Source organism: Spea bombifrons, chromosome 3 (assembly GCF_027358695.1).
Source record: "Spea bombifrons isolate aSpeBom1 chromosome 3, aSpeBom1.2.pri, whole genome shotgun sequence".
Taxonomy (NCBI): domain Eukaryota; kingdom Metazoa; phylum Chordata; class Amphibia; order Anura; family Pelobatidae; genus Spea; species Spea bombifrons.
Genome location: NC_071089.1, coordinates 117,854,528 through 117,926,616, shown reverse-complemented (window position 1 = coordinate 117,926,616; position 72,089 = coordinate 117,854,528). Strand labels below are relative to the sequence as shown.

The window sequence follows — 72,089 nt, the reverse complement described above, 5'->3', positions numbered from 1 at the left end:
TGGGTAGGTTGTGGGCGGGGTATGGGCTTGCCCAAATGCAGCTCTGCCTCCCTAAGAAAGATGACCCAGAGACCCTGGGAAGTAGTGCTTCACCCGGAGACTCCTGGTCCAACCACGAGTCCACAACAACCAGGAGCCAATGGCATGCGGTCACATGGTGCCTCCACCCGCCCCTATTGGTTTATTCAAATAAAAATAAATACTGCTATAAATAAGAAATAAATGAATAAAAAAAATAAACATATATTAAAAAAATCCCGTTACACGCTCACCGGACACGCTCCTGTTCCACGCTCACCGGACACGCTCCCTTACACGCTCACCGGACACGCTCCCGCAACACGCACCCGTTACACGCTCACCGGACACGCTCCCGTTACACGCTCCCGTTACACGCTCACCGGACACGCTCCCGTTACACGCTCACTAATACGGGGATAGCGTGTGTACGGGATGGGCGGCTCTCTAGGTTTTGGATCTTTTGCCATAAATCATTTTATAAACACTGAGCTTCCACGTATAAAGCGTTCATCACAGCGTAGAGATAAAAAGGCAAAGGTTATGGGATGAAGCGCGGTGACACGTTACACGTTACACGTCACACATCTGACGGGAAGGTCCGCGAGGTCACGGTTTGGGTAATCGCTGTAATCGTCGGCATGCCGGGCTTTGTTGATTCATCGGGACGGCTCATGACTACGGGGCGAGACCTCACGAGAAATGTTTTGTCCGATGTCCCCCCCTCGGCGAGTGCCCGCTGGCGATAAGGTGTGGATTCACCCGATTCCAGCTCCAGATGGTGTCTTCACTACAACTGTTTTATGTAGCGCCGTCCTATTCCGCAGCGCAGTACCATGGCAACCATCCGATCGCGTCATATCCAGCACTTTTTATGCATAAAGCTGAATAATTGCGTTATCTGGCAAGTTAAGCCAATAAACCTTCTTTCTCGTAAATTTAATGACATAAAAGCATTTTTTTTTTTTGGAAGCGCCTTCAGTTTCCACGGCGACAACCTACCAAAGGCTGCTTTACTGTCACATGACAATTTGGTGTTTCCCCGGCTTATTTTTTTAACTATGATCGGAGCAAAACATTTTATACAACTAAGTAATTGTTATTATTTTATTAGCAAGTGGAACAGCATCGTTATTTCTCCCCGCTACCACTTCTGCTGGGAGGTGGTTCCACTTATCTACCACTCTCTCAGTAAAGTAAAACTTCCTTAAATCTCTTGTTGTAACTTTTCTCCTCCTTTGGAATAAACGTCTCCCCTGTACTTTATTAACCCCTTTATGTATTTAAATGCCCCCCCTCCCCCCTTCTTTGCTGAGATAACTGGGGACGTTCTGGCCAGAAGTCGTGGCTCCCGGCGGTTTCCTGCAGCTGCTGCGGCCGTTCACCTCGATCCGTCACATGCGCGCGGAGACCGCAAAACCAAGTCCAAAGTTATTTATTTCAGTTATTGTGCAAATAAATAAATAAATAAATAAATAAATAAATAAATAAAGGTCAAAAAATCACACAAGAGAAGTGAAACTTCTGCCGTCGGTCATTCGGCGATCCAAACAGAAGAAGAAACCTCCGAGGCCTTGAAAGTCTCCATGACTCCTGCTGTACAGCGCTATGGAATATGATGGCGCTATATAAAGCGATAGATAAATAAATAAATAATAATAATAATAATATAATAATAATAATATAATAATAATAATAATAATATAATAATAATAATAATATAATAATAATAATATAATAATATAATAATAATAATATAATAATAATAATAATAAGCCTCTCGTTTGCCTCTCAGAGAGAGAAAAAAAACACTGTGACATCACAGCTACCCTCCCCCACTCTGACCCCCCCACCGCCAATAAAAATAATATAAATTAAAACGCAGAAACGTCAATATATCGATTTTTATTCTTTTTTTTTGTTATAAAAAAACCCCAAGCTGATTAGGCGTTTGTGGATGACAACTCCCACTGCACCCAGCCAGGACACCGACGAGCGGATTCCCTGCGCCAAATGAAGATGGAGAAATCAGAATATCATCCTCTAGATTGTAAGCTCCTGTGCGCCGGGTCCTCCTCACCTGTTGTCTGTCAGTCAATTTGTTATGTTACATACTACTTGTTATGTCCCGTCTACCCGTTGTACAGCGCTACGGAATTTGATGACGTTATATAAACCAATAAATAATAATAATAATATCATTAAAAATAAGCAATTTGGGCAAAAAACGCCCTCTCGCAGTAACCGTTGGGAGCCGGACTTCTGCTCGCGGCGGACGTTTGTTTAGAGTTTTGGAAACGTTTCCTGTTTTGATTCCGACGCTGCGGCAAACGGCCTCCTCCGCTGCAGTCCGTTAATTGCGGTTCAGACCGCATGAATCACCGGGGAGGAATAAACATTCGGGGAACCACGAGTTTACGTAAAAGCTCTTGCACAGTAGTTTGGAGACGAGGACTCTTCTGGCCCTTCTTCGCCAGCGCTGGATTCTCTGACTAGCTGCGTCCTCCGTCGTACTTTATAAAGGGACGCTGGAAGGTGACGGCAGGACAGACCCCGTAGGCCCATCCAGTCTGCCCCTTTATATACATCTCAAGCTCACTAGAGTATCTTTACAGTCCCACTGGAAGTCTGGTCAAGGTATCTACTACCCTATCTTTAAAGAAGACTTTTGTGTCGTTTTGGTGCATTTCTGAAGTTAACCTGTGCTGTGCTGGGTGCGGTCACTGAGACAGAGAGAAAAACGACAAAAACTCTCACGGTCTCCAAAAAAAGAAATATATGTCGCGAGCCCTGGCACGCAATTGGTTAATACGCTTCCAGTAGGTTTGGGGGTCCCCGCATTCAATGAACAGGAGTACGAGCCGAGACCTTAACCTAACACCACAGAACCCGCCGGCAGGTCGGCCCCGTCCGGCCCCCATCTACTCGCCCGTTTCTCCGGTCTCGTCTTACATTCAGGCACCGGAGGCTCTTAAAGGGACAGCTGGGGGGGGTCATTCATTAATCATTACTACCGGCGGCTGACATGTTTATGACGGGTGGGGGGGGGTCCGGAAGGTAACCTGTCACAGCGGAGTGTAACGACCCATGGGGGGGCTGGAATGGTGCTGGGGGGGGTAAAAGGTTGTGTTCGTGGCACCTGTTACACGCCGTGGACGCTTTAACACGGAATTCACCGTCTACATTCTCTACATTCCAAGCCGGTTTCTTGTGTGACTTCCTGTAACCCCAAAACGTGAGAATCCCCCCACTCCACTCCACCCCCCCCCGAGAAACACACCGAGCGCCCACTCACCCTCCTCACGCCTTTAACTGCTTTCTTTTGGGTTGAAAGGGTGTGTTAGTGTGTATTAGTGTGTGTATTAGTGTGTGTGTTTGTGTGTGTGTTAGTGTGTGTATTAGTGTGTGTATTAGTGTGTGTATTAGTGTGTGTGTTAGTGTGTGTATTAGTGTGTGTTAGTGTGTGTATTAGTGTGTGTGTGTATTAGTGTGTGTATTAGTGTGTGTATTAGTGTGTGTTAGTGTGTGTGTTAGTGTGTGTGTTAGTGTGTGTATTAGTGTGTGTATTAGTGTGTGTGTTAGTATGTGTATTAGTGTGTGTATTAGTGTGTGTGTTAGTGTGTGTATTAGTGTGTGTGTTTGTGTGTGTGTTAGTGTGTGTGTTAGTGTGTGTGTTAGTGTGTGTGTATTAGTGTGTGTGTTTGTGTGTGTGTTAGTGTGTGTGTTAGTGTGTGTATTAGTGTGTGTATTAGTGTGTGTGTTAGTGTGTGTATTAGTGTGTGTATTAGTGTGTGTGTTAGTGTGTGTGTATTAGTGTGTGTATTAGTGTGTGTGTTAGTGTGTGTATTAGTGTGTGTGTGTGTGTTAGTGTGTGTGTTAGTGTGTGTATTAGTGTGTGTTAGTGTGTGTGTTAGTGTGTGTGTTAGTGTGTGTATTAGTGTGTGTATTAGTGTGTGTGTTAGTATGTGTATTAGTGTGTGTATTAGTGTGTGTATTAGTGTGTGTGTTAGTGTGTGTGTTAGTGTGTGTGTTAGTGTGTGTATCCGTGTGTGTGTTAGTGTGTGTGTTAGTGTGTGTATTAGTGTGTGTATTAGTGTGTGTATTAGTGTGTGTGTTAGTGTGTGTATTAGTGTGTGTTAGTGTGTGTGTTAGTGTGTGTGTTAGTGTGTGTATTAGTGTGTGTATTAGTGTGTGTGTTAGTGTGTGTATTAGTGTGTGTATTAGTGTGTGTATTAGTGTGTGTGTTAGTGTGTGTATTAGTGTGTGTGTTTGTGTGTGTGTTAGTGTGTGTGTTAGTGTGTGTGTTAGTGTGTGTATCCGTGTGTGTGTTAGTGTGTGTATTAGTGTGTGTGTTTGTGTGTGTGTTAGTGTGTGTATTAGTGTGTGTATTAGTGTGTGTGTTAGTGTGTGTGTTAGTGTGTGTGTTAGTGTGTGTATTAGTGTGTGTATTAATGTGTGTGTTAGTGTGTGTATTAGTGTGTGTGTTAGTGTGTGTTGTGGTGTGTGTTAGTCTGTGTGTGTGTGTATTAGTGTGTGTTGTGGTGTGTATTAGTGTGTGTGTTAGTGTGTGTGTTAGTGTGTGTTAGTGTGTGTATTAGTGTGTGTGTGTATTAGTGTGTGTATTAGTGTGTGTTAGTGTGTGTATTAGTGTGTGTGTTTTGTGTGTGTTTGTGTGTGATAGTATGTTAGTGTGTGTTAGTCTGTGTGTGTATTAGTGTGTGTGTTAGTGTGTATATTAGTGTGTGTGTGTTTTGTGTGTGATAGTATGTTAGTGTGTGTTAGTGTGTGTATTTGTGTGTATGTGTATTAGTGTTTGTTAGTCTGTGTGTGTATTAGTGTGTGTTAGTGTGTGTGTTAGTGTGGGTATTAGTGTGTGTTAGTCTCTGTGTGTATTAGTGTTTGTTAGTCTGTGTGGGTATTAGTGTGTGTGTGTGTGTATTAGTGTGGGTATTAGTGTGTGTGTTAATGTGTGTGTGTTAGTGAGTTTGTGTCAGCACACAGCTGATGATGTAATTAGTGAGTCAGCCCCGCGTCCTGCTGATCTGCACGGAGTTAAAGCTCCGCTGTGAGCTCATCAGCGTCTGATGACAAATCATGAAATCAGACCACCGTGTCACACGTCCCTCACGCCACCGACCGCCCGCCGCAAACACCCCGGGCACTGCGTTACAAAACAAATTAACCCTGCGTATCCTCTAGATTGTGAGCTTCTGAGCGCGAGAAACACCGCCTAGAGATCATGCTGATACGGCATATTTTAACATATCAGTCGTTTCACGATATTAGTGAATAAATAAATATTAACAATCATTTCTCTTGCCCTTTGGCGTCATTAATAGCAATGTCTGCAACTTGTTTTAGAACAGGCGCAGGAATCGGAGGGCTCAATGCGGGTCCCCCAGAGTGCCTATTATATGAACCCCTGTGATTCTCTGTTATTTTTTAAAAAACACAGAATAAAATATTTTTTATTAGAATTACAAAGAATTTTAACATATAATTAATTTTAATACATTTATTTGATTAAAGTATTTTCATACCAGACTCTAATTTAAGGATTATTGTAATAAAAATACTCCTGCGCTTCTTGTTTTCTTGAACATCAGGCGTAAGAATAATTTTAAATAAATAAATATATAAAAGTATAAATATATAAAAGTATAAATATATAAAAGTCTAAATATAGATAGGGTTTTGTGTGTTTTACTTGTAATTCCCCGTATAGCCACTGGGGGCGCTAGTGAAGCTCTTAAAGCTGCTGTTCCAATGACTGTGTATAATACTTGGTCACTAAATGGAGCATTATTAGTACTTTTGCTGAATGCCCCGACCTGTTTCAGGGATAATTCTTTCATTGTATAAAATGTATCTTGTTCATCATTTTGGCCGGGAACATTTAATTGTCATGTGATCAGCAGAAAGCCAAAAAAGCTTCTTAAAGGTTTTGTTATTTTTTTAATTATATTATATATATATAGATTTACAGAAAGGTAATTGTGTGTTTTTAATAACAGCACTCACATTTCTGTAAATATATATAGAATATTAATATAAATATATCTGTATAGTGCGTTCCGATTTGTAATTTTTTTTATTTGAACACATTTTATTTATTTATTAATTCTCTAGAGTGTAAGCTCCTGTGAGCCGGACCCTCCTCACCTGTTCTGTAAATCAAATTGTTATGCCACATACTACTTGTTATGTCCCGTCTACCCATTGTACAGCGCTATGGAATATGATGGCGCCATATACAACAATTAATAATAATAACAATTTATTATTATTGTTGTGGTTGTTAATAATAATATTATTGATTATTATTATTATTGATTATTACTATTGATTATTGTTATTATTGATTATTATTGATTAATATTATTGATTATTATTATTAATTATTATTGATTATTATTATAAAACCTGTGAAGCAAGTGACACATTATTGGAATCGGGCGACTATTTCTCTGTAATATTGCTTGTTTGCGTTATTATTTGTCTGTGGCTCGTGCGTCGCACGCTGAAAGGGTTAAACGGGCACGGTGGGTATAGATAAAGACCCGTCTCCCGCGAAGCCCCCCCCCCCGGGACACGCTCGATGCCGTGTATTTTCACATCCAGCAGCGGATTATGTCACGCGTGTGCACGCGCATCGCGTCTGCTTTCTGGTTGTCATTAGCCGGGGCGTGACGCGCTGCAGCCGCGCAGGTCCGCTCCGAGGGCTCTGCGCTGCATCGCATGTGCAACTGTTTTGTGGTTGAGACAAAAACACAGCGGGGTTGGGCAGATCCGAGCCGCCGGCCGCCAGCACGTGAGCCAAGTCAAACAATCCCCACGGCAAACTGGTTAGGACTAGACTGTTCAGGCCTCGGCAGTCTCTTCCTGGATCCTCTCTGTCTCTTATACGCCGGGCGTTCTCTTCGGAGTCTCGCACAGAGACCTCGCTGCCTCCTTCTGCCTGCCAGAAAGCATCGAAGCCAGCAGGGAAAGCAGAGTTCGGAGCGATTGTTTACCGGAGCTTCCTGCAGAGCGTGAACTTCTGCCCTTCTGCTTCCGCCGCACAGCGGCTTCCACTCCATTAAACAAGCGAAAGACCCGAACTTTTAACCAAATTCATTAAAGCTCAGCTGTGTTTGTCAATCAGGGCCGAGAAGGGGGGGCAGGGCTAGTAATTGCCCCCCTGGGGGGCTCCCATTGAAACATTTTGGGCTTGTCTGTTTTACTTGCAATTCCACACATATCCTCCGGGGCGTCCGGGGGTAAAAGAACTTACTCAGTGACTCGATCCTTTCTGTGTTCCCTTTCTCTCATTCCTTTTCTCTTAATGTGTTTTAAACCGCACTGGATAATACATATTGGGCACGCTGTTCACCAACGGTGGTAGATAAGTGGAACAGCCTCCCAGCAGAAGTGGTAGAGGGTAATACAGTGAGGGTATTAAACATGCGCGGGATAGACATACGGCTCCTGAATCTAAGACGAGACCAACGACTGATTAAGGTTTGAGTCTTTACAGCGGGAGAAACGGGCGACTAGATGGGGGGAACGGGGTAGAACACCCAGCATCCTAAATGTTGGAAGAGACGCACTTTTGTACTGGGGGCGTGGTTAGAGATGTGGTTCAACCAATGGCATCCTTTTTGGGGTCTCATTAGCCCCCCCCCTCATCCTCGCTACATTCATTAAGCCAGAGCTGGAGCTTTTTTTAATTACTTCATTTTAAATGAAACCTTAAGAGAAAACGTAAAAAAAGAAATAACAGATCTGCTAAATTTAGAGGAAAAAAAATGTTTTTTATTAGTATTTTATTCCGTTTTTTGGTCTCTATTTATTTTAGTGTCTGATACGTCAACAAAAAGAAAAAATTAAAAAAATACATAACAGGTTTGACGAAGAACTAAGCGGGAGCGCGGCCGCGCGTGTGCGACTTTCTATACAACGCTGACCAGCAAGGAAGGAAATGATTCGCCGAGCAGAACAGCTGACACGCGGTCACAGAGCAGCGCCGATCACGCGAACACCGAGAAAGCATCATGATTCTTGTACGACATAAGAGGCTGAAATAGAATGTGAGGAAGTTTTACTTTACTGAGAGGGTGGTAGATAAGTGGAACCGCCTCCCAGCAGAGGTGGTAGAGGGTAGTACAGTGAGGGTATTAAACATGCATGGGATAGACATACGGCTCCTGAATCTAAGACGAGACCAACGACTGATTAAGGTTTGAGTCTTTACAGCAGGAGTAATGGGCGACTAGACGGGGGCCGGATGGGGGCCGATCATTCTATTTCTAGTTGGTTTTTGTTGCGATCTCCATGGTGCTCCTTATCCCCCGCAGTCTCTCATAGCCACACCTGGGGACTCTCAGGGTTTTTGCCCCAATCTCAGGGCAAAGGGGCAGATTCTCCGGGTCACACAGCTGACTTTCTAAGACTCCCAGTTGGTGATTTTGCTCCCAGTATGTTATAGCTGATCTCTCTGCTTGAATGCAGGTGACAGGTCTAGGTTTCCATGACGACCGGTATTGGAACAATTTGGGTAACACATTTGGTGAATCCCTACATAGAATGTTCACAATGGGCTATTAAAGGGTTAATATTCCAAGAGTCTCCGGGTCGGCTCGTTTGGAGAGTTCCTGGTTTTGGGCGTTTAGAACTCCGTCCTCCAACACTTTAGCCAATCAGGGCCCCCCTGTGCTGCTTTTGCTCTCCAATCGGCCATTCCTGATAAATCGTTATTATTTTTTTAGATACCGTATTGGCTCGAATATAGGCCGCACTTTTTTCCCCCACTTTAAGTTTTTAAAGTGGGGGTGCGGCCTATATTCGGGGTCTAGCGCCCGACGCCCGGGACATGCAGTCCCGGGCGCCGGGCAGGCAGCGGGGTTAATATACAGATCCCCCGCAGCGGTGCAGGGGACCTGCATCCTTCTCCCCGATACGCTCAGACAGCCTCCCCTGCCAGCACTTCCCACGGGGGGGGGGTGCCGGCACGGGAGGTTATCTAAGCGTTTTACCTCTGCCCCCCCCTCCTCGACTTACCGGAGCAGACTCCCGGGTGTCTTGCGGGGCCGGCGGGAGACATTTACGCAATACGCGCATGCAACTTCCGGTACCGGAAGTTGCATACGCGTATTGCGTAGATGTCCCTCGCCGGCCCCGCAAGACACCCGGGAGTCTGCTCCGGTAAGTCGAGGAGGGGGGGGCAGAGGAGGACAGCGGCAGCGTATCGCGGGGAGGGAGGACAGCGGCAGCGTATCGCGGGGAGGGAGGACAGCGGCAGCGTATCGCGGGGAGGGAGGACAGCGGCAGCGTATCGCGGGGAGGGAGGACAGCGGATCGCGGGGAGGGAGGACAGCGGCAGCGTATCGCGGGGAGGGAGGACAGCGGCAGCGGATCGCGGGGAGGGAGGACAGCGGCAGCGGATCGCGGGGAGGGAGGACAGCGGCAGCGGATCTCGGGGAGGGAGGGCAGCGGATCTCGGGGAGGGAGGGCAGCGGATCTCGGGGAGGGAGGACAGCGGATCTCGGGGAGGGAGGACAGCGGCAGCATATCTCGGGGGGGGGGACAGAGTGGCAGCATGTTTTTTTTGGTGCTTTTTTAAAGAAAAAAAACTTTTTCTTTAAAAAAGCACCAAACTTTTAGGGTGCGGCCTATATACGGGGGCGGCCTATATCCGAGCCAATACGGTAATTTTGGGCTGAATTGAATGTAATTCAGTAATTCAGTATTTTCTCCTGCGCCGCCCCCGTGAAAGCTGAAAGCATCCGTCACGGTTTGGCCCTCGAAGCGTTTGTCAGAACCTCTGGCAGATAAGAGCAGATGGCTGTGAGTAATCACAAATAAAACACGGCAGCGTGGACGGGCGCCGCCGGCAACCGGCGTACAGACATTCCATCGCACAGCGCTACAAATTCCTTCATTCACGCATTACGCCTCTACCACTGCTGCTGGAAGGCTGTTCCTTGCATCCACCACCCTTTCAGCTCTATGCCCCAGGTGCATTATCTTGCACTTATCCACATTAAGCGTCCCTTGCCGCGGCTCTGACCGGATCACCGAAATCATTTGCCGATGGAATGATGTCCGAGCATCCCAATTGGTGCTGCTCTCCCTGCTCTATCACAGCTGGAATCCCTGCTTGAATACAGGTGACTTCATTCAATCAAATGCTTATAAGCAGATATTTAAGGGTTAATATTTAGAGTCATTCATATTCAAAGACATGAACATTCTAGAGCATTCACTAATTCCAAAAAACAGAATATATATATACAGGGCTGGCGATGCTGAGGCGGTCCTGGCGCTTTAAGGCCGGCAGCCTCCCGATGATGTAAGCGCTTCTATTCTTCTGTTTGTCCTGAGTTTAGAAATACCCAATCTTTTTATGTTTTAATATATTTTTTGCAAGTTATAGGGCAATAATTGCTATTTAAAAAAAAATTTTTTCCAAATATTGTAATTCCGCCCCATGTCCTATTTGGGACACCGAGGGGGACACCGATTACATCAACACCGTTCGGGAGAAGAGAGGGATTGTAGATCGCTTTCTACCCCGTTTAAAGTCATGACATGCCAGGTACGTCAATTGTCGCCAAGGGGTTAATATAATAATTTTTTTCCCCACTGCTGCCACCAGTGCAGGGGGAACCAGGGGCCCTAGAGGGACTTGCAGAGGAGGGGCCGGCACACGAAAGCCTAGCGGCCCCATCGCGGCGCACTATGCAGGGGTAACGTATTTCGTGACCCTGCCACATGTCCGCCTCCACACCCTGGGCTACGTCAGACCGGGGTGAAGTGATCTCCGGGGTGCAGAGTGCAGAGCGGGGTGTGGAGCGGCAGAGCGGGGTGCGGAGCGGCAGAGCGGGGTGCGGAGCGGGGTGCGGATCGGGGTCTCTGAATGGGGAGACGTAGAAGGCAGCGACTAAGCAGAGTGCGAGGCTACACCGAGAGTCACAAACATCACACCATCTGGAAACAGGACCAAGTTGTGTTACTGTGTGTGACTGTTGTGTTACTGTGTGTGACTGTTGTGTGACTGCACACCGGTTTCATACGAGGGGAAGGGCCGGGTCATAAATGACCCCACGGCGGCTCTGACTCTCCCGGAATCCGTGAACGCCTGCGACAGCCATGAACCCGGGAGCCGTGGCCTAGATGAGCAGACGCCGGGCGCAGGGGTGATCCTGACTGACGATGACAGCTGCCCGGGGCATAAACCATAACCACCTGCGAGGGGGCATTTACTCCGCGTGTGATCCGCATAACGGTGGAGGCAGCCGGTGGAGCGGGGGGGGGGGGGTGCAGCGGGGGGCCTGCCTGCAACTGTGTAACGAGGACACGCAAGCTGCACTCACTGAGGGAGCCATATCCTCACTGTCACTGGATACAGTTATACACACGCTACCATCATACAAACACTACCACCACACATGCTACCGGCATACACACACGCTACCATCACACACGCTACCGTCACACACACCCTACAATCACACACACGCTACCATCACACACGCTACCGTCATACAAACACTACCATCATACACACACGCTACCATCACACACACGCTACCATCACACACACGCTACCATCACACACACACTCTACCGTCACACACACCCTACAATCACACACGCTACCATCGTACACACACTACCATCATACACACACGCTACCGTCATACAGAGGCATTGATAAAGGGCCATTATAGCCATTTACAGCATTAACCCCGTCTGCGCTGGATTTCTGATCCGTTTCATGTTATTTTAACGGACAAAATCTGCTTTTCTTTCAATAACAGGAGAAACGGGCGACTAGACGGGGGCCGGATGGGGCCGATCTGCCAGAAAGTTCTATGTCTCTATGAATAAAATACATATGATTTTCAGAAACGCGCACAGAAAGCGACCTCAAACCTTCGTGGGATGCGAGACAGAGGGGGGTTTTTTTTTTTCATGGTTGTCTAAAATTACACTGAAAATCTTGTGGTTTTCAGCAAAAAAAAAAAAAAACAGCATAAAAAATGTATAGAAGAGAATGAGAGAAACGGAACGTTCCGGGGATTTGGTTTCAATTTGGATCTTAAGGAGCGGAAATCTTTTTCTCTTTGGGATCCAAACGCTAGAAAAATAAAATAATATTAATAATAATAAATAACAACTAATAACAATAATAATAACAATAACAGCAAAAATATCAATAATAACAATACTAAAAAAATAATAATAATAAATAACAATAATAATAATAATACCAAAAAGAACAATAATAATAATAATAACAATAACAGCAAAATAACAATACTAAAAAAATAATAGTAATAAATAACTAATAACAATAATAATAATACCAAAAAGAACAATAATAACAATAAAAATTGTGATAAATATGGACCAAAAAGCATGTTTTTCACCTCGTTCTGGCAGAAGGAGCGCGGGGGTCCCAAACATTCTACTGCACAATACAAGTGGGCTCATTGGTTTAACCCTTTGCGTGCCTGGGGCGGGGTGTCGGGGTATTCCGTGCATCCGGTCCCGTGATATGTCGGTAAAACATGCCGTTTTCTCCCATTATCTCCCCAGAAACAAAATAATTTTCCTTAAAATAGCCCCGCCCACTTTAGTAAATGTATCCAATAGGTGTGATCGTACCAATACATAGATTGCACACGCAGCCAATCAAGGCCACAATACACATTAAAGTGGAGGGAAGGGGTTAAATTATGTCTTTCTCCTCCTCTGGCGCAAATGAAAGAGAGACCGCTGAGGCTCCGGGGAGATCTTCTCTGTGACGGCGTGTAGCGGAGAGGAGACCCCGGGGCACAACTCTAGCCCTTTTGGTACTAAGGGGTTAAGGCCCATCAGCCTTACCTGTTGATTAGATCCTGTCTGTAGCTTACAGGCCGCGGCGCCCCTCATGCATTTGCCCCGCGTGCCAGGCTGAGGGGCACCGCTTTCAGCCGCCGGCACCCACCCCGGCTCTGCGCGATCCGCTTCCCAAACGCCATCCTCTCTGCAACGCGCCGGCATCACATGACTTTCCGGTGCTCAGTCATAGAAGCCCCGGCGGAAGTACCGGGCAGCAGCGGAGGCCGTCTACACGCATCACACGGACGTTCACCGGCTGCCCCCACTACACACCATGGAGTCTGGAGCATGAGGGACAAGCCGGGGGGGGGGGGGCAGAGTGGCATATTTGGGGGCATAAGGCATATAAGGGGGTATGAGGCATTTCTGGGGGGCAGAGTGACAAATAAAAGGAAACAAAAACAAGAAATGCATTTTTCTCAAAGTTTTTACTAAATATGTAAAAATAGTTTACATGAATTCATATTTATTGGTGAAACTTTTTTCCTTATAGGGTCGTCTTATATTCGGGCCTTTTCTTTCCTAAATTAACATTCACATTTTGGGGGGGTCGTCTTATAATCTACTCGGCACTCAGTGTTGGGAATCATCTCTCTGCCCGTGGGGGGGGGTCAGTGACCCGGCGACCCCGCCCCTCAGCACATGGATGCCGGCACGTATACAGAGCACGAGCCGCATATACCGGCCGCCGGCAAGCCCCGCCCACAGCAACCCTCCCTGCACATTTAACCCCTTCCCTACCTCACCTTCAAAGACACTTAACCCCTTCACTGCTCGGACTACAGGGGCACATCCCCTTACCGGCGGCAGTCCGTGTCCATTAACTCCTTCACTGCCAGGTACCATACGGGCGCGGTGTGTGCCGCCTATTAACCCCTTTTAGCGCTCGGAGGGAAAATGTGTGTGTGTCTCTGTGAGGTATTTAACCCCCTCATTGCCGGATCACACCGCCCGAATCCAGCACGGTGACTCCGTTCTCTCCGCGCCGGGAAACGTTCGAATTCTGTTTCCATAACAAACGCACGAGGCTCCCCGGCACCGCCCCCCCATCACAGGGCCCCCCGGGGAGGGAACTGGGGCTCAAAGGGAATGCCGGTCACCCCCAAAGGTGCTTTAACACCTTGAGTGCCAGAAAGCATATCCTGCATGAGCACAGAGCGGGAGCAGTATAAAGGGGTAAGCGTGTAATAGAGGCATTTACCCCAAATCACCGAGACTGTCAATCACCGGCAGCCGGGGCCCCAAACCGGAATGTCACGCAGTCACACACATGTGCTCAGCGCCGGGTACACCTGTGTGTAAAGCAGCCGAGACAACTCCCATCACGCGATCATCAACCCACCGGCGGAATGCCAGCAATTGAACGGGAGGCTGAGCGTGACGGGAGTAGGACTCCCCGTGTCTGACTGCCTGAGCGTGATGTGAATGGGCGGACCGTGTGGTGGGTGTGCGCTCCCGAGTGCTGGATTAATGTGACGGCAACAGCGGCCCTTAGACCGGCCCTGGTGGCCCCTGCCTATTGCACGCCGGTCCTGCTCCGGGTGCGTCCATCTTTAACTCCTAACCCTCCCCTGCCAGCCCCGTGTGTGCCCCCGTTACTCCCGCTCCGAGTCCCCCCTGCCAGCCCGCTCCGTGTCCGCACATACACGTCTCGCACGCCGCGTGTTCTCCGCCTGCGCACGGTGGGCGTGTGTCTCCGTGGCAGGCCGGGAACCAATGAGCGGCGGAGGGCTGAGCATGTGGGCAGCTTGTTTACAAGCGAGCGCTTACAGGAGGAGCTGTGACCCGGCCGGCAGGAGGAGGGAGCGGGCGCTGACAGCACGAAAACCCGGAGAGCGGCCGCCCCGGAGCCGCAGTCCCCCCGAGCACCATGCGCCTCCGCACAGCCCCGGCCCCGCTCCCCTCGGCATAAGGAGACCGGCTGCCGCGGACCGGCGCTCCCTCGCCCCCCCCTGTGCCCGTCCCTCCGCGTCTGTGAGCGATCCCGGATCCAGTAATCCAGACCGGGTTCCCGCCGCAGCCCGACGTGTGCGCTTTCCACTGGAGACTCACAGAGAGAGGAGGGAGAGCGGCGGCGGAGAGACAGGAGAGACATTCCCGCAGCAGCCCGGGGACCGTACAGCCAGAGCGCACCGGCGGGGAGTGCAGGTGAGCGGGGGGACCGGGTGTGGGGGCATCGCATGCAGTCTGCGGGGGGGGGGTCGGCCGGGTGCATGCGGGGGGTGGCGGCTGCATGCACCGGGTGCAGGGTTTGCAGCATTGCATGCTTTCTGCACCCATACGGCCCTGCAGCGCGTGTGTCCGAGTTGCCCCCCGGGGTATCTCCGCAGCATTGCCCCGGCGGGTGGGGTGCTGGCGGGGGGAGTGGCCCCTTGTTTATGTGCTGGCTGCGGAGGGGGGGGTGAGGGGCAGCTGCTGTTGTTGATACAGTGTAACCCCGCACTCTGTATGATTCCATATTATTGTTGCCCCTCATGTCTGCTCACACCCCCCCCGTCCCTGCCGCTGACACACCCACCCGGGGAGGAGGAGGCGGGAGGACCGGGGCTGCTGCTGCCTCCTGCCCTGTTATACGAGCTCCGGCACCGAATGCATTCCGCCCCCACCCCCTCCCCGGGACATTATTTATTAAAAGTTGGGATACCCCCCCCCTCCCCGTTACTGATCTGTCGCGTGGATCCGATCCGCCGTCCCGGACTGTTATTCGCCTCGTGCGGCGGGGGATACGTACAATGTGTTTATATACTCGACTGCTGAGAGGGTGGTAGGTAAGTGGAAGAGCTTCCCAGGGGAAATGGTAGAGGGTAATACACATGCACGGGATAGACATACGGCTCCTGAATCTAAGACGACACCAGCGACGGGCGGAGTTAACCCATTTGTTGCGCGGGTCCGGTGTTTGTCGGTGTAACGGTGATTGTGACATGAATTCGCCTGCCGCTGTTAACCCGTGAGGTGCCGGGGGGTTGCGGTTCAGCGCTGGGATTCTGGCTCGGAAAGGCATGTTTACAAAGTTGAAGGAAGGGGGTGTGTCTGAGGAGAGGCTCGAGCGCGCGGCCCCGCCAACCGCCCCCCCCCGCCTTAATCAGTCGTCGGTCTCGTCTTAGATTCAGGAGCCGTATGTCTATCCCATGCATGTTTAATACCCTCACTGTATTACCCTCTACCACCTCTGCTGGGAGGCCGTAAATACGCTTCGTTTTAATTTTTTTTTATCCCAGTGCATGGATCGCTCAGCACGGCTTTAACATCTCGCTCCATTCATATATTCCGCCGGGAACACTTAATTGTCATGTGACGGGGGGGGGCTTTTGTGTTGGATTTTGGCTGAAAAGCTCTGTTTGGTCTTTATTTAACCCTTCACAGGAGAGGATCATCGGCCGAGGTTTAGATTGTCAGCTCTCCTCCCCTTGTGGTTTCTGTTGCGTTGTTATGCTGTCCCGTTAGCGCGCTGTACATTGCTACAGAGTATGAAGGCGATATACAAACCGACTTTGCGCGTCTCTTGGATGTTCTCTGAATGAAGGAGATTTGAGGCGTCTCGGTTGCTGACGCGATTTTTAACCCTTTCAGGTTAACGTCCTTATAGCCGTTGGAATATATATATAATAATTTTTTTGTACCTCGGGGGTATTTATCGCTTCATAACGGGGTCTTCACCCCAGGAGTTATTTTATTCCTCCCCGTAGGGTGGCGCGCCGCGGGTAGACGGCGTCCATAAATACTTTAATTTGGTAACGTTTAGAAGTTGAGACGATGTAACGAATTGATATTCAGTCTGCAGAGCTTCTCGCCGATATGGCGGCCGCCCCGCCGGGTCCACTTGGCATCGTAAATAATCAACTGATTGCCGCTAATTGCCCGAGTTTATTGCCAGTCCCGCCGCGCCACACCCTCCTGTCGCCCCCCCCCCGCACGCGGTTATGTAATAGACCAACTTGTTTTCCATGTTTAAATTCCCTCGCTGTATTAGCCTTTACCACCTCTGCTGGGGGGCCGCTCCGCTTATCTACTCATTAAAGTAAAACTTCCATCTGGATTCGATAGAGTAATAATCTGCTTTTTGTTTTAGCGCTGGGGCAGTAACGCCGATCTGTTTAATTTTTAACCCTTTGCTGTAGAGCGTCTGTTTACGTTGTGCATGGAAGGGGTTAACGCTCTTGCCGCTGTAGCACCCCCCCCCAGCTGTCACATGTTGTCTGGTGCGCCGGCTGCGCTCTAACAGAGACTGCTTTCCCCGTCTCCGGAGAGCGAGGGGGGGTGTGTCCGCCGCGGCCCCCCAAACAATGATGCCTCGTTGTTAGCGCGTTGTGTTAGCATGTTGTGTTAGCGCGTTGTATGTTGTGTTAGCGCGTTGTATGTTGTGTTAGCGCGTTGTATGTTGTGTTAGCGCGTTGTATGTTGTGTTAGCGCGTTGTATGTTGTGTTAGCGCGTTGTATGTTGTGTTAGTATGTGATCACGCTTACGCAGCCGTGTGGGGAAACAGGATCCGTATTTCAACACCAACCTGCGCCAAGCACCGTGTATTTAACCCCGCGGCGCCCTGCGGGGCGATCTGTCAGACAGTTCAGCAAAAAAAAAAAAGCCATCTCTGCCCGGCTTCCGCTTGACCCCCCCCCCCCCCCCCCCCCCCGGCCAGTGCTGCTTTAGGTTCCCGGCGACCTCGGCGCTTGATAGATTATTGTTAACTCTTTCACGGAATATTCCAGAAGGTTTTTTTGGGGTCTCCCTATTCTGTGGGGGGTTTCGTGACGCCCCCAATGCAGTCGATTTATATTTTTATTTTTGGCTGTTGGTTTGATTTGGTTTTGACTTTACTGAGAGGGTAGTAGATAAATGGAACGGCTTTCCAGCAAAGGTGGTAGAGGGTAATACAGGGTGGGTATTAAACATGCGCGGGATAGACAAACGGCTCCTCAATCTAAGACGAGACCAACGACTGATTAATTATAGATGGGCAGTCCAGATGGGCCGGATGGGGCCGATTATTTGTTATCTCTGTCGGGGCTCATGTGACCGCTAAATGCAGCCTGGCAAGTCATACAAGAGGCGTGTTCTTCACGTGTTCTGATTCTGGAACGCATTCAAAAGTCTTTGCTCTTTTACTGTCTTTTATTTTAACCTGTTAGTGACCGGAGTCTGGATCTGTTTTTTTGCTGAGGTTGTCATTTTCCTCCCACGCCTGACGGGGCTTTCCCCGTGCCCTGTGTCGCGTGTAGCATGTAGTGAGCTGTCACACGGGGGGGGGGGCGTGACGTGTCCCTTATATGGGAGCTGGGAACGCGACCCCAGAAACGGGATATCGCCGGCTAAGAATAAAAACACGGAGAGGAGCCGAGCCGCCGGCGCTATAATATAATATATAATATAATATATATAACGCGATGATGTGTAACGGTGTAACGGCCGCCGGATCCGCGTGCATTTATTACTTTATTACTTTTCTATTAACATTTTTAAAATAATTTTTGGTTCCAATAATCGAGAATTCAGGTTACGGGAAATTTCACTCGCTTGATTTTTAACTTTTTAAAAACATTTTATTAACTTTTTTTTTTTTATATTTTTTTAACTTAGTTGATCCTCATGTATCTTCTGTTACAAATGGATAATATCTGCATTATATACGCTGTATACCGTGTGTGTGTGTATATATATATATATTTGTATAATTTAGTTTTTATGCGTTTTTGGACACTCTCAGGCCCGCCGTCCGCGTGGGGGGGGAGATAACGCGGCGGTTTATGTTGCGACGCTCTCGCTGCGTTAGATAAGAGACGGCAAAATAAACTCGATGGCTTAAAAGCCTAAAGCTCTCTTTAAACGTCCTTCACGTCCACTCGTCTGTTATTATTTATTATTATTTATTATTATTATTATTATTATTATTTATTATTATTATTTATTATTATTTATTATTATTATTTATTATTATTATTATTTATTTATTATATAATATTAGTTTCTAGAAGCCGCTTCTAAAGGGGGCTTCGGGGTGTTTTTTTTCTCGTTATTTTGTATCCGATAAATATTTTGTATGTTTGCTAAACGTTTTCTCTTCTCTCCGGCAGCAGGTATGGCGAGCATGCTGTCTAAGCGTCTTGGGAAGAGATCCCTTCTTGGGGCCCGCGTTTGCGCCCCGAACCTGTCTGCCGACGGGATGTTGGTGGAGGGTCCGCTGGCTGCGCAAGCCGATCTCTCTGGAGCAGCCCACCTCGGGGCTTTTGACGGCGGTTGCTACAAGGAGTGCGCAGACGAGGCCGGCGGTCCCGCTGGAAGTCTTCCTTTAAGCCGCTTCAAGCTGCATCCTGGTCAGAAGGTACGGCTCTCGAGTTCCTTGGGGGTCTGCGTCGGGCGCTGGGGCATACGAGGGACCGGGGCGGGCAGCCTGTATCTTCCCGGTGGCAGTCGGCCGGCAGACGTTTATTAGAACTTATTTTAAAGCATAGCTTGAGTGTTTGGGGAGAGGAGGTCGCTTTATTCGGTGGTCCCTGCGGCCGCCGTCCGTGGGTCCCGAGGCTTGGAGAATAAAACCGTTTTTTTTTGTCCTGTATTTGCCCGTTATTTTCCAGTTCAAGCTCTTGAGTTTCGGCCCCAATAAATTCTAAAGCCGTAAATTCTGTAGATGAGGGGCCGAGTCCAAAAAAAAACAAATGGATGTTTGGGCACAAAGAAAATGAGTGGAAAAAAGACTTTTTTAAGCATTTGTGGTTTGTTGTGGTTTCTGTAACCTCGCGTTTAGAATGTTGGAGTAGTGGAATGTGAGCTGATGTAATATTCATTATGGCCACTAGGTGGCATGATGGCGCTCTGTATGTTTTCCTGGATACAGCAGGGATCCGATGCGTTTCAGTGTGTGTGTGTGTGTGTGTGTGTGTGTGTGTGTGTGTGTGTGTGTTGCGCGAGGGATCTGGCTGTTTGTATATTTGTCAGGATCCAATAAAGTGCTTTTATTGGTTGTTTCTGCAAAGCTGTTTAACATTTGTAATCTTTTTGTGTTTTTTAGTCGCCCCCCCCCTTTGTGCATTGTAGAATTTTTATTGTATCATTTTGCATCGGAATCTGTTTCTCTTCATGGAATCTCTTATTTGGTTCTGTTACTTCTTCATACTTTTTACTGGCCCTGGAGTTCTCCTTCTCATGTCTTGCTTCATGTTATCGTCGTTGTAAGGTTAGGGTTTAGGGGTCTGGAAGAGAAAAGACTTTTAATAGCGAAATAATCGGCGTTGTACGCAGCAGTGTGTTTGTATCGGCCGCGATGGGGTCGAGAGTTTTAGGTGTCTGCAGAAGTCCTTAAGTTTCTCCAAGCGTGTGTTCATTTTGTGTAAAATCACAGGCGACTCTGAGAATATCTAAGCTGCCGTGCTCATGTGAGGGCATCCTGAAACCTCCCACCTGTAGGAAGGTCAGGCTCTGAGAACTTTAGGTTCTATAATGCAAGAGTTTTAATAGTCTCTTTTTGTCCCAGTTTTGTATAGAGTAGTTTGTGCCGTTTAGACGCACGCGTATGTATAGCGCATGTATGTACCAAATGTTTTACCGCCTGGGGTGTCTGCAGGTTTGCGAAGGCAGAGCCCCCCCCATTCTTAGCTGGACATTGCCCTTTACCTTTTATAAGGTCAGATCAGCCTTTTAAACATTGACGCCCCGAATCGGTGATGCCACCTATGTATGTAGGAGATCACAGGTATCGTTCTGCTTTCACTGCAAGAGGATGAAGGGGAAGCTCATGGACACCAGCTTGTGTTTTGGGTTGCTGTGGGTGCTCTAAAATTCTAGAATTTTCTCCAAGATTTGCACATATTCCGCCATACCGTTCAGGCAAAAAATGACCATGTCACCCCCCATATAATATGAACTTTTCACTAAATTATCCCAAATACTTAAAGCGATAAAGCTTCCTGATAGATTAAATCCAAGGGTAATATATAAAACAAATATTTCTGTTACTGTAAATGTGATTTAAATGCCGCAGAAGCTCAATGCGCCCCCCAGTGGTCATATAAAGTACTCCATCTATTCTTAGACCCTTCAGATCTCTTGTTATAGGGAAGTAGAAGACGTTCTAAAAGAAGATTATCGTGTTTTTCTTTTATTTTATATGTCGTGAATTCCTGGTTTGTAACTTTTTTTTTTTTGTATTTGGTCGGCAGGTGTTCATCACCCACAATGGAAGAGAGTGCGTGGGTTTGGTGGAGCAGCACAACCATATCGATGACGAGGTGAAGCTGTTCGTTTTGGAGCTGGGGCTCCACTTGTGCAGAAAGACCGAAGACGTGCGCCTGGCGGAGGCCCAGAGAGCATCGCCCATGGAGCAGTCTCTTCCCGCCGGTTTTGGGGCAGTTCCCGTCCCAGCTCAGCGGTCGGTGTCTCGCAGCATCGACGTTCCCAAGAGGTAGGCTTTAGCCGGACCAGCGGTGGCGTTCGGATCGGATCCGTGTTATGTGTTTATGTTGCATGCGTTCTTCCGTACAGATCTCTGTATTTAACGATTCTGGTTTGCTCTCTCCTAAGGCGTTCCGACGCGGTCGAGATGGATGAGATGATGGCAGCGATGGTTCTCACCAGCTTGTCTTGCAGCCCGATCGTACAGAGCCCACCGTCCGCCGACAGCATCCCAGGTAAGGACCGAGGATGAAGCTTTAGTTGGCGGCTTCTTTTATGTTCCGTCGGAACCGGTTCTTATACGGTCTAACCAGAAAGCTCCGCCTTTATAGACTCGTGATTGGCTTATGGCCTTTTCTGCCCACCTGACCTTTACTGCAGCTTCTTGGCATTGGGGACTATGAAGGAGCCTACACAGAACCTTCACTTCCGATTGTTTTTTTTAGACGTTGTGCTATTTCTTTGAGTAATGTATTTTTTATTTTGGCATTTTATTCCGGCCGGAAATAAGTGTAGGCTGTAAAAATAAATACATTTTTTAAGAATGATCATTTTCATAGGCCACGTTCTGGATCTTTGGAGATAAGACCTCGGTCAGTGAGATTCGCAGGAGGGTCGGGCTTGTTCGTGTTGACGGCCTGGGGGTTACTCCTGCCGCTCTTTTGTTCCTCGCAGCTCCCCGAGTGACCTGCGACTTGTGGAAGGAGAGCGAGGATGTCTCGGACAGCGGCAGCAGCACCACGAGCGGTCACTGGAGCGCGAGCAGCGGCGTCTCCACTCCCTCGCCTCCTCACACCGAAGCGAGCCCCAAATACACAAGCGAGGTCTTCAGCGCTTCCCACATTGACGAGGGCTTTGAGACGGATCCCGATCCTTTTCTTCTGGATGAACCGGCCCCACGGAAGAGAAAGGTACGGAGAGGGATCTTCTTTAACGCAGCTCGATAGAAGCGCGGTGTCTGCGTGTGTCTAGGGGTAAATAATCAATGACCGCGTTTGGTTGCTGCCTCCGAGTATCTGCACGGTTATTCCTCCCGCGTTATCTCTCTCCTGTAAAGTTGCTGATTGCTGTTGGTTGGTTTGGGCAGTCTGTGAGAACTTCATGAAGAGTGATTGACGAGATATCCGCTTCATCGGTTTTTACACTAAATATGTCCAAATCGGTTACGAGAAATGAATTTCCTCTACCGAGTGCCTCAGATCTTTTTTTTTTTGTGTTCTCTGCCTCTTCCAGAACTCCGTGAAAGTCATGTACAAGTGTCTGTGGCCAAACTGCGGGAAATTCCTGCGTTCTATCGTCGGCATTAAGCGCCACGTGAAGACCCAGCACCTCGGGTAAGGAGAAAGTCAGAGCTGTGGGAAATACCGTCCCTGCGCGAACGTTTTGGGGGGGCTGCTGCCTAAAAGAGTAGCGAGCTCCCGGATATAAAACCCATAAAATACGTGAAGCTGCGTGCAAGCTTAGATGCTGATGTCCAAGGGACAGAACCAGAGGCTCCAACTCTGCCGTTGTACAGCGCTACTGAACATGATGGTGCTATATAAATAAAAAATGGACGCTCCTGGGAGCCGCGTCCTTAGAACCGGGATGTATTATTATTTTTTCTATCTTTTTGTTTGATGAAGCGACGGAGCCGATTCCGACCAGCGTAAGAGGGAAGAGGATTTCTATTACACAGAGGTCCAGATGAAGGAAGAGGCTGAAGCAGAGAGCACCCCGAGGAGCCCAAGCACGGCCACCCCGCCGCTTCTCATTCAGCCTGCGCAGCCCAAACCGGAGGCTCACGCTCTGGAGGTTCCGGCCGTGGAGTCTCCGTTGCCCAGCGCGCTCAGTCAGTCCGCACCCGGATCCTTCTGGCACATCCAGGCTGACCACGCGTACCAGGTAGCGATCACCGGCAGTGTATTAAGGCGGAATGTCTTCTCGCTCCAAGTGGGTTCTGGGTATCCCCCCAAAACCTTCTAGTTTGCATCATCAGAAGACCTCAGACACGTGGGAAAATCTAAAAAGTTTTATGGGTACCTCCATTTTTGGGTTTAGGAAATGGCGGAATAATTAAAGTCCTGGGTAAGAAATGTATCCGTGAAATCCTATTAACTTGGAAGTTCTAAGCATTTCTCCATATTACACGAGTGCGGTCACAATTTTACAAAATGTTTTATTTTTTATTTTCATTTTTTTGCGTTTTCAGGCCCTGCCTTCCATCCAGATTCCAGTTTCTCCTCACATTTTCACGAGCATAAGCTGGGCGCCGGCTCCTCCAACCATCCCGACCCTCTCTCCGGTAAGTCGTGCGCATCTCTGTACTTTTTTCTGTTCACTTTTTTTAAGTGAATTCTTTAAAAAAAAAAAAAAAAATTATAATAAAAAAAAAAAAACATTTTTCCCACTTGCGTGCGTTGGCTGCAGTCTCATACCAGACCCGATTACTTGTGTAAATGTTAATATGTGTACAGTCGGATTTTTGCTTGAGTACCTAACTTCCTAATTATATAATTAAGTCTATAATTCCCCCCATTTTACTCCTTTTTTTTTTCTCCGACATGATTGACTATTATGTTTTTGCTTTAAAAGGAGGCAAAAAAACCCCAAAAACACTTCTCGTGACTCTTTTCCATTGACGCTCTGCATTTATTTCACCCCGCGCAGATCCGAAGCCGGTCACTCAGTTTCAGTGAGCAGCAAGCGCAGACGGCAGCGATAAAGTCCCACCTGATCGTGGCTTCCCCCCCGAGAGCGTCAAACGGCAGCAGGTCGGTCTCCACGGCTCTAACCGTACAGCTGAACGCAAGCGGCCTAGAATCTAAAGCGTTTAAATATCTGTATCACCTGCCTTTCCCTTGAACATGTATATATTTGTATGTGTGTGTGTATATTTATATATTTTTTTATTTTTTAATTATTTGATAATATATATATAATTTTTTTTTTTTTTTTTTTTTTTTTAGAAAAATAATAATTCTGATCTTTTATTTTAAATATCTGTCACTTGTCCATAGCTGGCTTGGATTTTTTTTTTTTTTTACATTTTATTTCTGATTTTTATCTTTAATTACCCCTCACTTTATTTATTTATTTTTTTTCTCCCCTCCCTCGTCCAGGAAAGTCCGCGGCGAAGCAAAGAAATGCCGTAAGGTCTATGGCATCGAGCACAGAGACCAGTGGTGCACCGCCTGCCGGTGGAAGAAAGCCTGCCAGCGATTTCTCGACTGAGCAAGAAGGCCGCGGAACGCGCGCTGTCCGCTGAAAAGCTGACGCTCGCCTCCCCCCCTCCCCCGCTCCGGCACCTGACGGCTCGTGGTCGTAACGCAAAGCATCGCCGAGGAAAGGGTGGTGACGATAAAGACTGTACTCATGTAAATTCCCAGACCTGTACAACTTCGTATGTTTGCCAGATTTTATTTTTGTTTGTTTTTTTAAATCTTTGGTGTATGGGATGGCAGGGACCAAAGTGTTAAACGCTTCTTCAAATCCTGCATCGCTTCAGTTCCATCAAATTTTAACAAGTTCTAAAAAATAAATGAATAGACGCCTGTTCTAATGTAAGATAGCCCCCGACCCCTTCTAATTCTCCTGTAAATGCCCTCCGTGCTCCTTTTAATGTCTTTGATGCGCTACGTTTTTTTTTGTTTTTTTTGTACACATGAATTTTGATGAATATGTAAATACAGCAATGCTACATTTTTACCCCTGTTGTGTGAGGAGCTGTTATCTGCTTTCATTACTCCATGGCTGTGTTTTGTTTCTATTTTTCTCCTTGATGGATTTAGTGGAGTTGATGTGAAACGCCTGGTTAGAGGAGCACGCCGGTCCGTTGTTCAAATGCTTGTCGGAGAGCATTCTCTGTGGACTCCAATGCGTTTTATTGCGTGTAAATCGGGGCAGGCGTTCTTTAGTTATTGGAGTTAGAAAGTGAGATTTCTGTCTGATTTAACTCCGCCCCCCAGCTGCTTCTACCGAAACAGGAAGCATTTGTCAGTACACTTCCTGCACGCGCTCAGTAGCGCTCCCATACTAGCCACAGGGAGCAGAAATCAATTGTAGCAGCTGATGTTCATGAAGTTACTAATTGCTTCCCGTTGTAATGAAGGGCAGCTGTTATGGGGAGGAAGAAAATGAGTCGACGAATGCTGCAGTTTGCATGCGGAAAAAATGCATTGGAGTCTGTCCAATAGGCATAAAAAAAAAAAAAAAAAATACTATTTTAGGGAGTGGAACTTGAGGGGAATCGGAATGCATGGATCTCGGCAAGACCGGTCCAGCACTTCCCGCGTTCTTCTTAAAGTCTCTCCTCTCGTGGAACCCGCGAGGCTTACATTCAACTCAACGAAGTGTCCGTCCCCTCCCCCCCTCCTGCTCGCCGATGTTGGGGGGGGGCTTGTTTAGTAGCAACGCACAGTCTTAAAATATGCTTTCAGCTCGGAGGCTTTTGAGCGTCTCCTCTGTAAATACGAGTGCTTGTTTTATGGTGGGATTCTTCAGACCGCTGGGGAGAAAACAAAATTATTTTTTTCATTTTTTTTGCTTCAAAATCGCCTTTTGTACCCGTGGCGTGTTTAGACCTCTGTAAGAGTCTGCCCGCGTCTCGCGATGTGATCAGGCCTAGAATCCGCCCGCATCGCGTCGCGTCATTCGATTAAGCGCGGCGTGCACATCAACCAAATTTGACCACCGATCTTTTTAATTTTTTTTACAAATATTTTTTTTATTTTCTTATTGGGTTTAGGGCGATATCCGAAGCACCGATAACAATGCCTAAATGTCTGTGGTTATATGGGTGAGTTTTACGAGGAGCGTAATTAGAGCGTAAAGGAGCGAATGACAGATTAAACAAAAAGTATATATCTATATTTTTTTCGTTGATTATTTTTTTCTCCCCTTGAAAACCCCTGGATTTATAACCAACCCGCGGTTATTAATGGTCAGACCGGTGGAGAGCTGCTTGATATGCATTAGAGCGCTAAGTCAATCCTAATTAATGAAGCCGATGTTTGCTATCCGTGTTGCGTTATTTGGCGCATCATCCGATGTAACGATATATATTTTTTTGCTTTTTAAATGTTTTTTTTGGTTTGTTTTTTGAGCGAGGGGCGGAGGAGCTTGCCGGAGATCCTGCATATATTACATTCTGGTTTGGGTCGGGTCTCCGTGAAGATCTTGCAGCCGATGTGGAGTCGTTTAGCGATTAGCCGCATATTTACGTTCGGTTTAGTTTCGTGGGAAGCTGCACCGTGGTGGAGATTCTGGGTTGTACTGGAAAAAAAAAAAAAAAAACTATGAAAGTTGAAGGATTTGGTAGGGTGCGGCGGGGGGGGGGGGCAAACATCTGGGCGCAGAACAGAGCATCGTTTGGGCATAAAAATCATGCTTACGGGCGCTTGAGTTTAATAAATGGCTGATGTACCCCTCTGAGAGCTGAGAGGGTCCAGGGGATTTTTTCCAGCTCACTGGGGAAGAAAAAGCTCCGTAAATTTGGTTAAAAATTATGTTTTTGTAAATAAGCAATTTTAATTTGCTGCTAATTGGGGGCGTGCGGGAATACAGCCATCGCATTACCTACATCATTTATTATTTTTTTGTGTGCGTTTTTTATTTTTTTTTTCTTAAAATGTCACAAATTTAGGAAACCGTATCTTTATAAAAAGTCTGCAAGTCCGGCCAATTTTTTTTAATTTTTTTTTTTTTAATAGAACCCCTTTTATAACATATTGGCAATAATGATGGTGAGCAGTATTAGAAATTACATTTTCATTGAACATCTGAAAAATATCCCTGTATTTAAATTAAAAACAAAAAAAAAACCAGGTCACCCTGACGTACTTGTATACATATTCTTTTTGAAACCATTGGGCGAATTTAGCTCCCGTCCCCTTGTGATGCATTTTTGGGGGAAGAGACTTGCTTGTCAGGGTCTAGAACCACTTTAGTTGTACTCAAGAACACGGAAATACAAAAAAAAGAATGGAAGAAAAGGCTTTTCTAAAAAAAAAAAACAAAAAAAAACAAAAAAAAAAAAAAAACCCATTTTGGCCGACTTTATTTTTTTTTTGTAAATGTATACTTTAAGCACATTCTCCAAGTGAGATTTCTTGCTTATTTTATTAACATATAAAATTCTCAACTTAATTATCTAATAAAGAATGGCTTGTGGTCTGGATTTGCATAGTTTTTTTTTGTTTTTTTTTTACTGCCCCTCCCCCACCCCGCGTTGTATAGATTGTCAGATTTAAGGCTTTGCGATTTATAAGCTACTGAATCTATTTTAATTCAGCAAAATCATTTTTTTTTGTTTCTTTATCCTGATGCTTAAGGGGTTAACTGAAATTGGCAGAAATGCTGCTTTTTTTGGAATTTTATTTAAATCGTTTTCTATGGTTCTGACCACTCGTACAGCCTCGCTTCTGGATCTTTCATCCTTTATCCCGGTGGATGATTAAATGACTTAAACGATGGCAACTTCCGGAAAATGACACGTTGGGAGTTGGATAAAGCAGAGTTCCGATAATAAGATTTCTTTATTTTTTTTATTAAAAAAAAATAATATTCTTTAAATGTTCTCCCCTATAACGTGGGTTACCAGAAAAGGCCTTCCTAAACCTCATTCATCTTTAAGTTTTCCTTAAACTTTGTGATTTTTGGCAGCTATATGTATTAAAAACCTGGGTATTTTTTTTTTAATATATGTATTTGTGTAAATTCTGTGTTTTTATTTTTTTTATTTTTATTTTTTTAACAAAATTATGTTAGAAAGGAAATGTACTCTGTCTGCAGTCGGCAATATTTAGAATACGGGGGTTATTCCGCTTAGTCCCGTCTACGCTCCCTCTTAAGGAGAACAGACCACCGCAGGGGGCTTGTGTCGCGCATGGAGGCATTGCTCCTGCAAAGCTCTCCCAATGCGTTCGGTTCTGGACCGGCCGCCGTAAACGGGACGCTATTTTATTTTTTCACACAAAAGAAGTACATGCAGTCCCTTTAAAGGATATCAAATTTTCAAAAAAAAAAAAAAGTTTCTCTGCTTGGTCCTGAAAATGACTCTAAAATACATTACAAATGAAAAAACTATTGATTGCACTATTTTTAACGTAAATTTGTTTTGTAAGATTGTCCTCTAAAATGGATACAATTGTGTTAAACGTTACAGGAAAGCAACACTTCTGAAGTTAATGTTTATGTAATTTACCTATAAGCTTTTAATTTGCACAAAACCTCATGAATTGGTCTAGTAAAATCTCATTTGTAAGGTAATTTTGATTTTTTTAAATTTTTTGGGGGGATTTTTACGTGGTTGTAAAGAAATATTTTGTTAGGAGAACGTACGGAATGTAATGATGCGTGCTGCTTGTTTTTATTTTATTTTTTACATTTTTTTTTTTTTAATTTTTTTTTTTTTTTTTACATTTATTTGGCCAGGACGTCTCAAATACAATTTTTTTTTTCAAACATTTTAAACCAATTTGTGAAAATTAAAATTCCGTACAATTGATGGAAACGCCCCAAACCGCGTATTCTGTGCTTGGTATGGAATATATTGGGCAAAGTTTTAAATGTAACAAAATTGAAACAATTCACGCTCCTCGTTCTAAATCCTCCACGTTACTAAAGAGAAGTCAATTCCGCTAATTAATTTTCTATATTTTGGCTAAACGTGTTTTCTATGAAAATTCTTTGCCCGGAACTCACAGAACGCCTATTAATTCTGCCCGTTTTTCTACGTATCGACCGGCTTTTATTAATGAGCAGATTGACGCTCGGCTAAAGATGTATTAAAAAATCTTTCCTGTTTTGCACTTTAAATGCTTGTTCGCTGATTTATTCTCCAGTCTGGGTCTGTGGTTCCACTTATTTTTCTATTATATATATATATATATTTTTTTTTTTACCCCAAATTTTACAAACTGGGATTATCCACAAAAAGTTAGATTAAGCTAGAAACGCGTCCGGAATGTTCTCTTTTGTGTTGTGAATAATGTAGTGGAACCGGAATCTTAGGGACAGTTCTACAGGAGCCACCACCCCGCTTACCACTTAGAAAAAAAAACGCTGTGGGTGTGGCGTAGACAGGTTATGGGAGGAGAAAAGCTATAAAAGGACAAAGTGGACAAAAGGGGGTGTGGTATTTAGCCACTCCCACTCGGTTCCACCAGTACTTTTACCCTCTTGAGCTTTTTTAGACTTATGTCTCTTATTTGTGGGCCGTTTATTAAACGAAGGGCTACGTATTCAGCAGAAAATGATTTCTCGCTTGCTTCCAACGTTAAGAAAGGGATTTTGAAATCGCTGTTTTTAAATTCCCTACGTGTATATTTTTTTAATGTTTTTTTTTATGTATTTTTTTTTTAAATGTAAAATTGTAACAAAAATTCATATATCAAGAACAGAAGCTGCGTGCTACCGTGAAACACTAATCATTTCCGCGCCCGTTATACATCTTGTTTCTCTTTCAAGAGACGGAGGTAAAGGAATTTAAAAAAAAAAAAAAAAAAAATTGTTTCGCATTTTAATTTTGTAAAAAAAATAAATATGTTGTATTAAGCGCATGTTGTAGCAAAACAATTCCCCTTAGCGTCTCGCTGGAGCTTTTTACATTTTTTTTTGTTTTTAATATTTGTTTCAGCTGTCTTCCAAGTATTATTTCTATTGTAATACAAGAAACAAATGTGAACTTGTATGTTTATACGGCGGCAATATGAAATATATTTTATAAAAAATATGCCGTAGTCTGTGTGGTTATTTATTTTTTTCGAAGCCCACAAAATGTTACTGTATCTAAATATTTAAAACTACACAAAACCATCATTTTTTACGTGATATTTACAGCTAAGGACACTTGGCCATCGCACCTACATGAGCTTGTTGGACGCCCCATTACAAAATGGTGAGCATTAATATGAATTTGGTCTCCCTTTGCAGCTATAACGGCTCCCGCTCTTCCGGGAAGGATTTCCACAACATTTTGGGGAGTTTCTGTGGGATTTTTGCCCATCATCCAGTAGAGCGTTTGTGAGTTCAGGCACTGATGTTGGACGAGACGCCCGGCTCCCAATCTCCATTCCAGTTCATCCCAAAGGTGTTGGATGGGGTTGAGGTCAGGGCTCTGTGCGGCCGGTCAAGTTCTTCCCCCCCAAACTCAAAGGAAAACAGTAGTGTAAAATGTCTTTGTATGCTGTGGCATTAACCCTTCACTGGAACTAAGGGGTCCAAACCCTGAAAAACAGCCCCAGATCAATTATCTGACAGTAGTTACCATGCACTCTGTAGGTAGCGTTCTCCTGGAATCCATTAAACCCGGATTCACCCATCAGACTTCCAGGTGGTGAAGCGTGATTGATCACTCCAGAGCCCAGCGGCGGTGGCTTTACACCACTCCAGTTGACGCGTGGCATTGTGCGTGGTGATCTTCGGTTTTGGTGCAGCTGCTCGGTCATAGAAACCCATTTGCTGTAATTCTTCCTAGACGCTTCCGCTTCACGATAATAGCGCTTGGGCCGAAATCTCAGGAACTGACTTGTTGCAAAGGGGGCATCCTATGACACCACGTTTATAATCCCCATTCTACTGCCGACGTCTGAAACGCCTAAATGCCATTCTTAAGAGAGCGGTCCGCGTCCGTTTGGTCATATAATGTGTGTGTAACATGGACACAACTGTGGAATTTCCCCCCCCCCCGGTCCCTCGACCAGTATGCAGCCGATGATCTATGGTGCTGGATTCCAGCCGGGGCATCTGCCGTCAACAGGTCCAGGGGGCACAGAAGTCCCTCCGCCCCAAAACGGGGTACCCAGCAACATGTCTGGTCTTCTTAACCATTTCATTTACACTTTGAGGGACTCTGCGTAGATGGCACATGGTGCCGCATGTCCTTAGAGGAGCGCGAGGAGAGGATTAAAATGTCAACACAAAAGGAAAAGGCAGATCTTCAGGGAGCAATGAGTGTCTTTCCTTAATCTCCAGCTAGAGGTTCTTCTCCTGATGCCCCTCTCTCCTCCCGATGCCCCTCTTTCCTAGGAGGTCATAATGTTTGCTGGGTATGAGGGGATCGCAGGGTTCTACAGCCCTAAAAGCCCCCAAAATGTGGCCTTATAGCCAGGAAACAGCTTTATAGATAAAACTGCAAATAAAATCCAGTATTCTTAGTTTTACTAAATTACATGAATATTAATGTTTCAAACTCCCATAAAAGTTCTCAGTAAAGCCCCCCTCCCCCACCACACTTCTAATCACACCTCCTAAAACAAAAAGGGTCCCTCTTTGGCCATAGTGATGGGAGTTGTACATGTTGCGGTGTGTTGCGTCCTGAACGGTGCAGTTCTGTTGTCTTGGTATTTAACCACAAGATGGCAGCGCATGCACGCAAAATGAAGATAAGGCAAAACTCCCCAAGCCTATTTCCATACATGAGGGTGCTTATCATCGGGGTAGGGTTGGCAACAGGGAGCAGAGGGGCAAGAGTCCCGGGCTGGTCTGATTTACAGATTTGGGGCTAGTAGCAGCCACCAGGGTGTCAACAGTAAGAAGGTTAGGGGGTATTTCCACAATGACTGGATCACTTTTCTGCTCCTTTCATGGGCTTTTCTGTTGGGCAGGATTGAATAGTGTATATTGAGCGGCTTTTCTGTTATTTTGTTACTGGGCCACTTGGCTGGACTTGCCCCGAGGACTGCCAACCCCCCTCCGTGACACCGGACAACATACGCGCGGCCATCAGCTGGATATGCGCAGCCACACAATGTTTTGACTGAAGTCCCCTCGATCTCCGGGCCGGACCCCCACCCAATTAACCTTAACCCAATAACGACAGACACATGAAACTTGGGTTGAAAAGGCCGCAGCCAATTTTATTTATTAACCAAGTCAATGCCGCGCAACCTTAGGCCCGACACCTCGTTGCGTTAACAGGGCAAAGACTACCAACTAAACACAAATATAATAAATAACATCAATAAACATAAATATAATAAATAACATCAATAAACATAAATATAATAAATAACATCCATAAACATAAATATAATAAATAACATCAATAAACATAAATATAATAAATAACATCCATAAACATAAATAATTAACAAAAACCATAAAGCCTGCCAGGCAAACTAGGAACCACCACACAGGGACGGACATACCGAGATCCCCAAACCTGAGGCTCCACCTACCGGGACCCCCCGCCAAACGCTCTCCCCCAGAGCATTCACACCCCCTGGATGCCTGGTAATCTACCCCCCAGCTGTGACAGCAGAAATACACTAACAGGGACATGTATCAAAAGAGGGCCTTATCCTTGAAAACTATATATAATTTGCATGGATTCACTAAAAATGAAAATACTCTTGGCAAAGAAGAGGTTAACTGTGTTTCTTGAATGGAGTCTGAGTTTTCTGGTTAAAGTTTTTATAAATTTAGAAAATATAACTATATCCACCACTAGGGGGAGCCCTATCTACAGATAAAAATCAGGTTCTAAATTCTATCAGTAAAATAAAATAGTTTTTTGAAGGGCAGCCGGCCTAAAACCAGACGATTAAACACTTACATAATTCACTGAGAGGGTTGTAGATAAGTGGAACAGCCTCCCAGCAGAAGTGGTAGAGGGTAATACAGTAAGGGGATTTAAACATTCATGGGATAGACATACGGCTCCTGAATCTAAGACGAGACCAACGACTGATTAAGGTTTGAGTCTTTACAGCAGGAGAACCCAGCAGACTAAACGGGGGCCGAATGGGGCCAATCTGCCGGCAGATCGTATTTCCAAAAACTGCGGAATATATTCCAGGGGGGGTTCTGGGGTTTTTTTGGGAGTGTTCCTGGTGTGTAACAGGTACCCCCACCCTGGACCCCAATGCTCAATTAAAACACAGTGACTAAAACTGAGAATTTATTGAATTAATTTATTTCCAGAGGAAACTTCAAAATCTTCACTTTTCATATCAAAAAGATAGGATTTAATTATTTCCCAAAGCCAGCAGCAGCGTAGCTCTCGGTAGGATGTTCTATCCACGATCCTGCATCGATTTCTGGTATGAAACGCTTTATTGCTTTTTATTTAATTTCTCGGTTATGAAGTGATCCTCAGACAAACGGGGGAACTTTTATAAAAGATACTTTAATTAAAACGCTTTCCGACGCTAACGGGCGATTTTATTCATAGAAGACGCCGGGTTCGGCTTCTCATAATACCGATCTACGGTATATGTCGGTGGCATTTAAACCGAGAAGGAATGGCCAGGCCCACGGATCAGAACTTCTCAGGAGAGGCTACCCAAAGCTATCCCTCTTGTGGGGGTGTGGCTTCATGAAGGGGGTGGGTCTAGTCCGAGACAACCTTAGGTGGGCAAACAGTGGGCGTGGCCAAGCACCACTCCCCTGCCCAGAGAAGGAGTAAACTGATCTGGAGACCTAGGGTAGCAGAGTTTCACTCGGAGACTCCAGGTGAATCTCAGAGAGCTCCCGGGTATTTTAATACCTCTCTTCTGGGCGTCTCCATCTTCACATCTGCTGAGGAACGTCAAGAACTATAATAATATTTTATTTAGAAAGATATTTTAGGAATTTTGGATATATATTAAAATGTTGTCCACTTTCCTGGTTTCCTAATAGTTCTTTTTGGTGAATGTGTGTTGGACAGGACGTTCGGGGTGCTCTCCACATCATGTTTTGGGTCTCTACCCTCTTGGCAGCAGCAATGTCGCTGCCGGCAGTTTGTATCGATGCAAAAACGGAAAAAAAAAATTATAAATTAAAATATATAATAGAAATATTTGCTTTTACGGCTGACTTTCCCGTAGTCTTTACAAGAAATGTTAGGACTCAAGCTGTACAGGAATTAAAGTGTCCAGTAAGGATTGAGCAACAGACTGGCGTCAGCGGCTGAGAGTAGTGGGAATTGCTGAGAGGTCACGCTGAAGGAAATGTTTAATGTCTACAAAGGGTTGTCTCTTTTTGTCCCGTATGCTGGCAGCTCATTGAACGGCCAGAATACATTTATCTGATTCTCGGTATATCTTGGTATATCTCGGTATATCTCGGAACGTCCCTTGGATTTTCCTTTGTTACCCGTATTCTTTTTGACTTTTGAGCCTAGACTTCTGGCCTCACAACCAAACAGAGCTATATTCCCGACTCCGCTACTCAACCTGTTTTGTCTCCTGTTTTTGGGAACTCCCAGCTGCTGGCCAGCGGCCACTCAGCAAACAGAAGAAAATACCCCAAAAGGGCAATTTATCTGTGATAAAACCACAAGTGCATCTAGCACTGAACTGGATTCCCTCGTTGCGCTCATCATTCTAATGTTTTTTGTTTTCGTTCTTTGATGTCCATATTTTCAGCCCAGACATCAAACAAAAGGGCACCTGGGGTGTTTCCTGCTAATTGCCCTCCGTTTCCCATGATCCCTCAGTGCAGGTGGCATCAGAATTCTCCAATCAGCCCGAGCAGGAAGCTGTCAGCCGCTTCCTGTTCTCTCCCCGCGTTGTTTTAGCGGACGGCGCACGAGCCTCTAGCGCTAGAGATTGTTTCCAGCCGCGCAGGTCCCTCCGTAACGCTATTATCACCAGGGGGGCTGCTAGGTCTCCAAAAGATCCATGGCTAGAGCGCACAGCAGACTTGGTAGCAGTGCAGTCCGCTTGTGGAGCGATCATCCTGTTATTTATTCTTATATTTGGCGCCCCCTTCTTTCCCTTGCCTCTCCCCCAGTAACCTAAATACGCAGTGGCACACATTTTCACACTTGCAGACTTACAGACTCACGCCAACACATATGCACACATACTAACACCCACTTACACATGCATCGTCACACACACATTCATGCTTCGACACAAACGTAAATACACTCATGCTCGCTAACAAACACCTGTACACTCGCACTCCTCTCCCTTACTCTTTCCCTCGTTCCTCACTCACTCCCCGCAGCTCAGCTGTACATTTTCTTCGCAAGCAGCCTCACTTTAGCAGCCAGGGCATGACCTCACGTTACATCACCAAGTGCGGTTCCTCCCTCCCTAGAGCAGTCCGATATTATTCAGAAATAGCTAGTTCGTCCTGGACCAGACCCTTTGTAAACAATTTTGGACTGTCCCGGGGACAATTGTGGGCACCGCTGGCGCTTGGCCTTAGTTTGGGGCTGGTTACAGGGGTGATCTCCACAGCCCCCTATAGCCCCATATGTAAACTCCATTTGGGTCTATGACGTTGAGATTTGGGGGTTTCAGCCCCAGTAGCCACCCCCCCCCAGCAAGACCCCTGATTATCAAAATATCTTAATGAAAGGAAACAATTAAAAATGTTAACGGGGCAGAAAGATGGCGGCTCCTGCGTACGGCCCAGCGGAACATAACAGGAATTTTATATGAATTGTTAACGGCAAATGAAATTAAGAAAAAAATATTATCCCGAATGAGACGGTTACTTTGGTTATATTTCTCTGTATTTTAGTCAACGTGTTAAGCCTTTGATATGTTTCTGGCCCCATGTAGCATACGAGGGGTTAACACGGTCATTCAGGAAGGCAGAAGTTCTGTTGATTCCAGTTTTCATCGATGGCATTTAGGAGGCGGATGGGAGAAAGCCGCCTCGCCCTCCTCCGTGGAATGGGAGCCCTCGTCTCCTTGTTCAGTGATCCGTATCATTGCCTCCCAGTAATTGTCAGATTGAGTAATATCTTATCGAGTCTCTCAATCAATCCAAACGTTACAATCTATGGTCAAGGACGTATTTACCACGCAGGGCATCGGTATTTATTTATCTGGAAAGTAATCTTCAATAACGAGAAACCTCGCGCCGCTAAACAGCAGCATTTTAAAGCAAATCCGTCCCTTCTATACTACGAATAATCCTATGAATGAGATGACTACCTGGAGCCCTCCATCAAGGGGAAGCCATTGGGCGCCCCCCCCTGCCGACGTTGGCATGCGGTATGCTAATGTCAGTGGGCGGGGCGATGCAAATTTAAAAGTGATGGGAGGGAAAGTGGGCAAAGTGATGTATTACCCTAAAATCCATTCTATGTCATTGGAGACTGGAATTCCATAGGTCTGGTTTTATGGGGTACTTTTAATATTTTGTCATATTATCATTTATTTAATTACCTATTAATAAATTAATAATTAAGACCTCACGTACTCACATCTGGGACTAGGTCACCCATTTATTCGCTGGGCATTGATTAGTTTAAGCGGATACATTGGGTGAAAATGATGTCATTGTAGAAGCTTTTGGCTCCACCCACTCTCTGACCCATTCCTTGTGTAATAAAGACTGGCCCCGCCCACTCCAGCCTCTTCCTGTCCGCAGCAGTGCTATGGAGCAGGAGAGGAGATTTCTGGGTGAACCAGTCTGGGAATTCCTTTATGTAAAGTAACAATTTTTTCCAGACATTCTTCAAATTTATCCATAATTAACAGGAAAACTGGGTCGTTTTTCATAATACAAGAATCCTGAGGCTCAGCGGCCATATAAACCGTCCACCTCTGCTTCAGCTTGATATGACCTCACCCGCTAGAAGCCCCTCGCACCACCCGTCCGCACCTTTTAATTCATTTCCCTTCATTTTTAGTCGATTTACCAAATACTCCCAATTTGTCCCTTATTTCAGGATATTAGCCATGAAAAAAAAAAACATTTAATGTAACTTTTTGAACAAAAGAATGAAGTTATATGAATTGTTATATTAAGTAAATCTGCGTAGATGTGACAATAACATAAATCAACCAAAATACCCGCATTTGCTAACGACAATTACAAGAGAAATAGTAAACTAATTTATTTATCATTTGCTATGTACAAGTTTAATGGTGATATTTAATATGAAACAATTAAAAATAACTTTTTTTTTCCCTTTTCTTTTTTTTTTTTTTTTTTTTACAAATAGTTACGGCAGTGACAGGACAAGTTACCCTAAATCCAGGTCCATTTTTTTTTTTTTTACATTTTTTAATTAATATTGGTCATGCTTCATCTGCAAGTGGACAGGACGGCTGTCGCCATGGTAATGCTCCGAAAAAAAAAAAAAAAAGGTCCACCTTTTATTGTGGTGACATCAAGGACGATACATGCCAAGGATAGACTAGCAAAACATTAATAAACACAGCTGGATAAATAAGTAGAAAGTCAACCAGAGCCTGGAATATCCATTTCAGAATCCGCAGGACAAGAGAGGATTTTTTTGTTTACGTAATTTTGACCACATGCAGAAACGGCTGAAAAGCCACAATCTCCTTCCTTTTGTAGAAAGTTTATTTCAGAGGCATAGCTAGGGGCAAATATTATCGCATCAACTTGAAAAAAAATTAATATATTAAGCACGTGTGATGGTTCCAGTAAGGCCAAGCGGCCACCCAATATTATACTAGGGGGTCAGAGGCTTAGATGGAATGGAAGGAAGTTTTACTAGATACTAGCTAGATAATTGGAACAGCCTCCCAGGAGAAGTGGTAGAGGGTAATACAGTGAGGGTATTAAACATGCATGGGGCAGACATACAGCTCCTGAATCTAAGACGAGACCAATGACTGGTTTGAGTCTTTATATCAGGAGAAAACGGGCGACTAGACAGGGGCCGGATGGGGCCGATCTGCTGGCAAACTCTGTGTTTCTATGTTGCAGAAGAGCTTGTTGTTCACCCTTTTCCCAACACGAGTAACACGCAGTAAATCCAGTGGCTCAGCCCTCATGCTTTCCTGCATTGTCTTCTTCCAGAGAATCGTTGGACCACGGAGGGAACTTCTCTTTAAAGCCTTTTATCCAAATGTGTGAGAAAGCAAGGAGATGCTTCTACCCCTACCCAGTGCGCATGGACCTTAAACCTCCATCCTCCTCGCTGGGTCTTGGCTGCTATATGATTCTAGGATGGAACACGGCAAAGTAACCTTCTCAGAGACGTCTAAACTCCATGTCTATGCTCCACGTCTATGCTCCACGTCTATGCTCCACGTCTATGCCCTACGTCTATGCTCCACGTCTATGCTCCACGTCTATGCCCTACATCTATGCTCCACATCTATGCCCTATGTCTATGCCCCACGTCTATGCTCCACGTCTATGTTCTAGAAGCCCAGTGCTTCTAGAACATAGCGAGAGCGAGAGAGCTCCACTCTGTTTGTCCAGATTCTCTGCACTCGGATACAAAATAACAAGAAACACCATGTAACAATCTAGATGACGCTGGTTCTATCAGCACATGAACCACGTCCATGTCAAAAACGTCTTCATGCGCCATTTATCTGCACGTTTAGTCAGGGCCGGCCCAAGACAAAATGCCGCCTGGGGTGAAGTTTAAAATGCCGCCGCCCCCCCCCATTATCTACCCTTCCTCTCCCTCCGTCCCTGACGCCCCATTATCTACCCTACCCCCCCCTGTACTTACCTTTCAGCACTCCTGCGGCGAGTCTCCCTGTTCGGTCTCGGTGTCTGCTTGTAATGCTGAGCGCCGGAAATGACATCATCTTCCGGCGTTCAGCATTACAAGCGGACACCGAGACCGAACAGGTAGACTCGCTGCAGAGGAGAGAGAGAGGGGCGCCGAGCGGGTACTGACAACTTGGTAAGCAGAAACCACTCGGCGCCCCTTTCTCTCTCTTCCGCTTAAAAAAAAAAAAAAAAAAAAAAAAAGGGCTTGGGGCAGCCAGCTTGGGTTTCCAATGGGCATTGCCCCATACGGTAATAAGCCTGATGCCCCTTCTTAATCCACTTCCATTATCTACATAATTCTGATGATAGATATAGTTAAGAATAAATAGCAGAGAGACGTTCCGAGTATCTCCCTGTAAGAGTTAGCTGGGCGATTTTAGAAATAGGATGAATGCAAAATTTTGAAACTGGAATCCTACTGGTCTTCATCGGGTTCGATACGGTTCAGAAAGAGGAATTTGCGGTTGAATTCATGATGTGAAAATACCATTTTTAATCAACAGGTCCAATCAAAACTCAATATTGTGTCAACTGTAAAAAAAATAAAACACAAAAAAACTAAAAAAAAAACGTTACCGCATGCAATGTATATTTATATAAATATGACAAATAAATGAAAAATGCGTTGTCCCGAACCATAAGTGATTTTAAGGAACCATGATGAAGTTTTTTTTTTGTAGTTAGTGTTTCTTTGTCGTTTCTTTTTGATTTTGGTGAAAAGATCCACCTGTACGTGATCCACATTATTCATGATAAGGGGAAGCTTTATGCTTTATTTTCCCTGGAGCTTCTGAAATAATAATTCCTAAACCATACGCTGAGGTTGAGGTTGACTTTCTACCTTCTTAGTTCTAAATCGAATGACTATGTATCAATAGAGCGGAGTCTCAGTATTCTTTCTGCTCATTCAGTTCGTTCAGGTCGTTGGTGTAGCCGTCGTATTCGGCGGAACGTTTAGACATCCCCAGGTATTGTCTCAGGAACTGGCTAAACCTCTTCTGGTTGTTCCATTTTCTAGCCGACTTCCTAACTCCAATGAAACCTCCGTAACGTTTTTGGAGGTCCTTCGACGGCCCCATAAATTTCCGGTAGCTGTATTTCCCCTTCACGAAGCCTCCAAACCTCTTGGACACGGCGTTGGACGGATTTTGCAGGTCATTGAATTCGTCGGGGTCATTGGTCAGCCCGAGGGTGGCTTCTCCGCCGTCAATGGTGGTGTCTTCTTCCCCCTGCTCGCGGATCAAGTTGCTGATTTGAGACATCCTTTTCTCATCGTTGATCTTACTGAAATCAACCACCTTTGCGAGGTCGCCAAGCCTCTTGAAATTGGCAGCGAACTGGCCGTCTTCCATGTCGAAAGGTTTGAAATCTTCTTCGAAGCTATTCAGGCTGAGCTGTATTGAAGACTTTACGAGGACTGTTTTGCACGCGGCCCACATTGTACTGGAATAAATCTTTCCTTCACATTCCACGATGCAAACCTGAAAAGATACGAACGGGCGACAGCCATTATAAACTTTACCACGAAGTGAAGAGATGGAATAATTATGGTACGTGATATGGTATCCCATGAGTCCCATGAACACAAGTGGAATGGCCATTCTTCTAATTGCAGAGGGCCAACGTTGATACATTTTAAGACGATTGAGATGATTGAGATGGAATCAGAAAGAATATAAAGAAGAGCTCCAAAATGGGAGAAAGAGCGAGGATTCGGCATTCATCACAAGGTACAAATACATTGAAGGTCTGCATGAGACAGCGCAGGTAACGAGAGACAGCGCAGGTAACGCGAGACCACTCATTACGATTTGAGGAGCCGTGATTGAATGGGTTAAAGCTTAGTATTACTGGTCCTGTATTGCAAAAGGCATTTAAAGGAAGAAAAAAAAAAACCCATTCAAACAAATAAAGGAAAATGATCGTTTCCTTATAATGATATCATGTACAGCTATTTCCGGTTAGCTAATCGTTGCACTAAGACGACAGCGGCATCAGCCAGCGCTGCAGAGCGATCGTTATCTACGGCCGTTCCTGCTCTGCGGAGATTAGAAACTTGTTTGAAATTTGAAAAAAAAAAAAAAAGGAGAGAAAATATATTTGCCGGCTGATCGGATGGCGACGAAACCCCATAGCATGTCGCATTCAGCTTTCAGCGAGGTTATACGCAAATAGAAAGGACATATTCTTGGTGGTGGTAAAATCGTACCCCCTACGGGGGAACAGAGGTCGCTGTGCGAGGCGCCGGACCCCCAAAGCTCCATCTAGGAGGCAGGAAAGGTGTGCGGCCACACGGACAGACCAACTATATCAAAAAGCAGAGGCAGACCCCCAATAGTCTGTGTGGTGGGATCTGGGAAGGTAGATGATGGGATGCAGGTGGGCTAATCTCCATCACTGGGATAGAATGCTGAATTCTGGAGCTTCCAGGCAAAACGGGGGGCTTCGCTATGGTTATACTGGTGCAGAATTAAGGGTACATTCAGTGTTTGGGGGTCTAAAGCCTGTGAGCTTGCTATACATTTCAGCAAAAAGAGGGGGTCGATAGGAACGTAGAAGCTTCAACGATTCAATTAAAATGAGGCAAGGTTTAAAGTAAAATAGGAAAAAGAGGAGAGGGTTAAAAAGAGAGACAGAGGAGTTAAAGTAGTGAGCAGGGAAGGAAGAGATAGAGGGATTAAAAAGAGATAGGAGGTTAATGGAGGAGTAACGCTTAATGCGTGTCATTTACCCAGTGGCTGCCTCTTGACGCGTCTGGAAGCAGTGATGGGAGTCAGCATGCGCGTGGATGGGGGGGTAGGCAGATCCTAACGTTATATATTGTGTATGATAAGTCAGACATATTGTAACTGCCACAAGGACACGCATTTTACGATCGCAGAAACAATCAAGACCTCCATCTGGCGAAGAGAATTCCATATCTCGTGGTTAAAATCTGTGATGCGGAATAACGTCTGCGACGGCTCAGGATGTAAAGAGTCAGGAAGCCAAGCGCTCCATGGTTTAAGCTGCCCAGGTTTTAAAATTTAACCCCGCTTTGCTTTATATATATAATGTTGGCGATGGGATGAGGAAATAAACATATCCATAATAAAGCGTAAGCTTTGTCTGGACCCGACATATAAACAGAACTTAAACACTTATTTTTTTTATCACATTCTGTATTGATGGCGTTACTCCTAAATCCACTCACTATGGGAAATTAGAATTTTAATTTAAAGATAAGATGCCCTTGAAATATAATTACCTTTTAATTTCCACCCGGGCCAGAAGTCTCAATCCGGGGAACCCAATTATCTCAAAATTGTCCCTTTTTTTTTATTATTATTTTTTTTACTTGACATATTGTCAGAAAAATCTACAGATTTTGCATCAAAGCTTAAACATCCCTTTTAATCACAGAGGTCGGCTCTATGTAACCTTATGTGTTGGGCGAAAGCTCCTTTGGAGACGGTTATACGACCCATTTAATGATCCTCAAAATGTAAAAAAAAATCAATGTTCTAATTACAGTCATTATAAAGCAAAGCTGAACAAACGTACAAAGCAGCAGCAGGCCGGCAGCCACCATATATTTTAGAGCGTTCCGCCTGACCGGCGGCGAGAGAGGGCATTTGCTGATGGTGGCGGTCCTGCTTATGGTCCGTGGCGCTCGCTATGGAAGAATCGATGGTGTAATTAGGCAAACAGCCCGTTTTGCCGGTAACAGCCCGTTTGACACGGCCATCGTCATCCTTCCATGTACTTCTCTAACCAGAATTCATTACGAGATGGGATTTAATGGGTAAGAGCCGTCCCTAATTCGCGGCTCGCGGAAGACGCGGAAACACAAATCACGGGAAAATCGAGGTTTTAAAATGTAGATTAATATAATTAGCGTCGGGATCATTAAGAGGATACAGAGGTGCGTTCATCACGCTGTGAATTGGGGTGACTTTCAAAAAAATGAAAAACAATCTCCCCGATTTGATATTCATGGGTGGATAACTCAGCCGTTCCTACAGGACTGACCCCTGCGCTGACTTCCACAACACACAATTAATATATAATACCGATATATAATACCTACTTATCTACAACTAACATTAGAGTAGAGAAACTTCAGAAAAACAGATTATTTTTTTTTACTTTTTGTAATGGTTTGGATTTTTTTTTTATTTTCAGACACAAAATTATTAATTAGTAAAACTTACTGTTTATTCTACCAAATGATGATTGTGAGTATGGGTAAACATCACTAGAATTATATTAATATTAATTTCAGTTTTGTTAAAAATGATATTGTTTTTCTCTGTAGAGTGGGGGAAGATATTTTCCGTTACACTTGATACTTCCTGGTATGACTCATTAGAATTTTTTTTTTTTTTTTTTTTTGACACATGCTCAGGAAATCCTCCGCGGAGCGTGCGCAAACAAAACCTACTACCCCCAGCAATGTAAAACATAAAATATACTTGTATGAGATAAAATACATACATTGCAGGAAAAGGGATGGCCACGAACTAGAATACAGTCCTGGGGACCGGTTGATATTATCCAGAACGTGCGATTTAAGGGGTGCAGCTTTACCGAGGCTTTTGAAGCAATTCCCTGCTGTTTCTATACACATTATCGGGGATTTTAGGGCTGTAGAACCCTGCGATCCCCTCATACCCAGCAAACATTCTGACCTCCTAGAAAAGAGGGGCAACGGCGGAGGAGAGAGGGGCATCCGGGGAGGAGAGAGGGGCATCAGGGGAGGAGAGAGGGGCATCAGGGGAGGAGAGAGGGGCAACAGGAGAGGAGAGAGGGGCAACAGGGGAGGAGAGAGGGGCATCAGGGGAGGAGAGAGGTATGTGGAGACGTTTTGGAATGAATAAACTAACGTAAATTTAACGTTTTATGATAATATATCAAATATTTTTCATATTTCATTCCATCGTTTTCCGTCTAATTAGGCAGGCGCTCTGTTGCGTATCGTATGCATTACATGGTATAGAAGTCCTTCTCTCCCGCAAGCAGCTCCGGCAAGCGAAGCGAGCGCTGATGTTTCCAACGTCCCTTGAAACTTGACAAATGATCAGCGTTCTGTAAAAATGACCGCTTCGAGTAAAAAAAAAAATCACGAAAACCAAAAGCACTTAAAGCTCACACATGTCGAGACTATGAGGGAACGAACTCTTTCGGGGAAATGGAATGATTGATGTCCGCTCCGAGCGAAAGTCCGTCCGGGTCGCTGCAAACGTTAATATACTTCTGTACATACATTCTAACTCCTGAAACGAGCTGACTGGGGCCATATATCATCTCCATGGCCTGTAATCTGGCGGGTTCATATAACCGCGTGGCACCACGTCCAGGAAAGATCAGTCATATCGGTGGAAAGGGCATTGGCAAGAACTGAATGAAATGGTTTGGTGCTCAGCTTTCAGAAATCCCTACAATTATCAGATCTCAGAAAGGGGTTTTACGTTACCAATAAGGGGGTAGATAAAAGGGACAGCCTCCCAGCAGAGGTGGTAGAGGGTAATACAGGGAGGGAATGTAAACATGCATGGGATAGACATACGGCTCCTGAATCTAAGAAGAGACCAACGAGGCTGCAGAACGAGATATATATATATTATATAAAATACATATATAAAAGAACTCCAGCAAAAAGCCAAAATGATTTGAAATATAAAAGCAATAAAGAAATGAATGAATACTTTACATCCCGGTAAATGCCGGATAGGAAGACATTCTTATAGAGAAGCTGGAAATAATGTTCTGATTCAGAATGAGCGAGAATCAGGACAGCGTGAAGGAATGGCGTTCACAGGAATCTGTCACTTATACATTCTGTTTAAACAGAGAGCATGAAAAACAATCTAAATGTTACATTTGTAGAATGTCATGCCACAGCGTGAACACGTCCTATCCTACTTGTGGGAAATCATCCCAGCCCTGCGTATTTATGCAGACTCCTTCTGAAGAAGAGACCGCAGAGGTCCCTCACGCTACGGTTATATCCATTTTCCTTATTGATAGTAATTAAAGGGACTATCATTACCTTTCCCAATTCATGGTGTCTACTGTATATGCCTGGAAATAAAGCAGCCAACAGAATGTAAGCATACATACGGCTCCTGAATCTAAGACGAGACCAGCGACTGATTAAGGTTTGGGTCGTTACAGCAGGAGGAGTAGACGGGGTCTCATCTTATTATGATCACAGACCGTAAATAGGTTTTCCTTTATACCACAACCTATAAAGGATAAAAATGTATCTCTGGAGACGAGACAACATCCTAAAGCTCCAAATTCCGCACCCAGAACCCCCCCCCGAACAATTGTCTTGTCAGAATTGTATTGATTTATCAAAAAAGCTGTCATCTAAAAAGCTTTCTTTTTAACGTAACAAATGAAGCTGAAAGATTTCCTGGTTAATAGTAAATGTGCGAATAAGTCATCATTCTTGAAGTTTTTAATACGTGATTTTATTTTGTAGGCCTTTGGGATAGAAAGCGTGGGCTTAGATAAAACGAACAAACATTCGCGCTGGGAACATTCTCTACTTCGTACCCTCGTCATCCTACCCAGCATATTTTACTGAAATAATAATAATAATAAATGATAACAAATGTAATTAGGGTCTCTATTGTAGAGACTCAGGAGGATAAATCAAGCCCCCGCTGGAATCTGTGGTGCCCCCCACCTCTGGTTATTCATGCACATTGGGATCAGGAACACAGGTGCTACATAACCCCGCTTCTTGATCATGGTGAGATCAGCTACAGGGGAGATCGTAGCAAGCGTTTCCCTCTCCAAATTTTTTTTTTTTTATTGGATTAAATGGATTATTGTACTGACCTCAGTGATGTCACAAAGACATCATCAGGGGTGCCGTCTAATTACAAGAGAAATCCCTGGGGTATGTAAAGACCCCAAAACGAGTCAAAAAAGTTTTTTTTGTAAATGATATAGAAATATAAATTATTTTATAGAACATATATTTTATACTAGAAATTAAAAAAAACCCTTGCTATCCACAAACCAAAAGTGATCAAGTGGTAAATGAAAGGTTAGCTCAGCTCTTCCTGTGTGAGAAGCTCCTCGGGGGTGGGCCCATCATAATACGGTTTAAGAACAGTTTGAAACAGACTGAATAATTAAGGAAAAAGGAACCACATTGTAATACCATGGGGGGGAGGGGGGGGGGATCATAGCCCCAAATACTTTGTAGTCAATCAGAATTGTTGCTGCTACTAAGTCGATTTTGTATCAGCATTGATCAGATTTCTTGGAAAGGAATATGATTTTGAATTTTCTTTGATCCGGGCACCGATCTGTAATATTTAACTGGACTGCAATCCCTGAATCGGGTTATAAAGTTAAGTAGCGGAGTTTAAAAAAAAACATAAAAAAAAAATACTTCAATAAAATAGTTGGCTTAATAGACGTATTGAACACCACCGGCGAAAACAAAGAGCGATGGATCCTATTATGAAGCCTAACCGGTGAGTGTTTCAGCCGCCGTCTTTAAGGCTCTCGATGATTAGACGGCTGGGATAATTGTAATCTCACAATAGCTGAAACACGATGCAAATCTTTGCCTCTCAGCGTGCGGAACATTAAAGCTCCTTCCATACCGAGGAAAGCGGTTAATGACATGAGAAGCCGGAATTTGGTTTTATTCAAAGGGAAGTCGAAGTTGCGATAATTGATATTGGTGCGTGCGACTGCCTTTTTATTCCCACTCACACGGATTCAATGGCCGGCCCGTTCCGAAGGCTCCAACGTCAGACATTAGGCAAAAGAAAAAAAAAAAAAAGGACTGAGAGCGATGGAAGATAATGCCAGACATCGAAACTAATTAGCGAGTACAAAGCCGCGTCTCGGGCGATTGGATGTTCCGAGAGCAACTTATTTCAATTACATGCAAATCGACGATGGAGTATCTCGCTCCTGTGAGGGCTTCATAGCCGGGGTTATTATTTCAGCGGCAGCTCGGCGTCTGAGACCGGGTACAATGTACGTTAGCCTATAGTCTATAGCCTATAGCCTATATTCAAGTACTCGAGGTCTCCATAGATCTGGGCAAAAAGTTGCATTTTCAAACCAAGGGGTTTTTTTTTGTTTTTTTTTTACAATTACCGAGACCTACAGAAGTAACGCGAAGCTTCAAACATCCCCTGCAGGCATCACGGGGCACAGGGCGCCATGGCAACAAGGGTGCCGTCCGGGATTTAAATTAAAACATAGTTTGTTTTTTTGTAACTTTATTTAACATCCTCCATGTTAAATAAAGTTTTTTTTAACTTTATTTAACATGGAGGATGTTAAATAAAGTTAAACAAAAAAAAACGGTGTTTTCATTTAAGTCCCGGGCAGGGGCGCCGAGCGGTCGCTCATGAAGTTTTCAGCAACCGCTCGGCGCCCCTCACTCTCTGTGACTCTGTCGCGGTGCCGGCGTTTCGTGCTGAGCGCCGGAATTATTCTGGCGCTCAGCTGTGAAGCGCGCACCGCGGCAGAGCCTCCCGCTCCCACCGCAGGACACCGGCAACAAGGTAAGTAAGGATAGGGGGTAGGAAGGCAGTGAGAAGGGGCGGGGGGGCAGTGAGAAGGGGCGGGGGCAGTTAAAAGGGGCGGGGGGGCAGTGAGAAGAGGCGGGGGGGCAGTGAGAAGAGGCAGGGGGGGCAGTGAGAAGGGGCAGAGGTGGTAGATAGTGAGAAGGGGCAGAGGGGGGAGATGTTTTTCCTTTTTTTGGGGATGGGGGGGTGCCAGAGGAGTAGTCCGCACAGGGCGCCAGAACACTTAAGGCCGGCTCTGACGGGGCGTGCAATGAAACACAGCATGCATTACAGCCTAAACGGCACAACGCACGGGGCGTAACTGACCCCAGCAACTCTAGGTTGGAAACAGGTTTTTCTGTTAAAGTTTTGGTTAGCCGGCTGGATCTGCATGGAGGAACCTCGTCCGCAGGGGAAAGTCAAGGTGTGAGGGGAGCCCTACGCCGGGTATATAAATGCCCCGATAAATGCCCCGATAAATGCCAGAACAGTTCCGATGGCTTCGGAATTTGCGTATAAAGGTTACATTTTGGTTCTAAGTCCATTGGTCCTAAATTATTAGCGTGGTAGATGACGGGTAGATAACGAGTCGCGGCGTGGGTTAATGTCTACGTTCACGTCACAGGCCCCCCGCCTTATTAGCAGCTCTGAAAACACAAATGAACCCATTGAATCTTAAATGCCCAATTACGGCGAATCACAAACGGGCTGATTTCCACTGATTTAAATGTACAATCTGAAGTCATTATTACAAGCGATTCCTCCAGGCCTATCGAGAAAGCTACGCTATTAACCTTTAGCGACAATTAACAGCCGACGCGGCGGAGGACGCCTGGGTTCACTCCGGGTGAGAGCGCGGCGTCTGGCGGTAAGCGGCTACAACGTTTCAGCGAGATTCCTTTATCTGAAAAAACATCTCGGCGTCCCACTCGCCATACGTTAAAATTCCATTATAACGCAGCTGGACGCGGCTGGGTAATCACTGACCGTATATTCCGCAGATCTGTGCAGAAAATAACCAAACTATTTCAAATATATAAAAACTTTCCGAATTACAAAAAAAACCCGCTGTAAATTGATGGAATTGCATGATTGGGGGTTATGTATAAAAAGATGTTTGTTGCGCAACCAATATGTATATATCGCAACCAATGGAATATTTCCGTTCGATTCGATCGGTTGCCATGGTGATTGAGATTTTTTTTTTTCAAACTCTCTGTTAGAATAACTTTTTCTATATGTCTCCGCACGACATGACCCGTTTCTCATTTTACAATGTACGTTTTTACACCATACCTTCAGTCATCTGATTTAATAATTTTAAACCTGATTATGGAATAGAATTTGGGGATTATATGGATGAAAACCTCAGTGAACGCGGTCTGCCTGATAAACCTCGCCCGTTACGTTATCCTATACTTCTCAGAAGTCCTGTTTATTGCGGGAGCGGTTCTGATTTTTGGACACACTAACACAACCAGACACACACACTAACACAACCAGCCAACCATACACTCACACACACATATTAACATACCAACAAAATAACATACTCAGACACACACTAACACACCCAAACACTAACATATTCTGGCACACACACTAACACCACCAGACGCACACACACACTAACACACACACACTCACAAAGTAAAACATATACCGGTACTATTAATATAGAAGGTGGAATGGCATCTTCTGAGAACCCAAAGCAGGGTTCATTCACAATAAGATAATTTTCTGTAATGCAAATAAATGAAACGTTCATGCGCAATGAGTTATAGGTGGAATCCGAGTGCGGCGAGTATGTGATGACCTGAATTATACAGAAGGAGACACAAACTTGATGTAGAGTTTATTCAAACTGATGGATGCCCTGCACTATGCACAAGGCGGGTAATAAGACAAATTAGGCGCTAATGATCAACAGAGGAGTCCAGGCGAGAGTGTTTTCCAAAGGTTAATTAAGGTCTTCTCAGGGAAAAAGAATTAGATTTCCATTCAGGATTAACGGTGCTTTCCACACGGTGTCTCGGTAAAGCCTTCGTCTTACAGGTGTCTCAATTCCAAATGTAAAAAGGTTTGTGAACGTTATGCGTTTTCTAATGGATCCTGCGTCGAGATGCAACCAAAATGGCAATAAATATTCCCTCTGTTATTTCGTGTTGGTTTGTAAGCGGGAGCTGCTATAATTATCATTATTATTATCTTTTATTTATGTAGCCCCAAGAACTTACGCAGCGCTTCTTACAATACATGAATTCAAGGGGTCTGACGAGACGAGAATTGGCGGACTGAGACAAACCGATACATTAGGTGGAGAGATCGCTGAGGGGATCGCAGCCCTAACAGCACAATAACGCATAGACAAACGGGAGAAAATGGGTTTAGAACACCCTTCTTCTTCCAGGGGCCCCTTTAGTGAGGGACAGGTGGAGCCCCCCATACCTTTAGGTTTCCGGGGAGTAGAGCTCTGGGGTATGGGATAATATCTCAATGCTTTGCGACACTCAGACATAGCAAGTTCATGAACGAGAGAGAGAGTATTTGTCGTTACCCTTTTCCCCCTGCCCAACTTTTTGCCAGCCCCCCCCCTTACCACCAGTCCACGATCTCAGCTCCCCTGGAACTACATACGTTTTTATTCTTTTTGTCGTCTTGGTTGTCGCTTCCATATGTAGTTTTGCGCTCTTTATATCGTTGACTGTAAGCTGCAGAGCTGTATATTCCTCGTAAATCTCTTTGTACCGAGAGTTGAAAGCGGGGGGGGGATACTTGACAAGCCGCCTAATATTTGTTTCTGTATTATAAATGTCGGAATAATTCGGCATTTTCGCTAACATTTTTCCATTATTTTGCATCCGCTAAACAAGAGGCATCATTTACAGAGCTAATGAGATATTTGGGAATCAGGACACAGGGTCGTTACTGTGACGTTCCGGTTAATCTGGAAGATGGGTCGAAAACGATTACATGGGGGTAACGTTCCAAGAAAAAAGGTGACGTGCCAAGTAAATTTTGCGTCTGAGTTTCCATGGAAACCAGTGATATAAACGTGGCGATATTAAAGGTTTCCACTCTAATGCCCATGCATGCGACGTCCTGTGGGCTACGCTATCAGTCACTCAACCTCCATCCTCCATCACCCCCCCATTCGGTCGTTTCTCTCCAACACACGGCTGTTACAGGGTAATCCGGTACCAGTGGTTTAATGTGGAAGAAATAAATGACCTCCATATACTGTAATTTTTTTTGCGATAGTGTCTGAGACCGTTACATTTCCCTATAACAGGCTTGACGAGGCGCGTCGGTAACGCGTAATCATTTCGTTTGACTAAATACCCTTTGAAGTATTGATTTGTTTAAATGGACACCACGTCGGCGTTCCTCTTTATAAATACTCTCGCTATTTTGTTACCGTTGACGTGATTGAGGTCCGGTGGCATGCGCAGTATAACGGACCTCGTTACGGCCCTCGTGGTGAAGATAATTCCGGAAACGAGTGAGATTTATACACGCTACTCCCTTGAAGGATACGTAATGAAGGGTTGGAATAGGGAAATGTGACTACGGTTACTAATACCCCCGACCACCAGTCTTATCATTTATCTCTTACTTATTTCTAGTTACGCTTATGGTGGCGATTGACAAGAACGTTCCTTTCTGACAGAAGCAGAAGGCGTACCTTTTCAGGTAAAAAACCACATAAATTTTACACCCAAATAAAGTGCTTCTTGGCTCCAAACGCCTTCAGAGTTTCCCTGGACCAACATTCCCTATTTGTATAACCTTGAAAGGGCTGTATGTGTTTAGCAGAGGAAGCCGACCTTGTATTGAAACTATTTATTTATTCCGCCAAACCCGCTTGGTGGTATAATCTACATCTTAACTCCACTGACTGAGATAAATCCTTTACTTAACTCGCAATCGCTCTTCCCCTAACTGTGTGTTCTGTAATGTTCTAAAAGTAAAACGATCCACCGGCAGCTCTTTGTGTATATATATTATATTATATATATATATATATATATTATATATATACCTGTATAAGGTAATCATACACCGTACGCGGCTTTTCTCCAAAAATAGAGAAAAAAAAATGAGATCTCCCATTCACTCCCATGATGCCTATTTAATGAACTGATGCCCAAATTTGCCCTGCATGCTCACCATATACATATGTTATATATATATATGTTATATAAAGAGCCCATATAGCGTGTTCATCCCCTGCACTCATTCTGATTTTAATGCTAACTGCCTGAGATTATGAACCGCTATAGTGGATTAACTCCAAGGTTTTTTTTTTCTCCCCCAAATGCGTAATTTTACATTTTCTATGTTGAAACGCATCTGTCATTTCACTGCCCAGTCTCCTTTCTTGGCTTAATCGCTCTGCAGGGAGATGGCAAATATTTATCATTTCATTACCTTACAGAACCTGATGCCATCCGGAAATATAAAGAAATTGGGTTTCAGTGCCCCGTTCCAGGTCATTGATGAATAAATTAAAAAGAATGGGGCCGAGGACAGAACCGTGGGCCACTTCACTTTTCTTTCCGGCGTCAAAACGTTCCATAAACACCAACTCCCTGTATTGTGTGGGTTTTCTCCCAGAAATATGTGTTTTCATTGATATATTGGAATACCTTGGAGCACAGCACTGAGTGATTGTTCTCAGTTCTGTACGTTTGGCTCCTAGAGCTGCAGACATTTTTGTGCTTTTATGCCCTATTCATTCGTTTTTATGTAACTGAAATAGTCATTGTGAAGATTAATGCTCTATTTGCACAATTTCATTTATAAAGCCGTTCCCTGCTGTTTCTATACACATTATCGGGGCTTTTAGGGCTGTAGAACTCTGTGATACCCTCATACCCAGCAAACATTCTGACCTCCTAGAGAAGAGGGGCGTCAGGGGAGGAAAGAGGGGCATCAGGGGAGGAAAGAGGGGCATCAGGATTTGGAGTCCTCATAAGACACTTAATAATATGCAGATATGATATTGTGGTCTGGCTAAACACAAACAGGTATATATTTTTGTACACATAAAATGATTTGTCATAGTTGTGTCTAGATTGTTTTCCAATGATTGCTCTGTATCACCTGCTCCAGTTTTGCCTTAATTATAAAAAAGGTAGAAAAGGTATGGGGGAAATTATATAGGCTGATTGGATCTTATCTGCTGCAAAATTCTTTGCTTCTAGAAAACACGAATCGCCTTCGTCGGCGATTTCAGAAAATGAAATGAGTTTCCTGATTATCTGCGCAGGGTGCAGCGTTGATCGAAATGTCAAAACATTATTCAGGTTATTGTAAAAAAACATTTTGAGACGATTACAACGATAATCGGAAGTATGTATTTATCTGTGATTGCCAGATCTACAGATTAGTGACTAACAGAGACGTGGGATGAGGGTGTGTTTGTGCGTGCGCGTGTGTGGATGGTGTGTGTGTGTGTGCGCGTGTGTGTGTGTGTGTGCGCGTGTGTGTGGTGTGTGGTGTGTGTGGAAGAGTGATTGTCAGATGTGAACAATGCTTCGCAGAACAATGCAAAAACTTTTAAGTGAATCTGTCAGTTACTCCAAATCCATTATTTTTGAATTCTCTAAACTAAATAAACCAATGCCATGGGGTTTACAGAGAAAAACAAGCAATACACGTTACCGGTCAAAAGTTTGGGGTCACTAAGCAATCTCCTTGGAAAGAAAAGCACATTTTGTCCATTAAAGTAACTGGATGAGAAATCCAGCGCAGACGGGGTTAATGTTGTAAATGACTATTGTAGCTGGAAACGGCTGATTTTTAATGGAATCTTTTTATAAGCGTACAGAGGCCTTTATCACTCCCATCACTCCTGTGTTCCAATGGCCCTTTATCACTCCCATCACTCCTGTGTTCCAATGGCCCTTTATCACTCCCATCACTCCTGTGTCCCAATGGCCCTTTATCACTCCCATCACTCCTGTGTCCCAATGGCCCTTTATCACTCCCATCACTCCTGTGTCCCAATGGTCCTTTATCACTCCCATCACTCCTGTGTTCCAATGGCCCTTTATCACTCCCATCACTCCTATCACTCCTGTGTCCCAATGGCCCTTTATCACTCCCATCACTCCTGTGTCCCAATGGCCCTTTATCACTCCCATCACTCCTGTGTCCCAATGGCCCTTTATCACTTCCATCACTCCTGTGTCCCAATGGTCCTTTATCACTCCCATCACTCCTGTGTTCCAATGGCCCTTTATCACTCCCATCACTCCTGTGTTCCAATGGCCCTTTATCACTCCCATCACTCCTGTGTTCCAATGGCCCTTTATCACTCCCATCACTCCTGTGTTCCAATCGCCCTTTATCATTCCCATCACTCCTGTGTTCCAATGGCCCTTTATCACTCCCATCACTCCTGTGTTCCAATGGCCCTTTATCACTCCCATCACTCCTGTGTTCCAATGGCCCTTTATCACTCCCATCACTCCTGTGTTCCAATGGCACGTTGTATTCGCTGATCCAAGTTTAAGTTTAAAAGACTAATTGATAGTTAGAAACCCTTTTGCAATTATGTTACAGCCACAAATTTCCTTGTTTTCCATGAAAACGTATTATTATATTTTATTTATATAGCGCCAACAGTTTACGCAGCGCTTAATACAATATACATATATTCAAGGGGTCTGAGAAGATGAGAATTGACAGACTGAGACAAACCGATACATTAGGTGGAGAGAGCTCGGCTCGCAAGCTTACAATCGAAGTGACCCCAAACATTTAAGCGGTAGTTTCTATGTGTTTATATTGTCTTTGTGTACGTTTACCCGCCGCCATATTAGTTTATTCGGTATTCGGTTTGAACAACGAAAACGCACTATTCGTGTTCGTTTTTATGTTCTCCCAAATACGAATGCACAGGTCGACTGATAAGGTGGAAAGTATCCGGCGAAGAGAAGTGACAAAAGTTCTAAATGTCCAGAAAGATAAAAGATTGACCTGTGGAGGTGATCTAGCGTGCGAGGGGTCTTCTAGACTCGTTGCTCTAAACCCAACGCAAAAACAACTAAAAATCTATACGTGCAGGAGGCAGGAGGTTGTAGTTAATGGTGGATATTCGGAGGAAGGGCTGGTTACTGGTGCGGCCCCTCAGGGATCAGTACTGGGAGCCGTACGTTTTAAATATTTTTATTAGAGATATTACAAGAATGGGGAGGGTGAGGCAGCTGCTCTTTAATGTTGATAAATGTAAAGTCATGCACTTGGAACATAAAAATCCCAAGCAGAATACAGCATTGGGGGCACTGTTCTGTCAGCGGGCAATGCAATAAGGCATCAAGAAAAGCAAGATAGGCCTCATTCGGCCCATCTAGTCCCATGCATGTTTAAATTCCCTCACTGCATTAACCCCTATCACTTCTGCTGGGAGGCTGTTCCACTTATCTACCTCCCTCTCGGTAAAGCAAAACTCCCCTCCATTCCATCTCAGCCTCTGACCCTCTAGTGTTAGATTCCGGTCTCTGGTTGTAACTTTCCTCCTCCTTTGAAATAAACTTCCCTCCTGTATTAAATCCCATTATATATATATATTTCTCTCTCTCTCTCTTCCAAGCATATTGGAATCCATTCGTTTTTCATGATCATTTACTATTTCAGTAGTTAAATATGAGTGGTCTTTACTCTGTAGTCATGCAGGAAAAATTGCCGGTGTCATTCATGCGCTGCCTGGTGCCTGATCTGGGATGCAAATTTGTGAGTAAATTAGAATAGAATATAAATAGGGATTTTATCGCATTGATGCTTTGACGTCTGACATGACAACAGGTGCACAATCCGACATTCTGCAAATCCGAATAAAGATAACGATTTCGCAATGTAGTCAACATTCATTGCCCTTATTAAGATCCTCTCCCCCCTCCCCAAACCATTTACCCCAGTTGCTTCCCTGTGTGGTTTTTATTACACCGCACTGGGATGGAGGCAGGTGCCCCTCTTGCCCCGGATTACGTGGGGTCGGTTTAGTCTTTGTAAGAGAACCTTGTCAGGGACGGACCTTCTTAATGAATAATATAAGGTGTTGTGCATGTATGTAACATGAGATATGTATTTCCTAGGATTGCTGAATACCAAAATATTATTTAACCCTTGACATTTTCCATCTGTGAAGGTTTGTTTAGCACAATAGAGAACTCAATGTGTAAGTGGAACGACAGCTTTAATTTGGCAACTTAACATTACACATTGCCATATACTAGATCACGCTAACACTTTTGTTTAAGAGAATAGATACAGCCTAAGATAAAGTATCCACCGATTCTTATCACAACTCAATACAAATGTGTATCAAAGTGAAAAAATGTATTATTATTATTATAACATGCTTTGATAAAACAAATTACAAGTCAGGAAGCTTTACCCTTTCAGGCTGCTGTTTTGAATCAGAAGGAAGTTTAACAAATATCGTCCAGAAATGATGTGTTTTGGCACATTGTGTATCGATATGTGTCTGTGGTCCAAGGGATGAAGAAATTACAGCCCAAAGCTCGTCTTTAGGGGCCTCTTCGTCTTCGTTTGATACATTAAGATGGTTGAGCCTTACAAGCAGTGGCGGAACTACCGGGGTCGCGACTGCGACCGGGCCCTGGAGTTCTGCCAGTCAGGGGGGCCCAAGGGGTGCCGAGCGGTTGCTGAAAGCGACCGCTCGGCACCTCTTGGGCCCCCCTGACTGACAGAAATCCAGGACTCCTCTGCTCCCCACCGCCGCCTGCCTCAGCGCTGCCCAGAGTGCAGTGTTGGGAGCGTGAGGCGTTTGTCTCGGGTGCCGGCGCTTCACGTCATATGCCGGCGCTCAGGAGTGAAGCACCCGCACCCGAGACAAACGCCTCACGCTCCCAACACAGGAGTTGATGGTAAGTGACCTACAAAGGGGGGGGTTAGGGAGGGAGTGGGTAGATCGTGAGAAGGGGGGTTGGGGGGTAGAGGGGGAGTGGGTAGATCGTGAGAAGGGGGGGTAGGGAGGGAGAGGGTAGATCGTGAGAAGGGGGGGTAGGGAGGGAGAGGGTAGATCGTGAGAAGGGGGTTAGGGAGGGAGAGGGTAGATTGTGAGAAAGGGGGGGTAGGGAGGGAGAGAGTAGATCGTGAGAAAGGGGGGGTTGGGAGGGAGAGGGTAGATCGTGAGAAAGGGGGGGTTGGGAGGGAGAGGGTAGATCGTGAGAAAGGGGGGGTAGGGAGGGAGAGGGTAGATCATAAGAAGGGTGGTGGGGAGGGAGAGGATAGATTGTGAGAAGGGGGGTAGGGAGAGGGTAGATCGTGAGAAAGGGGGTTAGGGAGGGAGAGGGGAGATTGTGAGAAGGGGGTAGGGAGGGAGAGGGGAGATTGTGAGAAAGGGATAGATGGGTTGGGGGTGGGGGGGCCCTTAACAGATTCTCGAACCCGGGCCCTGAGGTTTCTAGTTACGCCCCTGCTTACAAGGTCACCATATTTTGCCATAAAAGGATTGAATTACCGAGCAAGGACCTATTTAACGCTAAAACAAGAGACAGCGCACACATTTCCACATGAGAGATGGTAAGGAGGGTACATTTTCGACAGGGTACTTTAATTATAAAAAATATTCTAAAACTAGCGGGTTAGAGGCTTAGATGTAATGCAAGGAAGGTTTACTTTACTGTAAAGCAAAACTGTAGGTTGCTTGCTTTTAAAACAATTACATGTATAAATTAAAAAGATTAAAAAGACAGAAATATATATTAAACTGCGGAAATGCATGACATTTCAATCCTGGCACTTTAAGGCCGGCGCTGCCAAATGGCGATGTTGGCCAACGGCCCACCGAACTTTTTTTTTTTTTCAGATGACCGGTCTGGACCTCCTTCAATCTAAAAGTATAACATGAAATTAGAAACCTCTGTTCTTATTTAATTTGACTTTATTAATTGTTCCCAGGGATTAAGTATGGCCCTATGAATAATGGTATGGTCCATGTATGTTTGAAGTTTTAGGTCTCTCCATAAAGTTGCTCATGAAGTTTATGGTTGGTAAGACAACCTTGACAAGCCGATTATCAACCCATTAACCCGACACTTTTAGAAGATCTTAGGTGACACGCAGATGGAAAAGGCTTTTCAGGACTAGACAGAGAAAGATAAAGACCTATTATTAATGTAACGATTACACCGCGGGTTTTGGCACCGGGTAATGAACATCTATCTTCATTTACAGGATGATGACAGTGTGCTTAGAATGGTACTGATTAAGAATGTTCCCAAAGCTTCCAATGCATCGCAGCCGGATTGGCAGAGGTGGGGATCAGATAAGGAAATTGGATTTGGTTACAGACACCTCTGTAAAGCGCAAAGAGCCGGGGCGGTCAAATGCTTCGTGATGAAAAAGGGGATCAAAGGAGAGGAGAATTTTAAGTAATCTGACCTAAAAAAACGATGAAGGAAGGTTGTGTGTATTTAATTGTTTTAAAAGTAAGGTGTTAGCATGTGTGAGAGGATGGTGTTAGTATGTGCGAGAGGATGGTGTTAGTATGTGTGAGAGGATGGTGTTAGTATGTGTGAGAGGATGGTGTTAGTATGTGCGAGAGGATGGTGTTAGTATGTGTGAGAGGATGGTGTTAGTATGTGTGAGAGGATGCTGTTAGTATGTGTGAGAGGATGGTGTTAGTATGTGTGAAAGGATGGTGTTAGTATGTGTGAGAGGATGGTGTTAGTATGTGTGAGAGGATGGTGTTAGTATGTGTGAGAGGATGGTGTTAGTATGTGTGAGAGGATGGTGTTAGTATGTGTGAGAGGAGGCCATTAGTATTGTGTGTTAGCACGTGTGGGTGTGTGATTGCATGTGTCAGCCCATGGTGCTAAAGTTGTGTGAGTGATGTGAAGGAGGTAGTGTGTGTATGTATATGTTTGATGTTAGAGCGAGTTTGTGTGTTAACATGCACTTGTGTTTTAGTTAAGCAGGGGGTGGGGACTGAAGAAACAATGCACCCTTTTACACTCTGAAAAAAAGCAGGCTCGATGACCACGAGGACATACTAGTACGTCCTACTGAAAAAAAAAAAACTTTCCAGGTGAAACGCTGCTTCCCTAGGACTCTGGGTCACTTTCCTCTTTTCTAGACAGGGCAAGGGCATTTGTTCACACCCACTCCCCGCCCATTTCCCCTCCTACTCCCAGCCCAGAAGAAGAAGAAGAGGGAGAACTCTGGGTAGCCTACGCTGGGAAGTCCAAGGTATGATGGTTGCCCAGTTGTTCCCAGTGCATTGGCCCATCGAGCCATCAAAGTAGTCCAGCAGGAGCCCTTGGGAGCTGGCCAGGGCCAGGGAGATATATTTCAGGGTTTATTTAGCATTTAGCTTCAGGCTTGGACATCCCGCTCAAAAAAAAAAAAAAAAAGTGGGCAGCCCAGGGGGGGACTTTACCTTTTTTTTTTTTTACATTTGTTCAGGGACAGCTCACCAATTAAGCCTGTAATATAATTGTTTACGAGGCTTTTAACCCACGTTTAGTGGTTATTCTTACATAATATTTGGTAGCGCCCCGTTGTTCAAGCGCTTGCTTCATCCTACAGCGAATTTACTTAACCGAATATTGTTGAAATAGTAACAGAGCTCTTTATTAACAACAACGGAAGCTGAGATTGGGTTGGCCTTTAAAGGTTATGTCCGATTACATTATATTTTTTTTCCCGCGAGGTAAATATTCTGGACAGCTAGAAAGCAGCGGAGCCGAAATTCACTTAATTACTTCCCACAAACATGCACGCTACAGGTAGGCGAGCCTAAGACGGAGACATTTAAGCGCATGCTACTCTGTGGATGAGTCACAATATGGTTATTCTTTAGGACAAAAAGTCAGATGATTGATTGCGTTGCAGTCGTTGGCCTCGTCTTAGATTCAGGAGCCGTGTGTCTATCCCATGCATGTTTAATACCCTCACTGTATTACCCTCTGCCACTTCTGCCGGGAGGCTGTTCCATTTATCCACCACCCTCTAAGTAAAGGGAAAAAAATCTTTTGCCTCTACTGTGATCATACGTTTCTTTTTGTGGGGTATGAAAAAAAGTATACTGCCGGCTGCATTGAAGACTGCTGCTGCCCTGCATGGGGTTTGAATATTTAAATAGACGATTAAATGGTATGTTTTAATATTTGTAACATGTTTTATATGTTTTTGCTTTTGTAATATAGCTCCCCGGGTCCTTGTTATCCTGAATCTCTTTTCTTTTTTGCATTATAAGCGTCCCTGGTTAAAGAAATGACCTCCCTTCAAATGATAAAAAAATACAATTATATCAAAACACCCAGTACCTCTAAAAAGTATTTAACCCCAGTGCCAAGCCGCTTCTCAGGGTCACGCAGTCTGGAGCCGACTCCTTCGTAGCCTCCTCGGCTTTAATGATATCTGAGCATCCACATCGGTGCTTTTCTCCCTTCTATATCACAGCTGGAATCCCTGCTTGAATACAGGTGACTGTGACCTCCCGACAATTTGGTGGCCACCATTAACGAGCCATAACGATCGTGACGGGGTTAACACCTGTAGAGTCTCAGCATCAGATAATCGGGAAAGTATTCTAAACTGATGCCCAGCCTTAATTTTGTTACATGCGCGCGGCCCTCGGAAGGTCTGATGAACGATATGAATGAAATGCTCGTTAACAATGCGGGCATCAAATCAAACTGAATTATTATTATGTTTTAAGGCAAATTACCACCCACAGCGGGTGCTAATGGGGGCATTTATTACGCAGTCTAACCGCCGACATCACTAATAACAGTCAGCGTGGGTCAGGATGAAAGGGACTGAAAACAATAGCGTATTCTCAGTCATCATCAATCTATAGAACAGTGGTTCTTAACCTTGTTGGAGGTACTGAGCCCCACCAGTTTCATATGCGCATTCACTGAACCCTTCTTAATTTGAAAAATAAAATATGATTTATTCAAATTCAAAACATAGGTATATATTTAGGTATATATTTAGGTATATTTTTATACATAGGTATGTTTTTATAGATAGGTGCACAAAATGAACAAAACCATTAAAGAACAAAACCATTAAAATATTAAAACATGATTTTCACACAAAAACAAAACCATAATAATGAATATTTACTGCAAATCAGTGCGACTTCTGCTGTTGTCTTTCAGAGACCAGTTCAGAAATGCGCGGCTTTACCTTGGCACGTGCCACTCTCATGTCATTGTCGGGTGGGTGTCTTGACCTCCGCCGAACCCACAAGACTGACTCACCGAACCCCTGGTGTTGGATCGAACCCAGGTTAAGAACCACTGCTATAGAAAATGGCCACACGGACAGGTATATATATATTTTATACGCCCCCAAAGCTTGGAGTGGAGGCTATGAGGTAGGGAACCTCCTGAACCGGGACAAACGCTAAATGCTACAGTTAGAGGGACACTCCGACCATCACGTACACTTCAGAGCACACGGCAGCTGAGTGGTCCTTTTAAAAAGTGGTCCTGCGCCTGCTTAGTATACTCCGTCCTGGGGGGGGGTCTAGTGCGGCTCCCCCTGTGAACATGCGCAAAATGCCCCCCCCTACTGATTTCAATGAGGGAGCTTTCCTGCCGCTAACTACCTGTTGTAAGCAGCCAATTAGTAGCATGGAAACAGGACCGGGGGGGGGGGCGTGGAAGTGCAGCTCTGGAGATGCAGCTTCTCCTAAAAGGTAAGCACTAAAAGTATTTTATTATACTTAGCATGCATTCTCTGTTGCGAGGTTGGCTGGGACATTAGGCGGCCCCCTAAGTAATCAGGAAAATAACTCAAAAAGATCTGGAACCAAGGAGCTGTTTGACGACGCTGACCCTTTGTCTTGTATCTTACCCTTCAGCCATTCCGTCCGCTGACAGCAGTGCCCGCCTTCTTATCTTCGCAGATTCGTCGGGCTTTCCCTTCTCTTTTTAATCATTTCTGATATACTTCTATTTAACCGATACGATCTCTGCAACAATGGAATCTAACAGATAAGAGCCATTCGGCCCGAGCTTCGGTCTACAGGGCCGTGCTTTGGCAGCGGCAGACAAGGATTCCCCCGTGGGGTCTCCGCACGCGTCATGATGTCATATCCCGGCGCTTCGCTTCTCTCAACCGCATCGTGACCCAGAGCTGGAATGGTAAGCATCTGTTGCCATGACGATAAATCTTTCTAAATACTGCACGCTCAGTATAAATATCCCCTATTGTTTTGTATTATTGTTCAGCGATTCTCAGTCATAATTATCGTTTGTTACATTTTAATCGGGGAAATCCAAAATGGAGGCAGGTGTAAAGTCCTTGCGCTCGAACTCAACTCACACTCACATTCTCAGGAGCGACGAAGGTGCAATTTCTAATAATTGCAGACAAAACCAGCATTCTAACGGCTGTTTACATTACAGAGCACTCGGTATATGAATATAAACCCATCGGCTTTGTGCGCTCCGGAACAGCGGGTGTTAAATGTGATAGGAACCCAAAGTACATGATGAGAGCGGCGCGGGTAAAGTGCGCGGATTAATGCCATTGTGTCCTCCCGCAGATTGTATATTATATTATCACAATGTGCAGCCGCACGAGCTTAATTTCCCTATTCAAAACTGATTTGGACTTACGCACGGAAATCGCTTGTCTGCTTAGCCGCGTTCCATCGCCTACTTCAGCGGGCGAGAATAAGAAGGACTAAAACGTCATTTCTTTCCATCAGATCCTATCTGTGAGACGTCGCCCCCCTAACGCAACGTGTCAGGCTTACAAGGCTTTATCGGCGCCAGCTGGGCGCGCCGTGACTCCCGCTAACCCCGCGGGGCGGCCCACCTAAACTGATAATAGACTGATAAATGGACCGGCTCGGTACCGGATTTCTGGAGGAGAGCTGGAATCGTAACGGTTATTTTAACGGAACGCGCAGATTCTGGAATCTTACTCGTTTGGCTGTCCAGATGCCCCCATTTTCAAGATTCCGTCCTCGTTTTTTTAATATTATCCCCTGAAACCCTGTTATGCATAAAGATACATTCTATCGTTTAATCTAAATGCTAATAAAACATATTGATCTTCATAGCTACCTGCGTAATAGTTCTGTTACTTCATTTTTATATTTACTATTATTATTTTTATTATTAAGGTTATATTTATAAATATAGGAGGGGGCAGAGAAAAAACGACGTTGGTCCTAAATCTCTTTATATTAATTATAAATACATTACAAAGAATAAAATTATATTAAATAAAATAAAAAAGGAAGCTAAATAATAATAATAATAATAATAATTGACGGAGGTAGGATAGTTGATACCGTATAACAGTAAAAAAGGTAAAGTGCGATATCTAAAAATGTATCTCCGCTCCTTAATGTACGTTTCTTTGGTACATTAGCTGCTTCACCCGTATATATATAGTATTGTTTATATATAGATAGTTTACGGCTTTTTAAATAAGCGATGTGTGGAACGGACGTGAGGAGAAGCAATGCGAGTAACGATTTACTAAGATGAAATCTTGACAATGACCTAAGGATCCTCTCCAGGTTTAAATAGACCGGGGGCTGGCGGGCTCACGTCTGCAGAAATCCGGGGTGTGGGGGTTAGGGTGAGAAGGAGAAAGACGATGTGACGGCGATCGGGAGGAGAAAACGTCGTGTTTATTGGTTTTCGAACAGAGTTAACACTTGTTAACTGAGATTGAGGAAAGAGAGAGATTTCGCCTTGAAAATCAATATCGCATTTCTAGCGCGGCGCGTGCATGAGCGGCCTGTGAACGCCAAAGTGTATCTAATGAGCGGGAGCCCGTCGAGGAGGGATGACTTGGGCCTTTAAAGGGATTGTTCAATACTTATGGAAATAATGAGTGTTGGGGATACTCTTTCAGCCCTTAGTGAAAGACTACAAAGAGTAACACCGGCCCGACACACCACGGGGTGTCTAAGTGGGGTACAATGAGGGCAGCATCTTGCGCATGGTCGTTGTTGACATTGTCGGTTCTACTACTGACAACATGCTACGTTAAACCTGGAGGAGAGGCTCTCTCGACGGCACCTCATTATTTGGGGGTAGCAAATGTCCGGCTATGCTTCCCAGGAACCCCCTCATTTTTTCTTTATAGGGCTGGTATAGGAAGCTGTACGGTGGGATTGGGTGAATCGAACTGAAAGTGTGTTCAAATTGAGTGAGATATAGTTAGAAATGAGTGGTGTACAGCCTGGCGTGGAAGGGGTTACTGTTAACATCCCCCCCTTTTGCCCGTATAAGACATTCCCTAGCAGATACAGTCTGGCCCGGGATGGGGGGAATAAAGTGTGGCCTCTAAGAATAAAAAATCAGCTCTTGATATAAATAAGTCTGCATTTTTTTTTAGAAGCACATCAAACATTAAATATACCTATTTTGGGGGGGGGCAGGAGGTGCTATAATCCCCATGGCGTCTAAAATCCCAGGTGCCTCCTCCGTAAAATCCCAGTCGCCCTCCCAATTAATAATAAAGTTTCCTTTATTCAATCTCAACTCCCCGGAGACGCAAAGTGAGCTGGGCGTGGCGCGCTGCAAAGCTGGGGGCGGAGTCTCAATATCCAAAATGGCAGCACACGTCAACCACCCATAAATAGAATATTCTAATAAATAAACTGAATCCGTCAAACATAATTGCATATAATGACGCTAAATGAAACGAAATGAATAACGCAATGCTGTTTTGGCGGTGATGGACGCTTTCCTTTGTGCTCGTGTCATCTACAGCGAAGTAATGAAGTTTTTATGTTTCAGTGTCTCGGATCCGTATAATACAGCCCCAGGAAGTCGAGATACGACATCTGTTTTCTCGTACGGTCACATTTATATTCCATCTGAAGCAAAGAGCAGGAAAGCTAATGAATTGACAGATGTGTGACTAATTATTGTATAAATTGCAATTAGCCTCGCGGGATCTCAGACCGCCCGGACTATAATTCTCCATTCCTTCAGAGACAGTCAATGGAAGAAGAAAAAAACCTGCATCTACTGGCAGCGATAAAGTACATTAACTATAAAAAGCAAAGAAGTGGGCTTAAAATACAAATTGCCCGGAATATTAAGGAACACATCGGCTTCCCAGACAATTTTCAGCCATTTCTCTGTTCTTTTTACGGTGTAATTACTTTGACAGCAAATGGAGTTACGTCGGATAAATCAATCAGCGGGAAAAGTGATTCACGTACCTGGGAAAGAACGTCCGAAGGCACGTACACTTTAACATACCCGCAATAAAGGGAGCTTGCTGGGTACGGGGGGGTCGCAGGGTTCTGTATAATGCGTATAATAATGGGTTTATAAGATGTTATGTGAATGGCACGTATTATTCTTTGGAATATCTCACTCAGCTATGTAGTTGTCGGCTCAACTGGCCCTTGAATCCAAATTTAATGATATCCCAACATTGCAAACTGGTGCTTCTCTCACTGCTCTATCACAGCTGAAATCCCTGCTTGAATACAGGTGAGTTCATTAAGACTAACTTTACTTCCTGAGAAGTCATGGCTTTCGTTATTAGACCATAATTTCTGCCTACTGGGTACTTGAGACTCTGCTAAATGGGCAGATTACAGGGGTAAAGGACCGCGACGTAACGACAAAGCCTTCATATTGTGCTCTACCCTGCGACGCGCCTCGGTCTGCTCTGCTTGGTATGATGTCATACCTTGGCGCTCAGTGGAATGGACAGAAGGGTTCGAATCACCTAAAACCGTGTTTTTTTTTTAAACTTAAACAGACTTCAGAACCGATTTACCGCTTGGCATCAGAATTATTTTATCCAACGTTCCTTTGGCTTTAAAGGAGGCCCTGTCCTTGGTGCTGAAAGGGTTAAGTAAAGCTGACTACTTCATGTTTTTTTTAACCTAGCAGGATAATTAAAAATAATCAAGGGAGTGACGTTTCGTGCGTTGCTGCCGTTTAATTTCCTGCGGCTGATTGCGGCGGCGCGTGGCGCTCTGTAAATAAGGAAAGCCCGTTAGATGGCCGCATGTCTGCGGAAAAACAGATGTCGAATCAGAAGCACGCGACAGGCGAGGAGGAAGGATGTCAAAATAAAAGCGCTAATCCTCCACACCGATCAGGCTTCATCATAATTCCATACTTAGGATTTAATATCGAATCAAATCATCACGGCGAGCAAACACGACGCGCGTCTGAGCGGCAGGATCAGCGCCAGCCGCACGCGGAGACGTTCTTTTAACCCTGAATTTGCAAAGGCTGATGACGTCTGTCTAGTGAGAAGCGTCCCCCACAGCCTATGCTATACCTCAGAAGTGCCCCTGGTCTGTCTGGTCAGTCCCGCTTTGGAACCCACATCCTTGAGCCCCTCTTTCCTCCCCTGATGCCCCTCTTTTTCTAGGAACTCGGAATGTTTGCTGTTAAAGGAACAGTCACGTCAACATTTTTCGAAAGGTTCCACGGCTCCAGTCCCTGGGATTGTGGCCCTGTTAGTCTGATTAGCAGGTAGCGTGCCAGTATTGGGGGGTTTTAAACATGAGCTCTTTGAATCTTCTGATTCTGTGGCTGCTGCCCAGAGAAAGCGGACTTTGGCCAGGAGATCCGGGAAAGCAGGGCTTCATCTGGAGACTCCAAAGGTGAGTATCTCCTGATCTTCTCTGGAGAGCCCACGTACCACAGCTAATTGCCAGACCTGGGGTAGTCATAAGCCTTTATGTGGTATTTAGCGTTGCCCACGCATCATTTTGTTCCACACCTTACCAAGTCCAATGGCAAGTAGCCACGCTTCTCGGTCCAGCTACCCCCCCTAACAATCTACCCCCGTTGTTCCACTACGTATAAAGCGGGCTTCTAAAGCCACATTCGCTGAAACAAAAGTGGAACCCTTTCCAGTAACTAAAGCAGGCAAATATTTGCTCAAGGGATTCCGTCTGTACCCCTTTGCCATTATTAGTGACCTACCTGCCTGATATAATTGGGAGCAGTTTACCGGTTACCGTTCCAAATTAATCCCGTCACAAATCCGGCCTCAGGCGTCGCACGCAAACTTACAAAAAAGCGTCTCTGGAAGTCTAACCTTTATCACGACAGCAGCCCTCGCAGGGCTCGCCGTCTACCTCATCAATGGATCTGCGGTTAATGAGCTCGTTTTCAAATAAGATTTTTATACAATCTGTCTTCTTCTCCTTGAACGAATCATGGCATTTAAAAAAAACCATGTGAAGCTTGCGTGCAACGATGGGGTTTGTCACTTCATACATATTCTATAGACATGTGATAACGATCATTCTTATAAAATTACTTCATTGTATAATTAATTAGAAAATTAACATAAAATAACTTTATCCACAGAACGAAAGACTAAAAGGGACTAAAAAAGGGTAATGTCAAAACAAGGCGAAAGGTCTGAGTAATACGGATCATGTGCATTAAAGTCGCCATAGAAATCATGTTGGTAAATCATTTGTAAAAAATAAATAAGAATAAAAAAAGCATATTTAAGTGATTTGACTAAAAGTAGACTTTCTGACTTGGATTTAATTACCCAAATTGCACTGGGCAGATTTTCTTGCAACTTTTTCATCACAGAGCATAACATGGGTGGAGAGTGTTATGATGTCATGATTTAAGATGGGACATTTGTTTCGAGGTAATAAATATGCAAATAACAACGAGGTAATCCACGCAAGAAGGAGAGGACTGGAAATGTTCAGCCTTGGGGTACGAACAACCATCCAGCCCAGTAATGTATGAGAGTGACACAGATCTGTATCAAACAGAAGATACATTCCCCGCTTACGACATATGAACAATTTCACATCTTATTGAATAAAGCTTCTGGTATTAGCGCCAAAATGTTCCTATTTACCAAGCAAATGGGCAATAACCCCTTCCCAAGACTGCCCCGAAATCAAAATGCAAGGGTTCCCCATCATTATATCTACATTTACTATATATATTATATTTACTAAATATTATTTATCAAATCTACCCTGATTTGCCAAGTAATGTCATAAAATGCTCCTCCACCTGCTCAAACACCAAGTGTAGCATTAATACAGCATTCCCAGTACTGCTAACGGAGCCAATCTCATCCCAGAAATAATGTTTTTAATTTGTAAAGTTTTTCCTCGTTCCATATCTTTCCGGGAGCGCACGGATAATGTGATATAACATAGCATACGGTACAAATAATATTTTAAGTGGAACAGCACCTTTAATCGTGGGTTGTGTGTTCTCTTTGTCCATTAGGTACCAAGTATTTTTTTCTTGCTAACTAACCTATATAATGTGAGAATCCGCAATCCACACAGTCTCCAATTCAGAGTCACCTACAAGCTTAACCCCTTAATGACAAAGCCCGTACATGTATGGGCTCAAAATGCATTGTTTTCAATGGGTTTAGGGACCGCCCATTGTCCTTAAGGGGTTAAATTATTCTTTACGTTAACAAACACGTGACGCGCACGCCCGGGAGGACTTACCAAAGTGTTGAAGTTGTCGCTCTGATACAAGTGTTTGTTGCAGGTCACACAGTCGTTCTGGCAGTCGCACAACACGTGCGCCAGTAAACACAGCAAAGCTACAGTCCGTAAGTGAGACTTCATGGCGGCCGAATGCAGGCGCGCAGGTTACTGGAAGAAAGGAGCAAGAAGGATTTTTGGTAATTACAGGAATTACAGTTTTAGCTCAATTTCCTGAAACGATTCCGATTTGGAAACAATGTATTTCGCCAACTAATCTGAACATCCCGCTGTGCACAGATTACCCCCCCCGAAAGAGTATCCCGTAACATGACAAATATGCAAACTCCCGCTAAACATATTTATTTCCCCATATATACCAAACTAAGCAATATATTTATGTATTAAATCATTTTCCTTAAAGCCCTGACCTTCATTAGTAAATATATCATATACATATGGAGCGGGTGCACAGAACATATCACAGGGTAGGCTAACGTACAGTGTGAAGGGGTTAACTGCTGCAAGTATAGCAAGGAATTACAATTTAGGGAGAAAACACACATTTTCTGCCCCTCGAATGCACTTGTTTTCCTGGAGTACAACCCCCACGGCCCTCATCTTCACTCTAGTTAAGGATCATAGGAGTTCTAATCTGCATAAACTCCACTGACAGGTTTTACACCCCCCCCCAACAAAAACGTGTCAATATCTATAAAACGATGTGTTTAGTTTTTAGACATAGTGGAGGACATAAGAGAGAGTTTCTTAATTCAGATTTTTTATAATTGCGCATGTTTTCCTGTATATGTACCAGATATGTATTTTTGGGGACATGGTTTCTTTTTTGACCAAATGTTGGTCTTTACCTTTTTGTGGATTCCTTTGTACTAAGCCCCTCCCCCTCCTACAGTCATAACTCCTCCCCTTTTTAAACTTCATTTTCTCTCTCGATCACGTCTCTCTTTCCCAACCCTCCTTTTGTTTCAATTGCCGACATTATTCCTTTAGATTGTAAGCTCTTGAGCGGGGTGCTCGAAGGCCCACCGTTCCTGATTGAAGCTTTGCATAAAAGTACCCTATGGCCAGATGGAAAGCTTACGGGCAGGGTTCTCATCTTCTGACGTGGCTGTATGTATTAATGTATATTTGTTATGTGTATTAACTGCCCCACTTAAATTGTACAGAGCTGTGTAATTTGTTACTTCGTAAATAAAATATAATAGTAATAATAATAATAATAGTAATGATTATAATAATTTCTACATGTCAGTAGGGATTGGACCACTGCTCCTGCAGGCTGGAAAGCTGATCTAACAAAAGATCAGGTGTCAGTATATATATATATATATATATATATATATATATAAACTTTTATTTTATGGTAATCATGGAAACTGGCAAACACTAATTCCTATGAGATATGTGGTTGGTATCCTGGGTCCACCTGGCCAGCCACATCACCATCACATGTGTGGTTGGCACTGAAATGGTTAAATATATCATTTTACTCAAATTCTGTATTACTAATATATTTGTCCTTCATCAAAATGTAATATTTGGCGGGGATTTCTAGAATGGGATTGATTACAGTAGGCGTACATATAGATGCACATATAGGTAGATATGATATTTAACCATTTAAAGCAAAACACCCGTTTACTTTTGAAGTTTGTCCCGGAAGCGTTTGGTTTATACTTCTTTCTAAACGATTTTGTTAAAGTACTAAAATTCCAATTAAATGACCATTTGTTTTTATACATGATACGTAGTAATACGGGCCGTGCGTTAGGAAATAATCACGTAACCCGCGCGGCGAGTAAAATGACAGGGAGCTCTCCGTAATGACAGGGATGATAAATACGGAGCCATCTCTGCATTCCGTGCAGCTCTCCGGTCAAGGGACTGCAGAATAGATGATTGGATCGCTCACTTAGAAACGGCATAAACACGACAGACGTTAAACTCGGACCAATACAAATAACTCGGGTAATTATGGTCGAGTCTGCGTGCATCCAGTCTGTCAATCCCTATCGCCTGGCATTGAGTTACCGCGTCTGCACGCCAGCGGAGCGCATTGTGGCCGTAGGGGGGAAGCAGCACTCCAAGACTCAGCGTCTTTACCCCAGTCTCAGGGTGAGTGGGCGGATTCTCAGGGTGAGTGGGCGGATTCTCAGGGTGAGTGGGCGGATTCTCAGGGCCCCGGAACTGACTCATATTCCACTCCGATTTAATGATATCTGAGCATCAAGTGCGGCGTTTTGCCTCAGTAGCGTTCTTAGCGACAGGTAATTATCCGGCTTGCGTGGGATTACGTTTCTGAGACTCACTCGGCCAGTATGAGCAGCAAACACCGTAGGAGGTATCTTCCCACAGCAGCTACATAACTACCCCTCCTTGGAAGAATTTGGCTGCCGCTTGCTAATTTTTGGGCCTTACACTTTAGATGCCCAAGACAAACACTCCCTACTAGTATTTGTGGAGGCTTAGATAGAATATTGATAGAAGTTGAAAAAGATGGATACAATGTGATCAAAACAAGTGGGTGGGTCTATCATTAAGCCCATCCCTATTATTGCTTGCACCCCCCAAAAAAAACAAAAAAACGCCTCCATAGACAGATTTCTAGACAGATTTCTCTGCTAACCGCTCCGCTCCCCCTGTGGGGTGCAATCCCACCCTCCACCTCTTTCAAGTCTATTGGGCACTAACCACACCCCTGCGTAAGGCTACACCCACCCCCCTTTGTACCTCCTACGAGGAGCAGTAGAAAGAGGGCTCTGGAAGATTAGCCCCGGGATTATGGTTATATCATATAAAGCTAGCATTTACTTCAAACGTTTGCCCCGCTCGTCTCTTTGCCCCAACGTAAGCACAGAAAAGTGTATTTTCACATATTCTGGATAGTAACCATATCTCACGTGGCCGGTTTAACCGGCTCTTGGAGGAATTCCAGCCTCATCTCGTTTAATAATTATGAAGGATGCTTCGGGTTCCTCTTCTTATTAGATGCTCTGATAGATTTGACATTACGGGGGCCAAGGAAATTTGTCATCCGTTACATTTTCTCAGCTTTTCTGCTAACCCAGCAATGATCATTTATCAAAAGGGATTTATCAAAAACATTAAATAAGCAGAGGCTCGCACATCTGCGCAGGGAAAGGCACACTGTCATATATATAAAGCTTTTCTGGTACAAAACACAATATAGTTGAAAACATTTTTTGAAGTTCTCTATTCTGCAAAAAAGTGAAAGATCCAACAGCCCACAGCTACGTACCTTTTTTTTTTTTGAACCGTTATAATGCATCACAAAGAATTTTCTATTAAAAACATCAAGTTGTGAGCTGTTAAAAACACAATTACCACACGTTTCCGTTCTGATGTCTGCCGCAGGTGACTCAATAGTAATTTATTTTTTTTTACCCTTTGGGCAAGTAGCAGATGGTTGGAATGTCTGCCCTGGAATATTCAAGTATGGATTTTTGTAGCAAAAATTGTTTAAAAGAAACTCATCTCCATAATACTAGTAAATGTTAAATTACGAATTAACATTTACTGGTCAAGTGGTACAACAAGGGTATTTTTTTTTGGGAGGGGGGTTAAAGTAGGCAAAGTATGAATAAAATTGGTGGGTATATCAAATGGTGTATACCCCAAAATATTTTACTGTAAGAGTTTGGAAATAATCTCTTATATATATATATAAATATTTGTGGTAATTATAGGGCTAGTATTAGAAGGTATACATTGTATATAGCTTGTCACGGTAATCAGAAACAAATCATAAGTAACCCGTGTAACACATGTCTCTGCAAAGTGGGCGACCCGGGGCATTTCACTGGCTCTTGTTACGCAGCCATTTGGCCACCATTTTTTTTTTTTTTTTTTTAAATGCGTTCGCGTTGGTTGGCCTTTTTTTTGCGCAGGTTATGTCAAAGTGCACAAAATAAATCCACAAAATGTATTTAGCTGCCCCACCAGATCAAAGAAATACTTTAATACTGAAGCACGCAGCACAGGGCAGTTAAGGTACATAGAAAATAAAGGGTTAATGACAGAATACACTATTATGTGCAGATAACAAAAGATACATTTTTCATAAGTATGACAGCTTTTAACTAATTGTTTATCTCTATAACTTTCATCACCCACACCCTCAGGCTGAGAGTGATGGGAATTGCAATCCGCAATTGGTCATCAGCCCATTTCTAAAAAAGAAAAAAAAAGTTTTCTATTTGGGATCAGCAATCAATATATATATATATATGGGTAAGGTTGGCATGGAGTCTTTGCGACAGACTTCCATAATATCACTAGGCATGTACAAAGGAGATCTCTAATTCTCCAGCCAGCCCAACGGAGAACCCGATCACCCAACAAGGCAACCTATCCCTGGTTATGCATCAGAGGGTCTACCACACCAATGGAGCTGCCACCCAATACCTAG

The 72,089-nt window shown here is 44.5% G+C and overlaps 2 protein-coding genes across 3 annotated transcripts; one reads left to right on the top strand and one right to left on the bottom strand.

The window, feature by feature from the left end:
• Positions 1-14,908: 14,908 nt before the first annotated feature.
• Positions 14,909-24,562, top strand: ZNF395 (zinc finger protein 395). Of its 2 annotated transcripts, none has more exons than XM_053459480.1 (10): positions 14,909-15,033; positions 18,961-19,205; positions 21,040-21,281; positions 21,401-21,507; positions 21,947-22,182; positions 22,505-22,605; positions 22,897-23,155; positions 23,463-23,555; positions 23,921-24,024; positions 24,373-24,562. In XM_053459480.1, exons 2-10 carry the CDS (start codon positions 18,963-18,965, stop codon positions 24,482-24,484), a joined length of 1,497 nt encoding a protein of 498 aa, XP_053315455.1. In that variant the 5' UTR covers positions 14,909-15,033; positions 18,961-18,962; the 3' UTR covers positions 24,485-24,562. The 2 variants fall into 2 exon arrangements, with proteins under 2 accessions (XP_053315455.1, XP_053315453.1); XM_053459478.1 differs by having other exon boundaries at positions 14,914-15,033; positions 18,958-19,205.
• Positions 24,563-39,057: 14,495 nt separating this feature from the next.
• Positions 39,058-67,806, bottom strand: PNOC (prepronociceptin). Its single transcript, XM_053459741.1, has 2 exons — positions 67,661-67,806; positions 39,058-40,164 (listed from the first exon to the last, which is right to left on the bottom strand). The coding sequence occupies exons 1-2, from the start codon at positions 67,781-67,783 to the stop codon at positions 39,571-39,573; spliced, it is 717 nt and encodes a 238-aa protein (XP_053315716.1). The 5' UTR covers positions 67,784-67,806; the 3' UTR covers positions 39,058-39,570.
• Positions 67,807-72,089: the final 4,283 nt, after the last annotated feature.

What these genes read in the sequence shown, in the direction of transcription:
- ZNF395 (XM_053459480.1), top strand. Translation starts at nt 18,963, where the DNA reads ATGGCGAGCATGCTGTCTAAGCGTCTTGGGAAGAGATCCCTTCTTGGG. An exon ending in CCATCCCGACCCTCTCTCCG is followed by an intron (nt 23,556 to 23,920) that starts GTAAGTCGTGCG and finishes CACCCCGCGCAG; the next exon opens with ATCCGAAGCCGGTCACTCAG. An exon ending in AGAGCGTCAAACGGCAGCAG is followed by an intron (nt 24,025 to 24,372) that starts GTCGGTCTCCAC and finishes TCCCTCGTCCAG; the next exon opens with GAAAGTCCGCGGCGAAGCAA.
- PNOC (XM_053459741.1), bottom strand. Translation starts at nt 67,783, where the DNA reads ATGAAGTCTCACTTACGGACTGTAGCTTTGCTGTGTTTACTGGCGCAC. An exon ending in GCGACAACTTCAACACTTTG is followed by an intron (nt 40,165 to 67,660) that starts GTAAGTCCTCCC and finishes GTATCTTTTCAG; the next exon opens with GTTTGCATCGTGGAATGTGA.